The sequence below is a fragment of the Salmo salar genome, chromosome ssa07, assembly GCF_905237065.1.
Source record: "Salmo salar chromosome ssa07, Ssal_v3.1, whole genome shotgun sequence".
NCBI lineage: Eukaryota > Metazoa > Chordata > Actinopteri > Salmoniformes > Salmonidae > Salmo > Salmo salar.
The window spans coordinates 68,553,396-68,620,058 of NC_059448.1; the positions used below are offsets into that span (position 1 = coordinate 68,553,396).

The 66,663-nt window shown below is 45.1% G+C and overlaps 1 protein-coding gene across 1 annotated transcript; it reads right to left on the bottom strand.

Annotated features, from left to right (window-relative positions):
• Positions 1-3,198: 3,198 nt before the first annotated feature.
• Positions 3,199-59,548, bottom strand: LOC106609852 (serine/threonine-protein kinase B-raf-like). The gene is given in 20 exon segments (XM_045722498.1): positions 3,199-9,869; positions 11,211-11,361; positions 14,891-15,025; positions 15,245-15,376; positions 16,207-16,325; positions 17,293-17,339; positions 19,420-19,596; positions 20,597-20,799; positions 21,448-21,584; positions 25,400-25,528; positions 26,142-26,181; positions 29,067-29,226; positions 29,703-29,822; positions 32,456-32,604; positions 33,985-34,087; positions 34,978-35,081; positions 50,062-50,247; positions 50,249-50,350; positions 53,500-53,601; positions 59,145-59,548. Coding segments are annotated over 20 exon segments (2,475 nt in total). The 5' UTR covers positions 59,301-59,548; the 3' UTR covers positions 3,199-9,846.
• Between the last annotated feature and the right edge of the window lie 7,115 nt (positions 59,549-66,663).

The following is a 66,663-nucleotide window of genomic DNA, read 5'->3' on the forward strand; positions in this document are numbered from 1 at the left end:
ACCCCCCCAACCCCTATTTTACATTGCATATATGATAAACAGAGAGTAGCAGCATAGTCACTTTAAATATACATTCATGTACATACTACCTCAATTGGCCCAACCAACCAGTGCCCCCGAACATTGGCTAACCGGGCTATCTGCATTGTATCCCGCCACCCGCCAACCCCTCTTTTTACGCTACTGCTACTCTCTGTTCATCATATATGCATAGTCACTTTAACCATATCTACATGTACATACTACCTCAATCAGCCTGACTAACCAGTGTCTGTATATAGCCTCTCTACTGCTACTCTCTGTTCATCATATATGCATAGTCACTTTAACCATGTCTACATGTACATACTACCTCAATCAGCCTGACTAACCAGTGTCTGTATGTAGCCTCTCTACTGTATGTAGTCTCTCTACTGTATATAGTCTCTCTACAGTATGTAGCCTCACTACTGCATATAGCCTCACTACTGTATATAGCCTCTACTGTATGTAGCCTCTCTACTGTATATAGCCTCTCTACTGTATATAGCCTCTCTACTGTATATAGCCTCACTACTGTATATAGCCTCTCTACTGTATATAGTCTCTCTACTGCATATAGCCTCACTACTGTATATAGCCTCTACTGTATGTAGCCTCTCTACTGTATATAGCCTCTCTACTGTATATAGCCTCTCTACTGTATATATCCTCTCTACTGTATATAGCCTCTCTACTGTATATAGCCTCACTACTGTATATAGCCTCTCTACTGTATATAGTCTCTCTACTGCATATAGCCTCACTACTGTATATAGCCTCTACTGTATGTAGCCTCTCTACTGTATATAGCCTCTCTACTGTATATAGCCTCTCTACTGCATATAGCCTCTCTACTCTATATAGTCTCTCTACTGTATATAGCCTCTACTGTATATAGCCTCTACTGTATATAGCCTCTCTACTGTATATAGCCTCTCTGCTGTATAAAGCCTCTCTACTGTATATAGCCTCTCTACTGTATATAACCTCTCTACTGTATATAGCCTCTCTACTGTATATAGCCTCTCTACTGTATATAACCTCTCTACTGTATATAGTCTCTCTACTGTATATAGCCTCTCTACTGTATATAGCCTCTCTACTGTATATAGCCTCTCTACTGTATATAGCCTCTCTACTGTATAAAGCCTCTCTACTGTATATAACCTCTCTACTGTATATAGCCTCTCTACTGTATATAGCCTCTCTACTGTATATAGCCTCTCTACTGTATATAACCTCTCTACTGTATATAGTCTCTCTACTGTATATAGCCTCTCTACTGTATATAGCCTCTCTACTGTATATAGCCTCTCTACTGTATATAGCCTCTCTACTGTATAAAGCCTCTCTACTGTATATAACCTCTCTACTGTATATAGCCTCTCTACTGTATATAGCCTCTCTACTGTATATAGCCTCTCTACTGTATATAGCCTCTCTACTGTATATAACCTCTCTACTGTATATAGCCTCTCTACTGTATATAGCCTCTCTACTGCTATTTTTCACTGTCTTTTTACTGTTGTTTTATTTCTTTACTTACATATTGTTCACCTAATACCTTTTTTGCACTGTTGGTTAGAGCCTGTAAGTAAGCATTTCACTGTAAGGTCTACTACACCTGTTGTATTCAGCATTTCACTGTAAGGTCTACTACACCTGTTGTATTCAGCATTTCACTGTAAGGTCTACTACACCTGTTGTATTCAGCATTTCACTGTAAGGTCTACTACACCTGTTGTATTCAGCATTTCACTGTAAGGTCTACTACACCTGCTGTATTCAGCATTTCACTGTGAGGTCTACTACACCTGTTGCATTCAGCATTTCACTGTAAGGTCTACACACCTGTTGTATTCAGCATTTCACTGTAAGGTCTACACCTGTTGTATTCAGCATTTCACTGTAAGGTCTACTACACCTGTTGTATTCAGCATTTCACTGTAAGGTCTACACCTGTTGTATTCAGCATTTCACTGTAAGGTCTACTACACCTGTTGTATTCAGCATTTCACTGTAAGGTCTACTACACCTGTTGTATTCAGCATTTCACTGTAAGGTCTACTACACCTGTTGTATTCAGCATTTCACTGTGAGGTCTACTACACCTGTTGTATTCAGCATTTCACTGTAAGGTCTACTACACCTGTTGTATTCAGCATTTCACTGTGAGGTCTACACCTGTTGTATTCAGCATTTCACTGTAAGGTCTACTACACCTGTTGTATTCAGCATTTCACTGTCAGGTCTACTACACCTGTTGTATTCAGCATTTCACTGTGAGGTCTACTACACCTGTTGTATTCAGCATTTCACTGTGAGGTCTACACCTGTTGTATTCAGCATTTCACTTTGAGGTCTACTACACCTGTTGTATTCAGCATTTCACTGTAAGGTCTACTACACCTGTTGTATTCAGCATTTCACTGTAAGGTCTACTACACCTGTTGTATTCAGCATTTCACTGTGAGGTCTACTACACCTGTTGTATTCAGCATTTCACTGTGAGGTCTACTACACCTGTTGTATTCAGCATTTCACTGTAAGGTCTACTACACCTGTTGTATTCAGCATTTCACTGTAAGGTCTACTACACCTGTTGTATTCAGCATTTCACTGTGAGGTCTACTACACCTGTTGTATTCAGCATTTCACTGTAAGGTCTACTACACCTGTTGTATTCAGCATTTCACTGTAAGGTCTACACCTGTTGTATTCAGCATTTCACTGTAAGGTCTACTACACCTGTTGTATTCAGTATTTCACTGTAAGGTCTACTACACCTGTTGTATTCAGCATTTCACTGTAAGGTCTACACCTGTTGTATTCAGCATTTCACTGTAAGGTCTACTACACCTGTTGTATTCAGCATTTCACTGTAAGGTCTACTACACCTGTTGTATTCAGCATTTCACTGTGAGGTCTACTACACCTGTTGTATTCAGCATTTCACTGTGAGGTCTACTACACCTGTTGTATTCAGCATTTCACTGTAAGGTCTACACCTGTTGTATTCGGCGCACATGACAAAAACTTTGATTTGATCCCTTGTATGACCGTCTTAAAACAATTCCACATGTTCGCTTAGCAGAACCCCAACCCCCATTTGAGAATGATACAATATGGATGCTGAATAGCCATTATATTCTCAATAAAAGATTACACACAAACAGAACCGTTTTCATGCACTTCTTTAATATATCTGTTTTTCCATATTCACAACAAATACATTAAGCTCTTTCATCATCTTTTTATATAATACAGTTCTTAAATTATTTCATTTTTTTTTTTTTTTACACAACATTTTTTTCTCAGAATGTCATTCTATCAAAATGTCTTCTTAATCCCTTTATTTCTTCATTTTAAAACATTTTATATATCTCATTCCATGTTGAGAGTCACCATGCCTCCTATTTAAAAACGGCCAGTATCTCCTTTATACAGCTATTTACAGACGACAACAATCATCTTCCAGAAGGATGAAGGTCTCAGTTGGAGGGGGCTTGTGGGAAACGTAGGCTTAAGGTGCAGGCAAGGACAGATGGGGGGGTTACAGAAAATAAAAAGAACAGCGAGAAAGGTTAGAAACCGTCTTACAGTAAAGTAATACAAATAGAAGTAAACCATAACAGGCAAAGCTTTGATGGAGAGAGGGACAACTCAACAGGTTGTCAGTAGAGTCCCATAGCTTTGATGGAGAGAGGGACAACTCAACAGGTTGTCAGAGTCTCATAGCTTTGATGGAGAGAGGGACAACTCAACAGGTTGTCAGTAGAGTCTCATAGCTTTGATGGAGAGAGGGACAACTCAACAGGTTGTCAGTAGAGTCCCATAGCTTTGATGGAGAGAGGGACAACTCAACAGGTTGTCAGTAGAGTCCCATAGCTTTGATGGAGAGAGGGACAACTCAACAGGTTGTCAGTAGAGTCTCATAGCTTTGATGGAGAGAGGGACAACTCAACAGGTTGTCAGTAGAGTCTCATAGCTTTGATGGAGAGAGGACAACAGGTTGTCAGTAGAGTCCCATAGCTTTGATGGAGAGAGGACAACTCAACAGGTTGTCAGTAGAGTCCCATAGCTTTGATGGAGAGAGGACAACAGGTTGTCAGAGTCTCATAGCTTTGATGGAGAGAGGGACAACTCAACAGGTTGTCAGTAGAGTCTCATAGCTTTGATGGAGAGAGGGACAACTCAACAGGTTGTCAGTAGAGTCTCATAGCTTTGATGGAGAGAGGGACAACTCAACAGGTTGTCAGTAGAGTCTCATAGCTTTGATGGAGAGAGGGACAACTCAACAGGTTGTCAGTAGAGTCTCATAGCTTTGATGGAGAGAGGGACAACTCAACAGGTTGTCAGTAGAGTCCCATAGCTTTGATGGAGAGAGGACAACTCAACAGGTTGTCAGTAGAGTCCCATAGCTTTGATGGAGAGAGGACAACAGGTTGTCAGTAGAGTCCCATAGCTTTGATGGAGAGAGGGACAACTCAACAGGTTGTCAGTAGAGTCCCATAGCTTTGATGGAGAGAGGACAACAGGTTGTCAGTAGAGTCCCATAGCTTTGATGGAGAGAGGACAACAGGTTGTCAGTAGAGTCCCATAGCTTTGATGGAGAGAGGGACAACTCAACAGGTTGTCAGTAGAGTCCCATAGCTTTGATGGAGAGAGGACAACAGGTTGTCAGTAGAGTCCCATAGCTTTGATGGAGAGAGGACAACAGGTTGTCAGTAGAGTCCCATAGCTTTGATGGAGAGAGGGACAACTCAACAGGTTGTCAGTAGAGTCCCATAGCTTTGATGGAGAGAGGACAACAGGTTGTCAGTAGAGTCCCATAGCTTTGATGGAGAGAGGACAACAGGTTGTCAGTAGAGTCCCATAGCTTTGATGGAGAGAGGGACAACTCAACAGGTTGTCAGTAGAGTCCCATAGCTTTGACAGACCAATGCTTGTGAAGACATCCACCTTTTTGCTGCAACAGCATATATATCATAACATAAAGAACATGGCTGTATGCATCCCAAATGGCACCATACTCCCTACATAGAGCCCTGTGGGCCCTGGTCAAAGGGGGGCACTATAAAGGGAATAGGGTGCCATTTGGGATGCCTGTCAATCTGTAAAATAATAAGGGCACTCGTAACAACTCCTTCCTGCCGTTAGCTCCCCGGGTCATATTTATTTCATCCTTTATTTAACAAGTCAGTTAAGGACAAATTCTTATTTACAATGATGGCCTACCCCTGGGCCAAACCCGGACGACGCTGGGTCAATTATGCGCCGCCCCTATGGGACTCCCAATCATCGGCCGGTTGTGATACAGCCTGGAATCGAACCAGGGTCTGTAGTGATGCCTCTAGCACTGAGAAGCAGTGCCTTAGACTGCTGCGCCACTCGGGAAAAAAAAACTTTATTTTACAGATATGCGCTGTTAGTTCCTCGGGGGGTCATATCCGCCGTTAGTTCCTCGGGGGGTCATATCCGCCGTTAGTTCCTCGGGGGGTCATATCCGCCGCTAGGTCCTCGGGGGGTCATATCCTCGGGGGTCACATCCGCCGTTAGTTCCTCGGGGGGTCACATCCGCCGTTAGTTCCTCGGGGGGTCATATCCGCCGCTAGTTCCTCGGGGGGGTCATATCCTCGGGGGGTCACATCCGCCGTTAGTTCCTCGGGGGGTCACATCCGCCGTTAGTTCCTCGGGGGGTCATATCCGCCGTTAGTTCCTCGGGGGGTCATATCCGCCGTTAGTTCCTCAGGGGGTCATATCCGCCACTAGTTCCTCGGGGGGTCACATCCGCCGTTAGTTCCTCGGGGGGTCATATCCGCCACTAGTTCCTCGGGGGGTCATATCCGCCGTTAGTTCCTCGGGGGGTCATATCCGCCGTTAGTTCCTCGGGGGGTCATATCCGCCGTTAGTTCCTCGGGGGGTCATATCCGCCGTTAGTTCCTCGGGGGGTCATATCCGCCGTTAGTTCCTCGGGGGGTCATATCCGCTGTTAGTTCCTCGGAGGGTCATATCCTCGGGGGTCATATCCGCCCGTTAGTTCCTCGGGGGGTCATATCCGCTGTTAGTTCCTCGGAGGGTCATATCCTCGGGGGTCATATCCGCCGTTAGTTCCTCGGGGGTCATATCCGCCGCTAGTTCCTCGGGGGGTCATATCCGCCGCTAGTTCCTCGGGGGGTCATATCCGCTGTTAGTTCCTCGGAGGGTCATATCCTCGGGGGGTCATATCCGCCGTTAGTTCCTCGGGGGGTCATATCCGCCGCTAGTTCCTCGGGGGGTCACATCCGCCGTTAGTTCCTCGGGGCGTCATATCCTCGGGGGTCATATCCGCTGTTAGTTCCTCGGGGGTCATATCCTCGGGGTCATATCCGCCGTTAGTTCCTCGGGGGGTCATATCCGCCGTTAGTTCCTCGGGGGTCATATCCGCCGTTAGTTCCTCGGGGGGTCATATCCGCCGTTAGTTCCTCGGGGGGGTCATATCCGCCGCTAGTTCCTCGGGGGGTCATATCCTCGGGGTCATATCCGCCGTTAGTTCCTCGGGGGGTCATATCCGCCGCTAGTTCCTCGGGGGGTCATATCCGCCGCTAGTTCCTCGGGGGGTCATACCCGCCGCTAGTTCCTCGGGGGGGTCATACCCGCCGCTAGTTCCTCGGGGGGTCATATCCGCCGCTAGTTCCTCGGGGGGTCACATCCGCCGCTAGTTCCTCGGGGGGTCATATCCGCCGCTAGTTCCTCGGGGCGTCACATCCGCCGCTAGTTCCTCGGGGGGTCATATCCGCCGCTAGTTCCTCGGGGGGTCATATCCGCCGCTAGTTCCTCGGGGGGGTCATACCCGCTGTTAGTTCCTCGGGGGGTCATATCCGCTGTTAGTTCCTCGGGGGTCATATCTTGGGTTGTGTCACAGTGAACTGAAGACAATGACCCAGTGTAATGGGAACGATGTCCTTCAGAAAAATCCATGACATTATACATCTCATGGCAGAAGTCTACATCTCTATTCTGGTTCATCTCCAGTATTCAAATTTGCTCTCCTGGACCTAATATATGGGCCAGTTTCCCAGACACAGTTTAAGCATAGTCCAGAACTAATAATGTAAAATGGTAGATTCTCCATTGAAAAAGTTATGACTCGTTTCTCAGCTGTAGAATATCTGTTCAGAGGTTCATAGAGGTCCTTTATCAAGTGTTTAATTCTTCACGTGACGACCGTGTCCCAAATGGAGCCCCTATTCCTTCTCCGGAACACTACCTGAGCCCCAAGTGCACCGTTAAAGGGAATAGGGAACTGTTTGGGATGTAGCCAATGCCCATTTTACACAGCCTTTGGCTTCCCCAGCAGAACATCCACTGTGTTTCCTTACAGATGGAACATGATGCGTTTAGGGTGTTATTCATCAACTCAAAATTCATGTTGTGACGGGATTTATTTGTTAATTAAAAAAAAATAATATAAAATAAAGGGAAGTCACCATTTTTGCTTCTTCGATAGATCTCTCACAAAGACACAAGCAGTTAAAACAAGACAGATGGCTCTCTCTCCCGGTCTCAAAGACAATTCAGAAAATGGCATTAACAAATTAGACAATATATTTTTTTCGCAGGCCTGCCTGTCAACAAAAAAAAAAAAAAGGCAAAACGACATCAACAAAAGACAAGTTAAAAACAGCTCCTTCGACCTTTCGACACACCGGAATGACAAATACAGCTGCTCGACTATAGAAAGGATAGGCATAAAAAAAATCAGACCACAGATTCCATTTTAATCCCCCACTCAAAAACACAGCTTCGGAGTGAAGTTTCCCCTTGGTACAGGTCTAGGATCAGCTGCTCCTACCCCAATCAGAACCTTAACCAACGGTGAGGGACATCCAATCAGTCCAGGGGCAACTTTAACCTACTCCCAACAACAACAAAACAAACCATTAAAATCCCACTAGTCTTTCAGCAGGCAGGAAGGTGATAGCAGCCATCTTGTTTACAGGTGCAAACAGGTGAATTGAGCTTCTGCTTCCTGTGTCTGTGATTAAAAAAACAATATCAAAGTCCACGACAAGAAGAGAAAGACTCGTTGGTAGGTTATCACATGCACTGCCCAGATAGCTTTTCACCAACAGAATCAGAGGTGTGTGTGTGTGTGTGTGTGTGTGTGAGAGATCGGATCGTGTTCTGTGAACATAGCCAAGCTGAGAGGAGAAGCCGAGTCTCGTTGAGGGAGAGCAGTGAAACTTGTAACAGCACAATGCAATGTAAAACCTCAGACTACAAGCAGCTGCTATCCAACATGTAGACTAAAGCAGAACCCTATTCAATCGTTCACTTCCGAGCGGGAATCTTGGGACGTAGCCTGGGATCTTCCTTCCTTCAGACTTCACTCGGACCTTCAGATAGAGGGAGTCCCATTGTACGGTGTTCTTGTAGCTTCCATCCTTCCTCGTACAAACTCACTACAAAAAGTCCGTCCCCCCCCCTTCTCCAAAATAAAGATGGTCAAACGTGTGGCATGTCGGTCAGAGAGACTCCCCGTCCTCCACACCCCTGTAGACTCCGTAATCCCCCCAAAACACCAAGTCTAAAGAGGCACTGGCAGCCATCTTAGATTCACACAGTTTCTTTCTAACAAACCTGTTGATAAAAGCGATGTGCTATCCCTTCAAAATAACAATCCTCGGCTGATTTAAAAAAAAAAAGGTTCTTTATGACGCTAACGTAGCGAGGGTGAGTTCCCCCACTTCTGGTTTTCAGGGGAAAAGGAAGTTAGGTTGAACATTACTGTATACCTGAAAAGCTGATGCTGGCGTTTTCTGGTCGACTCCACATCAGCTATCAAATGATCCAAAACAGGGGTTAAAACATGGAGTTTTGTTGAGGCAAATGACAAGGCAAGATCACGGAGTCTGGCAAAAATGTGGAAAGGGCATCCTTCATTTCGAAAATGGACAGATCTGTGAGAGGCGAGGGAAAGTCTCAGAACCTCTGTCCTTTCAGTGAAGCTTGAGTCGAGTGTATTCGCGTGTGGCCTATCACCGGGTAGGAATGCTTTGTAGTGACAGTAAAAACATTAACGATCTCGCCAACAAAGAAAAGCTCAGAACAGCATCCCCCCCCACCAATATCCTTAAAATCCCAAAAACAAACAAGAACTGGGGATTTATTTTCTTCAATAAATTAATCTTTCAAGTCCTCTTCCCACAGGGTCGACTCCACCCCCGTGAAATCCAGCTTATCAGCGATTGGCTTAGACCTGGCCCCTTCATCTCAGGTAACCAATGAGCAGGCAGGGAAGAAGTGTGGTTTCCTGTGCCTGTAGCGCCGCCCCTCTTCGTCAGGGAGGGAATGAGAAGGGGTGTGCTGCCCAAACCCTCAACCTCTAACCTCTCTTGACCCCCTAACCCCAATCCTGTCCTTGTGCTCTCAGTTACACTCCTCCTTCATCAGACCTACAGTCAAGAAGTGCTGTTCTCTCCTTTTGCACGATTCCCTTCTTCCTCTGGTTTGGTTTAACATTTCTTCAGTGTGTCTTCATTTGTGTATCTGCTATATGTGTCATTCAAGTTTTTCCTATTTTTTATCAGATTTTGTAAAAGTTTTTTCGATGTGGTGATTCCCCCAGCAGAGAAATCATCTGTAGAACTCCTGAGACGTGGAGCGGAGAGAGGAAGAAGCCGTCTTGTCTCTTCAGGTGTGGGAAGTAGAAAACAGCACGTTCTTTGAGACTAGTATGTTGGTTTTTGGTTAATGGATGAAGAAATCCACGGCAGGAACACAAGACTTGTTGAAGAGTGACGAGGGATGGACTGGCTGACTGGTGGAATCTGGATCAGCATCTTATTTAAATGCTGAAAACTCCCCTGGAAGGAAGAGACCAGAGATACGATCAGTGTGGAAGGAAGGAGAGATATGATCAGGTTGGAAGGAAGGAGAGATATGGTCAGTGTGGAAGGGAGGAGAGAGAAGATCAGGTTGGAAGAGACGAGAGAGACAGCAGCAGTACAGCGTGGAAGGGAGAGAGACAGCAGCAGTACAGCGTGGAAGGGAGAGAGACAGCAGCAGTACAGCGTGGAAGGGAGAGAGACAGCAGCAGTACAGCGTGGAAGGGAGAGAGGAGAGAGACAGCAGCAGTACAGCGTGGAAGGGAGAGAGGAGAGAGACAGCAGCAGTACAGCGTGGAAGGGAGAGAGGAGAGAGACAGCAGCAGTACAGCGTGGAAGGGGGAGAGGAGAGAGAGCAGCAGTACAGCGTGGAAGGGAGAGAGGAGAGAGACAGCAGTACAGCGTGCAAGGGAGAGAGGAGAGAGACAGCAGTACAGCGTGGAAGGGAGAGAGGAGAGAGACAGCAGTACAGGGTGGAAGGGAGAGAGGAGAGAGACAGCAGTACAGGGTGGAAGGGAGAGAGGAGAGAGACAGCAGTACAGCGTGGAAGGGAGAGAGGAGAGAGACAGCAGTACAGCGTGGAAGGGAGAGAGGAGAGAGACAGCAGTACAGGGTGGAAGGGAGAGAGGAGAGAGACAGCAGTACAGGGTGGAAGGGAGAGAGGAGAGAGACAGCAGTACAGCGTGGAAGGGAGAGAGGAGAGAGACAGCAGTACAGCGTGGAAGGGAGAGAGGAGAGAGACAGCAGTACAGCGTGGAAGGGAGAGAGGAGAGAGACAGCAGTACAGCGTACAAGGGAGAGAGGAGAGAGACAGCAGTACAGCGTGGAAGGGAGAGAGGAGAGAGACAGCAGTACAGCGTGGAAGGGAGAGAGGAGAGAGACAGCAGTACAGCGTGGAAGGGAGAGAGGAGAGAGACAGCAGTACAGCGTGGAAGGGAGAGAGGAGAGAGACAGCAGTACAGCGTGGAAGGGAGAGAGAGAGAGAGAGACAGCAGTACAGCGTGGAAGGGAGAGAGGAGAGAGACAGCAGTACAGGGTGGAAGGGAGAGAGGAGAGAGACAGCAGTACAGCGTGGAAGGGAGAGGAGAGAGAGACAGCAGTACAGCGTGGAAGGGAGAGAGGAGAGAGACAGCAGTACAGCGTGGAAGGGAGACAGCAGTTCTGTTCTGATGTGATAAATGAGCCTTATTCATTGTGTCTATGTTACAATCCTATCTATTATTTCAACAGGCCAAATCGTTGATGACAGAATAGTTACGTGAGCACGTTTAAAATGGCAGTAACACTCTTTACATGGAGAGATGATGGGAACCCCCTCACCATATCCCCCCTGTATAGGGGTTTTGGGGGAGGCGCAGGCGTACAGGCTGAAGTCCTCCGTCTGGAACCCGGCTCGGTTCAGTGAGGGTTCCGACGCGGAGCGGTGGATCTTGGGTAAAGAACGCGCCAGAAGCTCAATGGACGCCAGGATCTGACGGAGGAGGTCAGAGGTTAAAAAGAGACGGTCACCACCAACAAGGTTAATAAGTCATCACTAGCCAATCACCTATCTCGAATCACTCGTCTCAAATAGGGACAAAGCTGACAGCAAGTCAGAGAATCTTAGATTCAGGCTGTCAGCAGAACCTCAGCTGGGCTTTCCAGCAGCTTTTAAACACAGTGAGACGTCAGTGTGAATTTATTTCTAATGCTCTGAGGCCACCTGGTGGTGGAACTAACACGTTCTCCTTCATCCATACAAGCAAAACAACTCCAAGGAGGGCTGGCTCGGTCCCCACACAGGTTACCAGCCTTAACCCACACAGGTTACCAGCCTTAACCCACACAGGTTACCAGCCTTAACCCACACAGGTTACCAGCCTTAACCCACACAGGTTACCAGCCTTAACCCACACAGGTTACCAGCCTTTTAACCTGTCTGGGCCAGTGGGACGCTTGCGTCCCACCCTAATCAACAGCCAGTGGAATCGCGTCGCGCTAAATGCAAAACCTCACAAATGCTATAACTTCAATTTCTCAAACATATGACTATTTTACACCGTTTTATAGATACACCTCTCCTGAATCGAACCACGTTGTCCGATTTCAAAAAGGCTTTACAGCAAAAGCAAAACATTAGATTATGTCAGCAGAGTACCCAGCCAGAAATAATCACACAGCCATTTTCAAAGCAACTAGCATGCATCACAAATACCCAAAACACAGCTAAATGCAGCACTAACCTTTGACAACCTTCATCAGATGATACTCCTAGGACATCATGTTACACAACACATGCATTTTTTGTTCGATAAAGTTCATATTTATATATAAAAACAGCATTTTACATCGGCGCATGACGTTCAGAAAATCTTTTCCCTCAAATGCTTCCGATGATCAGCGCTACAATTTACAAAATTACTATTCGAAAACATTGTTAAAATGTAATATTGTCATTCAAAGACTTATAGATTAACATGTCTTGAATGCCATCTCTTTGCCAGATTTAAAAATAACTTTACTGGGAAATCACACTTTGCAATAAACGACGTGGTATGCCCAGAAAAATAGTCTAGGCTATAAATGTTGGAGCCATCTTGGAACGATCAACCATCTAAAATACTATTGTAAATAATCCCTTACCTTTGATTATCTTTATCAGAAGGCACTTCTAGGAATCCCAGGTCCATAACAAATGTAGTTTTGTTCAAAAAAGTTAATAATTTATGTCCCAATAGTGTTAGCGCGCTCCGAAGGCTAGTGAAAATGTACCGTGTGCGTCTGACTTGTCGTCAGGAATGAGCAAAAAAAATATATTTAAGTTCGTTCAAACATGTCAAACGTTGTATAACATAAATCTTTAGGGGCTTTTTCAACCAGGGCTTCAATAATATTCCATTGGGACGGTTGCATTGTCTTTCAAAACGTTTCGAAAAGGGAGAGTACCCATGGGCGCCGACGTCACAATGGTAATGGCCCATCCCCTGTGACCAAGGTAAACATCCTCTCTTTCAGTCAATTTTGATAGGAGACTCAAACCACTTTGTAAAGACTGGGGACATCTAGTGGAAGCCATAGGAAGTGCTAAATGAATCACAAGCCCCTGTGTGTTTCAATGGCAAATGTTTGAAGTGATATCCACACATCAGATTTCAGTTTCCTGTCAGGATTTGTCTCAGGGTTTTGACTGCCATATGAGTTCTGTTATACTCACAGACACCATTCAAACAGTTTTAGAAACTTTAGGGTGTTTTCTATCCAAATCAAACAATTATATGCATATTCTAGTTACTGGGCAGGAGTAGTAACCAGATTTAAATCGGGTACGTTTTTTTATCCGGCCGTGCAAATACTGCCCACTAGCCCTAACAGGTTTTAACCCAGAACAGGTTACCAGCCTTAAAACCCACAACAGGTTACCAGCCTTAAAACCCACAACAGGTTACCAGCCTTAAAACCCACAACAGGTTACCAGCCTTAAAACCCACAACAGGTTACCAGCCTTAACCCACAACAGGTTACCAGCCTTAAAACCCACAACAGGTTACCAGCCTTAAAACCCACAACAGGTTACCAGCCTTAAAACCCACAACAGGTTACCAGCCTTAAAACCCACAACAGGTTACCAGCCTTAAAACCCACAACAGGTTACCAGCCTTAACCCACAACAGGTTACCAGCCTTAACCCACAACAGGTTACCAGCCTTAACCCACAACAGGTTACCAGCCTTAACCCACAACAGGTTACCAGCCTTAACCCACAACAGGTTACCAGCCTTAACCCACAACAGGTTACCAGCCTTAACCCACAACAGGTTACCAGCCTTAACCCACAACAGGTTACCAGCCTTAACCCACAACAGGTTACCAGCCTTTTAACCCACAACAGGTTACCAGCCTTTTAACCCACAACAGCTTACCAGCCTTAACCACATGAGCAGGAAGATGTTTCTGTTGAGGTGGATATCTTGGTCATTTTAAAACATTCAGCTCAACCCCTGGCATGTACAGTGAAGAGGCCTCCAGGGTTACCCGGGGGAACAGGGCCCGTCTCCAGCGTTACCCGGGGGAACAGGGTCTCGTCTCCAGGGTTACCCGAGGGAACAGGGTCCCGTCTCCAGGGTTACCCGAGGGAACAGGGTCCCGTCTCCAGGGTTACCCGAGGGAACAGGGTCCCGTCTCCAGCGTTACCTGAGGGAACAGGGTCCCGTCTCCAGGGTTACCTGAGGGAACAGGGTCCCGTCTCCAGGGTTACCCGAGGGAACAGGGTCCCGTCTCCAGGGTTACCCGAGGGAACAGGGTCCCGTCTCCAGGGTTACCCGAGGGAACAGGGTCCCGTCTCCAGGGTTACCCGAGGGAACAGGGTCCCGTCTCCAGGGTTACCTGAGGGAACAGGGGTCCGTCTCCAGGGTTACCCGGGGGAACAGGGGTCCGTCTCCAGGGTTACCTGAGGGAACAGGGTCCCGTCTCCAGGGTTACCCGGGGAACAGGGGTCCGTCTCCAGGGTTACCTGAGGGAACAGGGTCCCGTCTCCAGGGTTACCCGGGGGAACAGGGGTCCGTCTCCAGCGTTACCTGAGGGAACAGGGTCCCGTCTCCAGGGTTACCCGGGGGAACAGGGGTCCGTCTCCAGGGTTACCTGAGGGAACAGGGTCCCGTCTCCAGGGTTACCCGGGGGAACAGGGGTCCGTCTCCAGCGTTACCTGAGGGAACAGGGTCCCGTCTCCAGGGTTACCCGGGGGAACAGGGGTCCGTCTCCAGGGTTACCTGAGGGAACAGGGTCCCGTCTCCAGGGTTACCTGGGGGAACAGGGTCCCGTCTCCAGGGTTACCCGGGGGAACAGGGTCCCGTCTCCAGGGTTACCCGGGGGAACAGGGGTCCGTCTCCAGGGTTACCTGAGGGAACAGGGTCCCGTCTCCAGGGTTACCTGGGGGAACAGGGTCCCGTCTCCAGGGTTACCCGGGGGAACAGGGTCCGTCTCCAGGGTTACCTGAGGGAACAGGGTCCCGTCTCCAGGGTTACCTGAGGGAACAGGGGCCGTTCCTCTCTCTTCTTCTTCATACAGTCAGCCATCAGCCTCCTCATGGCTTTAGGACAGTTGGAGCGCACCTTACTGAGGTCAGGAGACAGGTAGCCCCGACCCACCATGAAGATTATCTAGAGGAGAGAGGTAGAGGATCAGGTCAGGGGTAGGAGACCTTGCTCAGGTAGGACAGGACCCCAGACATCAACTCATAGAGAACATTATAAATATATAAATAAATATAAATATATAAATAAATATAAATATATAAATAAATAAATAAATATATAAATAAATATAAATATATAAATAAATAAATAAATATATATATATATAACAGTAGAGATATCTACCTGGTCTCTGTTATTGATGTTGGAGTAGGGCAAGGCCCCAGACATCAACTCATAGAGAACAATCCCGAAGGCGTAAACGTCAGACTGGAAGCTGTAAGGGTTCTTATCCTGCAGGCGGATCACTTCTGGGGCCTACAGACAGACAGGGAGCAGCAGAGTCACACAGTTTACCAGATACACAGCCACACTGGCAGGGTTGGGCTCAATTCCAGTCAAGTCAGGAAGTACACTGACAATTGCAATTCTCGTCCAGGAGGAACATTTGGAATTAGAATTGTTTTGGTTTACTTCCTGAATTGACTTGAACCCTGGGTCTCAAAAGTATTGTCCTTGTTCCTGCCATCATCGCCTCCCTCTCAAACCGCACTGGAGGACAAGATTTGAGGTACCTCCCCCAGACCATTTCCTCCAATGAGTTGAGGTACCTCCCCCCAGACCATTTCCTCCAATGAGTTGAGGTAACCCCCCCCCCCCCCAGACCCTCTCCTCCAATGAGTTTTGAGGTACCTCCCCCCCAGACCCTCTCCTCCAATGAGTTTTGAGATGGAGGCCAGAAGAGAGGAGGTAAGGAACTGAGGAAAGACTAATTGTGTCAGAGCTCATGTCACATTCAGACTGATGCATTTATTCACTGTTTTCCTAAAAACAACTGATATCTGATCCTTTCAGAGCAGCTCTGATAACGTACATCACATTCTAATAATGTAGAATAATGTGGTTAGAGGGTTGGGCCAGTAACCGGAAGGTTGCGGATCGAATTCCCGAGCTGACAAGGTAAAGAAATCTGTCATTCTGCCCCGAGCAAGGCAGAAGAGTTTGTGGGTTAAATGCGGAAGACATATTTCAGTTGAATACATTTAGTTGGACAACTGACTAGGTATCCCCCTTTCCCTAGATTGAATTCTCTTGCTAGTTGTTTAGTCTATTCAGGTTCTCCTCTTTATCCCTGCAGTATCACTCACCATCCACAGGATGGAGCCAGAGAGCTGTTCAAACTGGTGGGAGCCGCTCCAGCGTGACTTCACTGTGGCCAGGCCGAAGTCTCCTATCTTCACCGTCAGGTCCTCGTGTAAGAAGATGTCTGGGAGGAGAGGGGTTAAGGAAAAGAGAGAGAGGGGAGCTAGCTCCGTCTGGCGGGAGGGGAGCTAGCTCCGTCTGGCGGGAGGGGAGCTAGCTCCGTCTGGCGGGAGGGGAGCTAGCTCCGTCTGGCGGGAGGGGAGCTAGCTCCGTCTGGCGGGAGGGGAGCTAGCTCCGTCTGGCGGGAGGGGAGCTAGCTCCGTCTGGGGGAGGGGAGCTAGCTCCGTCTGGGGGAGGGGGAGCTAGCTCCGTCTGGGGGAGGGGAGCTAGCTCCATCTGGGGGGGAGGGAGCTAGCTCCGTCTGGGGGGAGGGGGAGGTAGCTCCGTCTGGGGGAGGGGGAGGTAGCTCCGTCTGGGCGGGAGGGGGGCTAGCTCCGTCTGGGGGGAGGGGAGCTAGCTCCGTCTGGGGGAGGGGAGCTAGCTCCGTCTGGGGGAGAGAGAGGGGAGCTAGCTCCGTCTGGGGGGAGAGAGGGGAGCTAGCTCCGTCTGGGGGAGGAGAGAGGGAGCTAGCTCCGTCTGGGGGAGGAGAGAGGGGAGCTAGCTCCGTCTGGGGGGAGGAGAGAGGGGAGCTAGCTCCGTCTGGGGGGAGGAGAGAGGGGGAGCTAGCTCCGTCTGGGGGGAGGAGAGAGGGGAGCTAGCTCCGTCTGGGGGGAGGAGAGAACCATGGATGTATCGGCTGGTGGCTGTCCATGCCAATTCATCAACTAACACCCTTGTCTTTGTCTCACCTAGTTCACCTGAAGACGGCTGCACTAACAGGAAGTCCCTCTGGATAACAGCGTCCTGCTAAATGACTACAACGTAAAAACAGATCTGAACACAGGACTATATCCTATCAACGACTTGTGATCAGGTGACACAGCAGAGAGAGGTGATTATGACGGCCTCCCTTATAGGTGGGTCAAAGGTCAAACAAGACTGTGAAAGGTGCTTGTTGGAACAGGTGAAAGGTCAGGGGTCAGAGAGGATACTGTTGCTCTTCAGATCTCTGTGGATGATGGATTTGGCGTGCAGATAACTAGGGAGGAAAAACCACAAGAATCCCAGGATAGTTAGTACCGTAAATTCTGGACTATAAGCCGCAACTTTTTTCCCCACGCTTTGAACCTCGCGGCTTAAAACAATGACGCGGTTAATATATGGATTTTTCCAGCTTTCAATTTTTTTTTCTCCAAAAAAAAACACATTCTGTGACGTGCTAATTTTTTTGCCGGCATGAAGCTTTCATCAGACCAATGAAATTGCCGAACGGGTTAAGGTCAAACAACTTTTTTGTTTACTGTTAAATTTGTTTACTGTTGTTTACTGATTAAATCGAGCACTCTCAAACTTCCCATCATTCTGATTACGGTAGTCATTTTGTCACCCTCATCATGGCAAAGACACGGAGAAATGCATATGATGCAGCTTTCAAGTTGAAGGCGATTGATCTGGCTGTTGGAAAAGGAAATAGAGCTGCTGCACGGGAGCTTGGTCTTAATGAGTCGATGATAAGACGTTGGAAACAGCAGCGTGAGGAATTGACTCAGTGCAAAAAGACAACTAAAGCTTACTGCTAATTTTTAATTTTTGTTACAAGCCGTGTTTCGTTAAAGCCTATTTATTTTTGTTACAAGCCGTGTTTCGTTAAAGCCTGTGTAAAGTTCATTTGTTTCAATGTACCGGTAGGCACCTGCGGCTTATAGACATTCAGTGGGTGCGGCTTATATTCAGGTGCGCTTAATAGTCCGGAAATTACGGTAATCAATAAACAGTACACATGTTTACAGTCCCAGGTTAGTTAGTAATCAATAAACGTTTACAGTGCCAGGTTAGTTAGTAATCAATAAACATGTTTACAGCCCAGGTTAGTTAGTAATCAATAAACACTGGTACACCAGTCTGTCCATGTTAAGACTCTCCTAACCTCCACTGTACCAGTCAGTCCATGTTAAGACTCTCCTAACCTCCACTGTACCAGTCTGTCCATGTTAAGACTCTCCTAACCTCCACTGTACCAGTCTGTCCATGTTAAGACTCTCCTAACCTCCACTGTACCAGTCAGTCCATGTTAAGACTAACCTCCACTGTACCAGTCTGTCCATGTTAAGACTCTCCTAACCTCCACTGTACCAGTCTGTCCATGTTAAGACTCTCCTAACCTCCACTGTACCAGTCTGTCCATGTTAAGACTCTCCTAACCTCCACTGTACCAGTCAGTCCATGTTAAGACTAACCTCCACTGTACCAGTCTGTCCATGTTAAGACTCTCCTAACCTCCACTGTACCAGTCTGTCCATGTTAAGACTCTCCTAACCTCCACTGTACCAGTCAGTCCATGTTAAGACTCTCCTAACCTCCACTGTACCAGTCTGTCCATGTTAAGACTCTCCTAACCTCCACTGTACCAGTCTGTCCATGTTAAGACTCTCCTAACCTCCACTGTCCCAGTCAGTCCATGTTAAGCCTCTCCTAACCTCCACTGTACCAGTCAGTCCATGTTAAGACTAACCTCCACTGTACCAGTCTGTCCATGTTAAGACTCTCCTAACCTCCACTGTACCAGTCTGTCCATGTTAAGCCTCTCCTAACCTCCACTGTACCAGTCAGTCCATGTTAAGACTCTCCTAACCTCCACTGTACCAGTCTGTCCATGTTAAGCCTCTCCTAACCTCCACTGTCCCAGTCTGTCCATGTTAAGACTCTCCTAACCTCCACTGTACCAGTCAGTCCATGTTAAGCCTCTCCTAACCTCCACTGTACCAGTCAGTCCATGTTAAGACTCTCCTAACCTCCACTGTACCAGTCAGTCCATGTTAAGACTGTCCTAACCTCCACTGTACCAGTCAGTCCATGTTAAGACTCTCCTAACCTCCACTGTACCAGTCAGTCCATGTTAAGACTCTCCTAACCTCCACTGTACCAGTCAGTCCATGTTAAGACTCTCCTAACCTCCACTGTACCAGTCAGTCCATGTTAAGACTCTCCTAACCTCCACTGTACCAGTCTGTCCATGTTAAGATGCATCCCAAATAGCAGCCTATTCCCTATGGTCTGAGACTAGTTCTGGGAACAGGGTGCTAGTCGGGGTGCATCCCGTGTGTTGTGGATTAACTCACTCCATGCCCTGTGCCGTCTGCCGGGCGATGTCTATGAGCTTGATCATCTCAAACTTGGTCTCTATGATGTGTAGGTGGTGGTAGAGGGAGGAGCCCTCACACCACTGGGTCACGATGGCCAGCTGAGGCTTGGTGGTGTAACCCATGAACAACAGGATGTTGACGTGACGCGTCTTCCTGTTAGGGAACAGGGGGAGGACATCAAAACCACTGAGAAGGAGCTTTCAGCTCTCCATCCGGCATGTTATTTCATGGCAAAAACAGAAGCCCCGTTTACACATGGCAAAAACAGAAGCCCCGTTTACACATGACAAAAACAGAAGCCCCGTTTACACATGGCAAAAACAGAAGCCCCGTTTACACATGACAAAAACGGAAGCCCCGTTTACACATGACAAAAACGGAAGCCCCGTTTACACATGACAAAAACAGAAGCCCCGTTTACACATGACAAAAACAGAAGCCCCGTTTACACATGACAAAAACAGAAGCCCCGTTTACACATGACAAAAACAGAAGCCCCGTTTACACATGACAAAAACAGAAGCCCCGTTTACACATGACAAAACGGAAGCCCCGTTTACACATGACAAAAACAGAAGCCCCGTTTACACATGACAAAAACAGAAGCCCCGTTTACACATGACAAAAACAGAAGCCCCGTTTACACATGACAAAAACAGAAGCCCCGTTTACACATGACAAAAACAGAAGCCCCGTTTACACATGACAAAAACAGAAGCCCCGTTTACACATGACAAAAACAGAAGCCCCGTTTACACATGACAAAAACAGAAGCCCCGTTTACACATGACAAAAACAGAAGCCCCGTTTACACGACAAAAACAGAAGCCCGTTTACACATGACAAAAACAGAAGCCCGTTTACACATGACAAAAACAGAAGCCCCGTTTACACATGACAAAACGGAAGCCCCGTTTACACATGACAAAAACAGAAGCCCCGTTTACACATGGCAAAAACAGAAGCCCCGTTTACACATGACAAAAACAGAAGCCCCGTTATTTCATGACAAAACAGAAGCCCCGTTTACACTATACTTGTCGGTTAGACTGTATATCCCAACACACCTAAGACCTGGAAGGTAGCAGTTAATTACCTCAACATCTGCAGTAAAACTAGTATTCTACATGACTTAACCGTTAATGCGTCTTACCGGAGGACTCCCACTTCGTTCTTAAAGGCCTGTAGCTGCTGTGGGGTGGGAGCTGTAACGTTCAGCATCTTTACCGCCACGTCGCCGTGCCACTTGCCCTTGAAAACGGTTCCAAAGGATCCAGATCCTATCCTCTGACCCAGGGTGATCTGACCTTCTGGGATCTCCCAGTCGTCACTAGAGTCCCGTCTGCCCAGGGTTTTCTACGGAGGGGGGGACACACACACAGAGACGGTTTACTTCCTGCTTTACAACAGAGCCGGTGCAGTCTTAAAGTGGCGGCGCACGGTTGAAGGGCTCTGTGCATTTCACCACACTAATGTGGTTTTTTTACTAGGTCTTTCTCCATCTGAATAGCTGGGCATTTATAGCCATCTTGCCAACTCCTAGTGTCATTGTTTGGCATCTCCATCTTATTGTAAACTTATTGATCCTGCTTTGTGATACACCAATCAGCTCTAAGAAGGTCTGTGTTACTTATACACCAATCAGCTCTAAGAAGGTCTGTGTTACTTATACACCAATCAGCTCTAAGAAGGTCTGTGTTATACACCAATCAGCTCTAAGAAGGTCTGTGTTACTTATACACCAATCAGCTCTAAGAAGGTCTGTGTTACTTATACACCAATCAGCTCTAAGAAGGTCTGTGTTACTTATACACCAATCAGCTCTAAGAAGGTCTGTGTTACTTATACACCAATCAGCTCTAAGAAGGTCTGTGTTACTTATACACCAATCAGCTCTAAGAAGGTCTGTGTTACTTATACACCAATCAGCTCTAAGAAGGTCTGTGTTACTTATACACCAATCAGCTCTAAGAAGGTCTGTGTTTTGTAGCGGTCGCGTCTCACCATCTTATTGCGGTCGTCAGACGAGGACGATGACTTCCTCTCTCTCTGTGGACACGGAGACTTCTGAGGAGCCTTCACATTGGTCAATGAGCCAGGCAGCGAGGCCGGAGGCGTGGCCGACAGCCCTGCAGTCGACCCTAATTGGAAGTAGGAGAGGGAGGGAGGGGTTAGGGAGGGAGGGAGGGAGGGTGGAGGAGGAAAACAAAACAAAAGATGAGGATGAGAAGAAACGGAGGGCCAACAGAAGGCAGTAGGAGGAGGAAGAGGAGGAAGACAGGGATTGAGTGACAAGAGAAGGGATATGTCCAGTCCCAAAATGACCCCTAGACCCTAAGCCCTAGGATCGACCCCTAGACCCTATGAGGTCGATAATAGGGTCAACCATAGGGTCTAGGGGTCAACCATAGGGCAGGGTTCCCCAATGGGCGATTTTATTTGGCCCCCAAAATGTTCAGATCAAAAATATTTTGTATAAATTGTATTAATAATTTTTCATTAAATTAGACAAAAGAGAGTGTAAAATCATCAGAAAATGAGTTCAGTGATTTTAAATTTAGGAAATCTGTCCAACTATTCCAACACATAAATAGAGACTGACGTGATCGTATCCCAATGTAATCAAGGTTTGAAATGATTCTGTTTTTCCTGAAATATTATATCTCTCTGTTTGGGATACTTGCGGTTAATTTGCAGCGATACAAATGATTTATAACTATGTTCCAGAAACCATTTACCATCCTCTCAAGGATGGTAAACAAATTGGACCCACTGCTGAATGTAATTGGGGATCCTTGGCGTAGGGTCTAGGGGTCAGTTTGGGATTGGGCCATAGAGTGGGTTTCAGAGAACAGGAGGGTTGAGGGGAGTCAGTGTTGTGTCCTGGGGGTGTTGGAGGTAGGGGGGGTGTCACAGTGGGAGGTGGTACTGATGTTAACAGAACTGATGACTTCTACTCTTGTGGCTAGAGCACAGCACTCTTCTCCTAACCCGTCAAATTCTCCCCAACGGGCCACGTCAAATTCTGCCCAACGTGCCACGTCAAATTCTCCCCAGCGTGCCACGTCAAATTCTGCCCAGCGTGCCACGTCAAATTCTGCCCAGCGTGCCACGTCAAATTCTGCCCAGCGTGCCACGTCAAATTCTGCCCAACGTGCCACGTCAAATTCTGCCCAGCGTGCCACGTCAAATTCTTCATCTAGCCACAACCGTAGAAGCCATTAGTTCAGAGGAAACCATCAGTGTCACCAGTGTGTGAAGGAGAGGGTGTTGCTGGGATAGGGTGGTGTGGTGCCTGGTGCAGTAGGGAACTCTGGGTAATGTAGTACTTTAACTGCATCCTCTACTTTATAACCAATACGTCTCAATGTGGCTTCCAACATTACATTAAAAAGACAAAAACCTACTCACACTGGAAGGTAGGGACTACACTACACCGTCAACTACAGTCAGCCAATACACTACACCGTCAACTACAGTCAGCCAGTCAATACATTACACCGTCAACTACAGTCAGTCAGTCAATACATTACACCGTCAACTACAGTCAGCCAATGACTACACTACACCGTCAACTACAGTCAGCCAATGACTACACTACACCGTCAACTACAGTCAGCCAGTCAATACACTACACCGTCAACTACAGTCAGCCAGTCAATACACTACACCGTCAACTACAGTCAGCCAGTCAATACACTACACCGTCAACTACAGTCAGCCAGTCAATACACTACACCGTCAACTACAGTCAGCCAGTCAATACATTACACCGTCAACTACAGTCAGTCAGTCAATACATTACACCGTCAACTACAGTCAGCCAATGAATACATTACACCGTCAACTAGTCAGCCAATGAATACATTACACCGTCAACTAGTCAGCCAATGAATACATTACACCGTCAACTACAGTTAGCCAATGACTACACTACACCGTCAACTACAGTCAGCCAATGACTACACTACACCGTCAACTACAGTCAGCCAATGACTACACTACACCGTCAACTACAGTCAGCCAATGACTACACTACACCGTCAACTACAGTCAGCCAATGACTACACTACCCCGTCAACTACAGTCAGCCAATGACTACACTACCCCGTCAACTACAGTCAGCCAATACATTCCACTACACCGTCAACTACAGTCAGCCAATACATTCCACTACACCGTCAACTACAGTCAGCCAATACATTCCACTACACCGTCAACTACAGTCAGCCAATACATTCCACTACACCGTCAACTACAGTCAGCCAATACATTCCACCGTCAACTACAGTCAGCCAATACATTCCACCGTCAACTACAGTCAGCCAATACATTCCACCGTCAACTACAGTCAGCCAATACATTCCACCGTCAACTACAGTCAGCCAATACATTCCACCGTCAACTACAGTCAGCCAATGGATACCACCGTCAACTACAATCAGCCAATAAATTACACCGTCAACTACAGTCAGCCAATACATTACACCGTCAACTACAGTCAGCCAATACACTACACCGTCAACTACAGTCAGCCAATACATTCCACCGTCAACTACAGTCAGCCAATACATTCCACCGTCAACTACAGTCAGCCAATACATTCCACCGTCAACTACAGTCAGCCAATACATTCCACCGTCAACTACAGTCAGCCAATACACTACACCGTCAACTACAGTCAGCCAATACACTACACCGTCAACTACAGTCAGCCAATACATTCCACCGTCAACTACAGTCAGCCAATACATTCCACCGTCAACTACAGTCAGCCAATACATTCCACCGTCAACTACAGTCAGCCAATACATTCCACCGTCAACTACAGTCAGCCAATACATTCCACCGTCAACTACAGTCAGCCAATACATTCCACCGTCAACTACAGTCAGCCAATACATTCCACCGTCAACTACAGTCAGCCAATACATTCCACCGTCAACTACAGTCAGCCAACACATTCCACCGTCAACTACAGTCAGCCAACACATTCCACCGTCAACTACAGTCAGCCAACACATTCCACCGTCAACTACAGTCAGCCAACACATTCCACCGTCAACTACAGTCAGCCAACACATTCCACCGTCAACTACAGTCAGCCAATACATTCAACCGTCAACTACAGTCAGCCAATACATTCCACCGTCAACTACAATCAGCCAATACATTCCACCGTCAACTACAGTCAGCCAATACATTCCACCGTCAACTACAGTCAGCCAATACATTCCACCGTCAACTACAGTCAGCCAATACATTACAGCGTCAACTAGTCAGCCAATACATTACACCGTCAACTACAGTCAGCCAATACATTCCACCGTCAACTACAGTCAGCCAATACATTCCACCGTCAACTACAGTCAGCCAATACATTACACCGTCAACTACAGTCAGCCAATACATTACACCGTCAAGTGGTATGTCAGTTCTGAGGAGGTTTATAAAATGTTCTATACATCTATACTGTACTCTCCTATTCCGTGATCAGAGCCCGGATCCAAAGCATCTCAGACTAGGATCTGGTTTCCCTTCTAGATCATAATGAATGAGACTATATGGACAGATCCTAGATCCACAGTCCTACTCAGAGATGCCTTGTGGACACAGGCCCTGAACACAAAAACCCTCCCATATGAGAGTTTTGGAAGCAGAGGGGGACGGGGGGGGGGGACGGAAGGACGACGACGGGTAGTGACAGTGTGAGGGATCATGGTCGTGAGAGAAAACGTAAGGAAAGAGGGTGAAGAGTGAAACACAGATGGACAGTGGGAGGGCCAAAACACAGGTGGTGGGTGAGGACACACACACACACACACATACCACAATACACACACGCCACAATATACACACACCACAATACACACACACACACACACACCACAATACACACACACACACACACACACCACAATACACACACAGAGGCACACCACAGAAGCCTAGCTACCTCGGTACACAGGCTCGGACTCAAAATCAAAGACTATGTCATTGGGGTAGGAGTATAGGAGGGGGCTTGAGGTCCGTGTTCGGTGCTTCCTCAAGCAGCGGGCGGGTGGGTGGGTCTGCAAGGGGGGGGCTGCAAGGGGGGGAAGAGAGAGACACAGCAGGATCACTGGCCCTGAAGACCAGCTACTGGGCCCACCTGACCCTACTTCTCTATGGTACCTACTGTAGGCCTGATCCAAAATGGACGCCTAGTCACTGTACTGTGCTCTACTTTTGGCCAGAGCCCAATGAGTGCCAATGAGGAGAATGCATGAATCTGGCTCCATGGACCAGTAGAAAGTTGGAGAGTTTTTCCCACACATTATCACTGGCCAAAAGTAGTGCACTAGATAGGGAACCATTTGAGACTGGCCCCATAGTAGGTAGTCTACACTCTTTCAGAGGGAGCATGGACGGGCAGTGGAAATCAGAGAATGTTAGGGGAATAAAAAAAGGGTAGATGGCTCTCTTAAAGGGGAAGTCTCCTTAAAAAGGGACAGAGCCATTGTTTTACAGTCTAAGGACAAATATTCTGAATATGCATCAACAAGACTTGTAGAAATAGAATTCTGACTGGACAAAATGAGCTTCAAGGGCCTTGTAAAACAAGAGAGAAAGAGAACACAGATGCAGGATGTGGGGGACGGGGCGACGGGACGGGGACTTGTTGATTGAATTACTGATGATGATGATAACTTCCTTACCTCCTTCTGACCTCTGTAAACCTTGGTCTCGAATCAAGTCCTGAAAGAGAGAGAGAGGAAATAACAGAGAATCACAATACTGTGAAGACAGCTGGGCATCTAGATTCCAGACAAACGCTACAAGCTGGGTTATATCTTGGTAACTGGTATAACAGTGGAACTGACAGCGTTTTAACTGCTTTGCAGATATGAAAACAGACAAATCAGATTAGTAAAAAAAATATATCAAAAATTCCCAGTTTATGCTTACAAAACCAACTTTATAAAGAGGTTTTAAAAACAGGTTACATTTGACTCAAAATGTTATGACGTACACTAAAGGCATTGATGGCAGAACAGATGGATGTAGTTCAATGCACGATTTATATAATAAACCAATACATGTCTTGGTGGTCCAGAAAATATTGCTATCATGTTGTAAATCACAGCGGACATGGTACCATTCAGAATGCACTGTCTCAGTTTCAATGGCTCAATATTTTGGACAAAAAAAAAATAAAGGACGAATGCAACTAAGGCTGGGAATGACAATATAATCAAACTAGCAAGGCCTAATGATCACAAGTCAGCAATAACGTGGCTAATAGGCTAGCGTATCTATTTATGTAGCAAGCTAAAAACACGGAGCCTAACATTAGCTAGCGAGCTAGCTGCTAGGAGGATGTCATGTCATTGGAGAAGTGGGTGACTTTTCCTCCATCTTGTTTTTTCCGGTGGCTACACACAGTTAGAGATGCAGGTGTCATTGGGTAAAAGCTAGCAAGAACTAGAACGGCTTTAAACAGTTAGCATATCTCTCGCATTCGTAAATTCAGAGCGAAGAATAACTGATGAACTTAACGCGCAACACCTGCTGAATATGACCGGGGTCAGTAAACGTAGGCAAAGTAATAGTTAGTCAAGAGCGCTCTAGATAGCATGTAAACGGCTCTGCTAGAGCGCTCTAGATAGCATGTAAACGGCTCTGCTAGAGCGCTCTAGATAACAGGTAAACGGCTCAGCTAGAGCGCTCTAGATAACAGGTAAACGGCTCAGCTAGAGCATTCTAGATAGCGTGTAAACGGCTCTGCTAGAGCGCTCTAGATAGCGTGTAAACGGCTCAGCTAGAGCGCTCTAGATAGCATGTAAACGGCTCTGCTAGAGCGCTCTAGATAGCATGTAAACAGCTCTGCTAGAGCGCTCTAGATAACATGTAAACACCTCTGCTAGGCGGAGTCAGGTTGTCAGAGTAAGGTGTTACTAATTTATGTCTGGAAGTAGCTAGCTAGCTAACAAGGTAGCCAACATTTGACAGTTGGCTTGTGTGCTTGGCTGGGACAAGCATGCATTGTTGGCAGGCAAACTGCAGAAATACGAGGAGGCTACAATTCCTCCATCGATTACCAGTGCAATTTTGACAGACAAAATTAGGTGAAAAAGTTTTAGAGGGTTTATTTAATGTTACTTTGGTAGATCATCTTTCTCTGGCTAGCATTAGCTGTTGATGATGTGTATAACTGAAGGAGAGAGACACTGCCTTGTCATGGTTGTTTGATCAACAGGACTGTAATGTTCCCAAATGTAAAAAATATTTGCAGAAATCCATTCAGGTGTATTTTGTGGCTTTTGGTGAATGTGTTCTATTGATCTAAAGTCGCTCTGTTGCTACTTCCTGTTAACACACAGTCCAGTTCATAGTGAATGATGACAGGTCCTACTTCCTGTTAACACACAGTCCAGTTCATAGTGAATGATGGCAGGTCCTACTGCCTGTAAACACACAGTCCAGTTCATAGTGAATGATGACAGGTCCTACTGCCTGTAAACACACAGTCCAGTTCAAAGTGAATGATGACAGGTCCTACTTCCTGTAAACACACAGTCCAGTTCATAGTGAATGATGACAGGTCCTACTTCCTGTAAACACTCAGTCCAGTTCATAGTGAATGATGACAGGTCCTACTGCCTGTAAACACAGTCCAGTTCAAAGTGAATGATGGCAGGTCTTACTTCCTGTAAACACACAGTCCAGTTCATAGTGAATGATGACAGGTCTTACTTCCTGTAAACACACAGTCCAGTTCATAGTGAATGATGGCAGGTCCTACTTCCTGTAAACACACAGTCCAGTTCAACGTGAATGATGACAGGCCTCTGTGCAAATGGCTTGTTTGTATACTGTAGCTACTGTAGCTCTGATTGGCTATGGTGCACCAGTCTGCGTAATCTCTGGTCCTGGACGAGACAGATGGGATTTTAAATCAGGTTTTATTTCCTGCAGTGTCAATGAACTGTATGAACCATACAGTTAAATGTCCAAAAGCACGGCTGCTTTCCCACTCTATATTGCTATAGAATTTTCACAAATGCCCAAACATTCTATTAATTTATAAAAACATGAAAACGACCGTATCTAAGTGCTCGCTTTAAAAAAAAAAGAAGGCTAATATTCTTCCTGGGGCGTATATAAAAGATTAAGACTTCACGTTGCTAAAAACACTGTCAGTTCCTCTTTAAGTATCTCTTTAAGGGGCTCCCGAGTGGCGCAGCGCTCTAAAGGCATTACATCTCAGTTTCTAGAGGCGGCACTACAGACACCCTGGTTCGATTCCAGGCTGTATCACAACCGTCCGTGATTGGGAGTCCCATAGGGGCGGCGCACAATCGGCCCAGCGTCGTCCAGGTTCGGCGGTGGTAGGCCGTCATTGTAAATAACAATTTGTTCTCAACTGACTTGCCTGGTTAAAATAAAAGGTTAAATATATACAAGTATGATTACTATGGTGGTATTTGGCCAAGAATTACAGTACACGACTTAACCCAGATGAGCACCCCCTTTAACTAGTGCTGGCACATACACATTGTACATTAGCAGTACTACTTGTCTCCAGCAGGGGAAGTGTCTGAGCTCTCAGACACACAGACAACAGGAGACGTTGGACTCACGTCTATGTTGACGGGTTCGATGGTGTTGATGTGGACGTTGGGAGCGGAGGACGAGCGGTCTCTCTGTCCAAACTGGTTCCTGTGGTCCTCTTCTCCGGGCCTGAAATTCTGGGGGATAGGGATGGACTTGGACGGGGACACGCTGGTGTGGCACAGGGACCTGGGGGTCAGAGAGACAGAGAGAGAGGTCAGAGAGGATGGGTGTTGAAACTCTGGAGGGGGTGGAGATGGACGTGGACAGGGACCTGGGGGTCAGAGAGACAGAGAGGTCAGTGGTCAGGGAGAATGGGGGTTGAAACTCTGGGGAGATGGATGTGGACAGGGACCTGGGGGGTCAGAGAGACAGAGAGGTCAGTGGTCAGGGAGAATGGGGGTTGAAACTCTGGGGAGATGGACGTGGACAGGGACCTGGGGGTCAGAGAGCGGTTAAGAGGGGAGGAACAGGGTGGGTCATCTCACTGGGGACATATGGCACAGCATTAGCAGAGATTCCAGTCTACATTGAATCTAGCGAGGAGACACAAGACGATCAAGTCTGTCTGTTTCAGGTAGTCTTAAAAATGGCTTCCTCTCCTCGTCTCCTTTCCTTCAACTGTGCCGAGGTGAGAATGGGATCAGGACAGCTGTGAGACTCACCCGGTGGAGTCGGACGGAGGCAGTGAAGGGTAGACCTCGGACACGGGGGTGGTGCCCTCTGATGACACCTCCTCCTGGGTGATGGGGTGGTGCTCAAAGAACTTCGACACCAGCAACAAACTGCAGCAGAGAGACAACATACAGGTTAGACCTGGTAGAGCCCCAACATACAGGTTAAAACTGGTAGAGCCCCCCAACCTACAGGTTAGAACTGGTAGAGAGCCCCAACCTACAGGTTAGACCTGGTAGAGAGCCCCAACATACAGGTTAGACCTGGTAGAGAGCCCCAACCTACAGGTTAGACCTGGTAGAGCCCCAACATACAGGTTAGACCTGGTAGAGAGCCCCAACATACAGGTTAGAACTGGTAGAGAGCCCCAACATACAGGTTAGACCTGGTAGAGCCCCAACATACAGGTTAGAACTGGTAGAGAGCCCCAACATACAGGTTAGACCTGGTAGAGCCCCCCAACATACAGGTTAGAACTGGTAGAGCCCCAACATACAGGTTAGAACTGGTAGAGCCCCAACATACAGGTTAGAACTGGTAGAGAGCCCCAACATACAGGTTAGAACTGGTAGAGAGCCCCAACATACAGGTTAGAACTGGTAGAGAGCCCCAACATACAGGTTAGAACTGGTAGAGAGCCCCAACATACAGGTTAGAACTGGTAGAGAGCCCCAACATACAGGTTAGACCTGGTAGAGCCCCAACATACAGGTTAGAACTGGTAGAGAGCCCCAACATACAGGTTAGACCTGGTAGAGCCCCAACATACAGGTTAGAACTGGTAGAGCCCCAACATACAGGTTAGAACTGGTAGAGAGCCCCAACATACAGGTTAGACCTGGTAGAGCCCCCCAACATACAGGTTAGAACTGGTAGAGCCCCCCAACATACAGGTTAGAACTGGTAGAGCCCCAACATACAGGTTAGAACTGGTAGAGAGCCCCAACATACAGGTTAGAACTGGTAGAGCCCCCCAACATACAGGTTAGACCTGGTAGAGCCCCAACATACAGGTTAGACCTGGTAGAGCCCCCCAACATACAGGTTAGAACTGGTAGAGCCCCCCAACATACAGGTTAGAACTGGTAGAGCGCCAACATACAGGTTAGAACTGGTAGAGCGCCAACATACAGGTTAGAACTGGTAGAGAGCCCCAACCTACAGGTTAGAACTGGTAGAGAGCCCCAGCCTACAGGTTAGAACTGGTAGAGAGCCCCAACCTACAGGTTAGAACTGGTAGAGCCCCAACATACAGGTTAGAACTGGTAGAGAGCCCCAACATACAGGTTAGAACTGGTAGAGCCCCAACATACAGGTTAGAACTGGTAGAGAGCCCCAACATACAGGTTAGACCTGGTAGAGCCCCAACATACAGGTTAGAACTGGTAGAGCCCCAACATACAGGTTAGAACTGGTAGAGAGCCCCAACATACAGGTTAGAACTGGTAGAGAGCCCCAACATACAGGTTAGAACTGGTAGAGAGCCCCAACATACAGGTTAGAACTGGTAGAGAGCCCCAACATACAGGTTAGAACTGGTAGAGAGCCCCAACATACAGGTTAGAACTGGTAGAGCCCCCCAACATACAGGTTAGAACTGGTAGAGCCCCCCAACATACAGGTTAGACCTGGTAGAGCCCCAACATACAGGTTAGACCTGGTAGAGCCCCAACATACAGGTTAGACCTGGTAGAGCCCCAACATACAGGTTAGAACTGGTAGAGCCCCAACATACAGGTTAGAACTGGTAGAGAGCCCCAACATACAGGTTAGACCTGGTAGAGCCCCAACATACAGGTTAGAACTGGTAGAGCCCCCCAACATACAGGTTAGACCTGGTAGAGAGCCCCAACATACAGGTTAGAACTGGTAGAGCCCCAACATACAGGTTAGAACTGGTAGAGCCCCAACATACAGGTTAGACCTGGTAGAGCCCCAACATACAGGTTAGAACTGGTAGAGAGCCCCAACATACAGGTTAGACCTGGTAGAGCCCCAACATACAGGTTAGAACTGGTAGAGCCCCAACATACAGGTTAGAACTGGTAGAGCCCCAACATACAGGTTAGAACTGGTAGAGAGCCCCAACATACAGGTTAGAACTGGTAGAGAGCCCCAACATACAGGTTAGAACTGGTAGAGAGCCCCAACATACAGGTTAGACCTGGTAGAGCCCCCCAACATACAGGTTAGACCTGGTAGAGCCCCCCAACATACAAGTTAGACCTGGTAGAGCCCCCCAACATACAGGTTAGAACTGGTAGAGAGCCCCAACATACAGGTTAGACCTGGTAGAGCCCCAACATACAGGTTAGAACTGGTAGAGCCCCAACATACAGGTTAGAACTGGTAGAGCCCCAACATACAGGTTAGAACTGGTAGAGAGCCCCAACATACAGGTTAGACCTGGTAGAGCCCCCCAACATACAGGTTAGACCTGGTAGAGCCCCCCAACATACAGGTTAGACCTGGTAGAGCCCCAACATACAGGTTAGAACTGGTAGAGAGCCCCAACCTACAGGTTAGACCTGGTAGAGCCCCAACATACAGGTTAGAACTGGGACACTAGCAATACTAGAAGGGGCAGATCAGGCCAAACGTCTGTCTCGGGGACAGGTCAAGTTAACTTCAGTCTCAAACAAGGAAAAAAACGACAGAATTACATGACACATCAAGTTAAAACTGCCCATCCCGTCCACCTTTCCTCAATGAGTTGAATTGATTAATTTGATCGATAACTCACTCTAGCTGGTCGTAGTTGACACACATGAGCGGCACCTCTGTGCTGCAACGTTGGTGAAACTTATAGCCACACGTCTGACATCGGAACCCCTGGAACAGAAGCTTCCGGCAAAAATCGCAGAATGCCAACGTAAAAAAGGTCTTCCTCACCTGGGGAACAGACAGAAACAGAGACAGAAAATAGAGTAGGAAACGTCAGGGAGCAGGGTTGGTTGTACCTTCTGTCCCATCCACGGAGATATACAAAAGTGAGTCGTCTTTCTATGTGCCATCTCCATTTTGAAGTAGTCCATGTTCTTCTTCTATTGTGTTTGAAACAAAAAGTGGAAAGCTAACATTGATTATTTACCGCCACCTGCTGGACTCCTGAACCAACTCTTGTCATAAAATGTAATTGTGGCCACTAGATGGCAGTGCTATAGCTTCGAAAAGACATTTACAAAACCAAAAAGACCATCCAATTTGAAGAAGACAATGCTCCGATCATATGGGAATCCAACCCATTGGATTCACAACCCAGTTGATTAATAAAAACAAAATGGTGGAATCCCTCAAAAGGTGATGTCCCAGGCTAAAACAAGATCTTTTCCATCTAGGAGCCCTCTTTCTACCTCTGTGTTTCTGTTCTTGTCTAACGTACAGTATATGCACGTGCCATTGTGAATGCAGGTGTTCCAATCATTGAGGACATTGGAGGTACATAGTTGCTCTTTCCTTCAGTGAATGAACTTGCTCTGATTTAACAAATAGTTTATTTGCCCGGGTCTACATGCATGGCCAGAAACAAACACGAGGGTCAACTCAACAATGGACTGAACCTTGCACTGTTTTGGACAGTTCATCCTCCTAGTTAAGTCTTTCTAGTGGCGTTTTCCCAGTAACATCCCATCCCCAGCTGGTTCCTGAAGTCTAGTTCCATAGTTCTACACTGAACAAAAATATAAAAACGCAACATTTAAAAAAAAAAGTGTTGGTCCCATGTTTCATGAGCTGAAATAAATAATCCCAGAAATGTTTCATACGCACAAAAGCGTATTTCTTTCAACATGTTGTGTAAAAATCTGTTTACGTCCCCTGTTAGTGAGCATTTCTCCTTTGCCAATATAATCCATCCATCTGACAGGTGTGGCATATCAGGAAGCTGATAAAACAGCATGATCATTACACAGGAGCACCTTGTGCTCCGGACAATAAAAGGCCACTTAAATAAATGTGCAGTTTTGTCACAACAACACAATGTCACAGATGTCTCAAGTTTTGAAGGAATGTGCAATTGGCATGCAAACTGCAGGATTGTCCAACAGAGCAGTTGTCAGAGAATGTAATGTTCATTTCTCTACCATAAGCCTGAGGGGTATTTGTGTTTGTAATAAAGCCCTTTTGTCGGAAAAAAACTCATTCTGATTGGCTGGGCTTGACTCCCAAGTGGGTGGGCCTGGCTGCCAAGTGGGTGGGCCCATGCCCTCCCAGGCCCACCCATGGCTGCACCCCTGCCCAGTCATATGAAATTCTAGTTCCAGTCGTACTCACAAAGTTGTGTGTGGTAAGAGGAACGTTCTCCAGCACTTCCACGTGTAGCTCCTCCCCTGTCAGCCAGGAGATGTCCGTGTCCCAGCCAAGAGGCTTCATCTCTCTGAGACAGGTGACAGGAAGCAGAGTTCACCGGGTCGTGGTTGAGTTTAGTACACACGTGGGTTGTTGTTGATGTTGTTGTTGTAAAAGAGAATGTGTTCTCAATGATTTACCTTGTTCAACAAAGTACAATAAAATAAACTGAATTGTGCGAGTGTGTACCTGTCAATTGCCCTCTCACCGTGTGTACCTGCACATTGCCCTCTCACCGTGTGTACCTGCACATTGCCCTCTCACCGTGTGTACCTGCACATTGCCCTCTCACCGTGTGTACCTGCACATTGCCCTCTCACCGTGTGTACCTGCACATTGCCCTCTCACCGTGTGTACCTGCACATTGCCCTCTCACCGTGTGTACCTGCACATTGCCCCTCTCACCGTGTGTACCTGCACATTGCCCTCTCACCGTGTGTACCTGCACATTGCCCTCTCACCGTGTGTACCTGCACATTGCCCTCTCACCGTGTGTACCTGCACATTGCCCTCTCACCGTGTGTACCTGCACATTGCCCCTCTCACCGTGTGTACCTGCACATTGCCCCTCTCACCGTGTGTACCTGCACATTGCCCTCTCACCGTGTGTACCTGCACATTGCCCTCTCACCGTGTGTACCTGCACATTGCCCTCTCACCGTGTGTACCTGCACATTGCCCTCTCACCGTGTGTACCTGCAATTGCCCTCTCACCGTGTGTACCTGCACATTGCCCTCTCACTGTGTGTACCTGTACATTGCCCTCTCACTGTGTGTACCTGTACATTGCCCTCTCACCGTGTGTACTGTGCTGAAATGATTATAAAGTTGGGCAGGAGCATCAATTGACAGAATGTGGAGATTTTATCTTTTTGGCCAAGGTATACGTGTGTGTGTGTGTGTGTGTGTGTGTCTTACCCATCCTGTATCCTGTAGACAGCACAGCACTCAGGGATTAGTCCCCTCATCATTAAAGCCTTCTTCAGAGAGTCTCTGACTGTCATGCCACAGCGGGCTGGGACCTGGGACAGACACAGAGGAACCATACAGTTAGTTTCAGGGACGGAACAGCAGGTATGGACCATATACAGCTGAAGTCAGAAGTTTACATACACCTGAGCCAAATACATTTTAACTCCTGTTTTTCCACAATTCCTGATATTTAATCCTAGTAACAATTCCCTGTCTTAGGTCAGTTAGGATCACCACTTTATTTTAAGAATGTGAAATGCCAGAATAATAGTAGAGAGAGAATGATTTATTTCAGCTTTTATTTTTTTCATCACATTCCCAGTGGGTCAGAAGTTTACATACACTCAATTAGTATTTGGTAGCATTGCCTTTAAATTGTTTAACTTGGGTCAAACGTTTCAGGTAGCCTTCCACAAGCTTCCCACAATAAGTTGGGTGAATTTTGGCCCATTCCTCCTGACAGAGCTGGTGTAACTGAGTCAGGTTTGTAGGCCTCCTTGCTCGCACACGCTTTTTCAGTTCTGCCCACAAATTTTCTATGGGACTGAGGTCAGGGCTTTGTGATGGCCACTCCAATACCTTGACTTTGTTGTCCTTAAGCCATTTTGCCACAACTTTGGAAGTATGCTTGGGGTCATTGTCCATTTGGAAGACCCATTTGCGACCAAGCTTTAATTTCCTGAATTGATGTCTTGAGATGTTGCTTCAATATATCCACATAATTTTCCATCCCTCATGATGCCATCTATTTCGTGAAGTGCATCAGACCCTCCTGCAGCAAAGCACCCCCCACAACATGATGCTGCCAACCCCTGTGCTTCACAGTTGGGATGGTGTTCTTCAGGCTTGCAAGCCTCCCTCTTTTCCTCCAAACATAACGATGGTCATTATGGCCAAACAGGTCTATTTTTGTTTCATCTGACCAGAGGACATTTCTCCAAAAAGTACAATCTTTGTCCCCATGTGCAGTTGCAAACCGTAGTCTGGCTTTTTTTTTGAATGGCGGTTTTGGAGCAGTGGTTTCTTCCTTGCTGAGCGGCCTTTCAGGTTATGTCGATATAGGACTCGTTTTACTGTGGATTGTCGTGGAAAATTGCAAGATTATGTTATAATGCTTGTATTGTATTATAATGGGTGTTTTATTCGACCGAATAGTATTCTGTTCACTATTGTGTGTGTGTGTTCTACTGAGGATGGGGCCTCTGGGAGATAATACTGACAGAGGAGATTTACGATGTCTTTTGGGTGATAAAACCTAAAGAGCATTCCAGATAACATGAGTTAATGTTTCTGTTCTATACCGTACCAGGGAGAGATGGTTCCAGTTTGGAGTAGGAGGACCAGATACTGGTCTATACAATGAAAACTGTTGACACAGTAATAACTGTCTGCTATGTATTATAGATACCTTTCATACAAATCTTAACCTTGTGACCCATTCTATGTATCTGTGGTTCGTCATGTATGCGTTGAGAGGGGTGTATCTTGGCTATAAAAGATCTTTGTACTTTTGTGTAATCACTTTTCAATGGTTCATTAGAAATGGTGCACCATTGAAAGTCAAGTGCTTTTGCAAAAGCTCTTAATTATTAAAGATGTAGTTTAAGTATAACTCTGACTGGTGTGTGAAGTTTGTCTCTCTCTCCTCATTTGGTAATACAGCAATTAACCACCACAGGATATAGATACTTTTGTACCCGTTTCCTCCAGCATCTTCACAAGGTCCTTTGCTGTTGTTCTGGGATTGATTTGCACTTTTCGCACCAAAGTACGTTCATCTCTAGGAGACAGAACGCGTCACCTTCCTGAGCGGTATGACGGCTGCGTGGTCCCATGGTGTTTATACTTGCGTACTATTGTTTGTACAGATGAACGTGGTACCTTCAGGCATTTGGAAATTGCTCCCAAGGATGAACCAGACTTGTGGAGGTCCACCATTTCTTTCTGAGGTCTTGGCTGATTTATTTTGGATTTTCTCATGATGTCAAGCAAAGAGGTACTGAGTTTGAAAGTAGGCCTTGAAATTCATCCGCAGGTACACCTCCAATTGACTCAAATTATGTCAATTAGCCTATCAGAAGCTTCTAAAGCCATGACATCATTTTCTGGAATTTTCCAAGTTGTTTAATGGCACAGTCAACTTAGTGTATGTAAACTTCTGACCCACTGGAATTGTGATACAGTGAATTATAAGTGAAATAATCTGTCTGTAAACAATTGTTGGAAAGATGACTTGTGTCATGCACAAAGTAGATGTCCTAACCGACTTGCCAAAACTATAGTTTGTTAACAAGAAATTTGTGGAGTGTTTGAAAAACGAGTTTTAATGACTCCAACCTTGGTGTATGTAAACTTCCGACTTCAACTGTACATAGGTTATACGCATGGTCCAATATGTTCAAATCATTTTACCAACATCCCGCAAGGGCCGAAACTGGTTAAATCAGAATTTCCACGTTATTTCAACCCCCAAAAAATATAATGTGGTGATGTTGACTCAACATGGAAAACTGATTGGATTTGTAACATTTAATCAAAGAAATTTCTTTTTTTTTTCTCCACCTAACTTTTAAATTAAAATGACTTTTTTTTCTGTTATTATTTCACGTTGAATTCACGTCAGTTGACAACTCAACCAAAAGTAAATCCAAACTAGACGTTCGAAACTGCCGTACGATGTGATTCGGCTCATTTCTGAAGGTGGAAAGTAGATTTGAAATGGTGTAGAGATGTTTAAACCGTCCAGACAGGCTAGAACACTTTACAATGCAGGAAGATACCACCTAGTCCTAAACAGAAGGGTTTGTTGGTTATCTGTATATGAAATCAGCTATGGCTCAGTTGGTAGAGCATGGTGTGTGCAACGCCAGGGGTTGTGGGTTCGATTCCCAAGGGGGGCCAGTACAAAAAAAATTATAATAAAAGAAGCATGATATGAAATGTATGAAATGTATGTATTCACTACTGTAAGTCGCTCTGGATAAGAGTGTCTGCTAAATGACTAAAATGTAAAAAAAAAAAGCTGAATAACTTAATGCATGACACCTAATATGTCATGCATAATATGCATTCACCTGTACTGTGAATAAGACCTAGTCTACACCTTGATTTACCCTGTTTTAAAAATCAATCATTTATCTTTCAAATACAACACTCCTCTGCATTAGTTCAATGTCATGTTGAAGTATGAATGGCGATAGGAGGAGTAGGCCACACAGCATCAGGCCACACAGCATCAGGCCACACAGCATCAGGCCACACAGCATCAGGCCACACAGCATTAGGCCACACAGCATTAGGCCACACAGCATCAGGCCACACAGCATCAGGCCACACGCATCAGGCCACACAGCATTAGGCCACACAGCATCAGGCCACAGCATTAGGCCACACAGCATTAGGCCACACAGCATTAGGCCACACAGCATCAGGTCACACAGCATTAGGCCACACAGCATTAGGCCACACAGCATTAGGCCACACAGCATTAGGCCACACAGCATTACAGGAGAGAAGCAAGCGTACTTCTACCAAAGACACAGACTGGGCTCCAATCACACTGATGGCAACAGAGCTGTGCTTATTATTGTCAATGAGCAAATAGCCTAGCCTAGCATCACAACCCTAAGTCCTGTAGCTAAGTCATCTGTCCTTTAAGCTACATCCCCTTATGTAGCATGACACTTCTAATGAAGACTTGACATTCCAGTTAAAAAACAGAACAGGAAACTAAATGTATAATACAACACCAACCTCTAGTTGTAATTATGGCAAAAGGCTGTGGTTTTTAAACTGACATACCAAACGATGAGGAAATGCATCAACGCAATAAAGAGTGAAACAATTACAGAGGTAGAGAGTATGCTGCAACCTGCACAGCAGAGGCCCAGGCCAACTCTCCCTAACATCATCAATACAGGCCATCTCTCCCTAACATCATCAATACAGGCCATCTCTCCCTAACATCATCAATACAGGCCAACTCTCCCTAACATCATCAATACAGGCCATCTCTCCCTAACATCATCAATACAGGCCATCTCTCCCTAACATCATCAATACAGGCCATCTCTCCCTAACATCATCAATACAGGCCATCTCTCCCTAACATCATCAATACAGGCCATCTCTCCCTAACATCATCAATACAGGCCATCTCTCCCTAACATCATCAATACAGGCCATCTCTCCCTAACATCATCAATACAGGCCATCTCTCCCTAACATCATCAATACAGGCCATCTCTCCCTAACATCATCAATACAGGCCATCTCTCCCTAACATCATCAATACAGGCCATCTCTCCCTAACATCATCAATACAGGCCAACTCTCCCTAACATCATCAAGACAGGCCATCTCTCCCTAACATCATCAAGACAGGCCATCTCTCCCTAACATCATCAATACAGGCCAACTCTCCCTATCATCATCAATACAGGCCATCTCTCCCTAACATCATCAACACAGGCCATCTCTCCCTAACATCATCAATACAGGCCATCTCTCCCTAACATCATCAATACAGGCCATCTCTCCCTAACATCATCAATACAGGCCATCTCTCCCTAACATCATCAATACAGGCCATCTCTCCCTAACATCATCAATACAGACCATCTCTCCCTAACATCATCAATACAGGCCATCTCTCCCAAACTATTGTCTAATATCATCAATACAGGCCATCTCTCCCTAACATCATCAATACAGACCATCTCTCCCTAACATCATCAATACAGGCCATCTCTCCCAAACTATTGTCTAATATCATCAATACAGGCCATCTCTCCCTAACATCATCAATACAGGCCATCTCTCCCTAACATCATCAATACAGGCCATCTCTCCCTAACATCATCAATACAGGCCATCTCTCCCTAACATCATCAATACAGGCCATCTCTCCCTAACATCATCAATACAGGCCATCTCTCCCTAACATCATCAATACAGGCCATCTCTCCCTAACATCATCAATACAGGCCATCTCTCCCTAACATCATCAATACAGGCCATCTCTCCCTAACATCATCAATACAGGCCATCTCTCCCTAACATCATCAATACAGACCATCTCTCCCTAACATCATCAATACAGGCCATCTCTCCCCAAACTATTGTCTAATATCATCAATACAGGCCATCTCTCCCTAACATCATCAATACAGGCCATCTCTCCCTAACATCATCAATACAGGCCATCTCTCCCCAAACTATTGTCTAATATCATCAATACAGGCCATCTCTCCCTAACATCATCAATACAGGCCATCTCTCCCTAACATCATCAATACAGGCCATCTCTCCCCTAACATCATCAATACAGGCCATCTCTCCCTAACATCATCAATACAGACCATCTCTCCCTAACATCATCAATACAGGCCATCTCTCCCTAACATCATCAATACAGGCCATCTCTCCCTAACATCATCAATACAGGCCATCTCTCCCCAACATCATCAATACAGGCCGTCTCTCCCCAACATCATCAATACAGGCCATCTCTCCCTAACATCATCAATACAGGCCGTCTCTCCCTAACATCATCAATACAGGCCATCTCTCCCTAACATCATCAATACAGGCCATCTCTCCCTAACATCATCAATACAGGCCATCTCTCCCTAACATCATCAATACAGGCCATCTCTCCCTAACATCATCAATACAGGCCAACTCTCCCTAACATCATCAATACAGGCCATCTCTCCCTAACATCATCAATACAGGCCATCTCTCCCTAACATCATCAATACAGGCCATCTCTCCCTAACAGCATCAATACAGGCCATCTCTCCCTAACATCATCCATACAGACCATCTCTCCCTAACATCATCAATACAGGCCAAATCTCCCTAACATCATCAATACAGACCATCTCTCCCTAACATCATCAATACAGGCCATCTCTCCCTAACATCATCAATACAGGCCAACTCTCCCTAACATCATCAATACAGGCCAACTCTCCCTAACATCATCAATACAGGCCATCTCTCCCTAACATCATCAATACAGGCCATCTCTCCCTAACATCATCAATACAGGCCATCTCTCCCTAACATCATCAATACAGGCCATCTCTCCCTAACATCATCAATACAGGCCATCTCTCCCTAACATCATCAATACAGGCCATCTCTCCCTAACATCATCAATACAGACCATCTCTCCCTAACATCATCAATACAGGCCATCTCTCCCTAACTATTGTCTAATATCATCAATACAGACCATCTCTCCCTAACTATTGTCTAATATCATCAATACAGGACAGACCATCTCTCCCTAACATCATCAATAGAGACCATCTCTCCCTAACTATTGTCTAATATCATCAATACAGACCATCTCTCCCTAACTATTGTCTAATATCATCAATACAGGACAGACCATCTCTCCCTAACTATTGTCTAATATCATCAATACAGGCCATCTCTCCCTAACTATTGTTAATATCATCAATACAGGCCATCTCTCCCTAACTATTGTCTATATCATCAATATAGGCCATCTCTCCCTAACTATTGTCTAATATCATCAATACAGACCATCTCTCCCTAACTATTGTCTAATATCATCAATACAGGACAACCATCTCTCCCTAACTATTGTATAATATCATCAATACAGGCCATCTCTCCTACTGTTGCTAACCATCATCAATACAGGCCATCTCTCCCTAACATCATCAATACAGGCCATCTCTCCCTAACATCATCAATACAGGCCATCTCTCCCTAACATCATCAATACAGGCCATCTCTCCCTAACATCATCAATACAGGCCATCTCTCCCTAACATCATCAATACAGGCCATCTCTCCCTAATATCATCAATACAGGCCATCTCTCCCTAACTATTGTCTAATATCATCAATACAGGCCATCTCTCCCTAACTATTGTCTAACATCATCAATACAGGCCATCTCTCCCTAACATCATCAATACAGGCCATCTCTCCCTAACATCATCAATACAGGCCATCTCTCCCTAACATCATCAATACAGGCCATCTCTCCCTAACATCATCAATACAGGCCATCTCTCCCTAACATCATCAATACAAGACCATCTCTCCCTAACATCATCAATACAGGCCATCTCTCCCTAACATCATCAATACAGGCCATCTCTCCCTAACATCATCAATACAGGCCATCTCTCCCTAACATCATCAATACAGGCCATCTCTCCCTAACATCATCAATACAGGCCATCTCTCCCTAACATCAAAACAGACCATCTCTCCCTAACATCATCAATACAGACCATCTCTCCCCTAACATCATCAATACAGGCCATCTCTCCCTAACTATTTCTATCATCAATACAGGCCATCTCTCCCTAACATCATCAATACAGGCCATCTCTCCCTAACATCATCAATACAGGCCATCTCTCCCTAACATCATCAATACAGGCCATCTCTCCCTAACATCATCAATACAGGCCATCTCTCCCTAACATCATCAATACAGGCCATCTCTCCCTAACATCATCAATACAGGCCATCTCTCCCTAACATCATCAATACAGACCATCTCTCCCTAACATCATCAATACAGGCCATCTCTCCCTAACTATTGTCTAATATCATCAATACAGACCATCTCTCCCTAACTATTGTCTAATATCATCAATACAGGACAGACCATCTCTCCCTAACATCATCAATAGAGACCATCTCTCCCTAACTATTGTCTAATATCATCAATACAGACCATCTCTCCCTAACTATTGTCTAATATCATCAATACAGGACAGACCATCTCTCCCTAACTATTGTCTAATATCATCAATACAGGCCATCTCTCCCTAACTATTGTCTAATATCATCAATACAGACCATCTCTCCCTAACTATTGTCTAATATCATCAATATAGGCCATCTCTCCCTAACTATTGTCTAATATCATCAATACAGACCATCTCTCCCTAACTATTGTCTAATATCATCAATACAGGACAGACCATCTCTCCCTAACTATTGTATAATATCATCAATACAGACCATCTCTCCCTAACTATTGTCTAACATCATCAATACAGGCCATCTCTCCCTAACATCATCAATACAGGCCATCTCTCCTAACATCATCAATACAGGCCATCTCTCCCTAACATCATCAATACAGGCCATCTCTCCCTAACATCATCAATACAGGCCATCTCTCCCTAACATCATAAATACAGGCCATCTCTCCCTAACATCATCAATACAGGCCATCTCTCCCTAATATCATCAATACAGGCCATCTCTCCCTAACTATTGTCTAATATCATCAATACAGACCATCTCTCCCTAACTATTGTCTAACATCATCAATACAGGCCATCTCTCCCTAACATCATCAATACAGGCCATCTCTCCCTAACATCATCAATACAGGCCATCTCTCCCTAACATCATCAATACAGGCCATCTCTCCCTAACATCATCAATACAGGCCATCTCTCCCTAACATCATCAATACAGGCCATCTCTCCCTAACATCATCAATACAGGCCATCTCTCCCTAACATCATCAATACAGGCCATCTCTCCCTAACATCATCAATACAGGCCATCTCTCCCTAACATCATCAATACAGGCCATCTCTCCCTAACATCAAATACAGACCATCTCTCCCTAACATCATCAATACAGACCATCTCTCCCTAATATCATCAATACAGGCCATCTCTCCCTAACTATTGTCTAATATCATCAATACAGGCCATCTCTCCCTAACATCATCAATACAGGCCATCTCTCCCTAACTATTGTCTAACATGATCAATACAGGCCATCTCTCCCTAACATCATCAATACAGGCCATCTCTCCCTAACATCATCAATACAGGCCAACTCTCCCTAACATCATCAATACAGGCCATCTCTCCCTAACATCATCAATACAGGCCATCTCTCCCCTAACTATTGTCTAATATCATCAATACAGACCATCTCTCCCTAACTATTGTCTAATATCATCAATACAGGACAGACCATCTCTCCCTAACTATTGTCTAACATCATCAATACAGGCCATCTCTCCACTTGTCTAACATCATCAATACAGGCCATCTCTCCCTAACATCATCAATACAGGCCATCTCTCCCTAACATCATCAATACAGGCCATCTCTCCCTAACATCATCAATACAGGCCATCTCTCCCTAACATCATCAATACAGGCCATCTCTCCCTAACATCATCAATACAGGCCATCTCTCCCTAACATCATCAATACAGGCCATCTCTCCCTAACATCATCAATACAGGCCATCTCTCCCTAACATCATCAATACAGGCCATCTCTCCCTAACATCATCAATACAGGCCATCTCTCCCTAACATCATCAATACAGGCCATCTCTCCCTAACATCATCAATACAGGCCATCTCTCCCCTAACATCATCAATACAGGCCATCTCTCCCTAACATCATCAATACAGGCCATCTCTCCCTAACTATTGTCTAATATCATCAATACAGACCATCTCTCCCTAACTATTGTCTAATATCATCAATACAGGACAGACCATCTCTCCCTAACTATTGTCTAACATCATCAATACAGGCCATCTCTCCCTAACTCATCATCAATACAGGCCATCTCTCCCTAACGTCTAACATCATCAATACAGGCCATCTCTCCCTAACATCATCAATACAGGCCATCTCTCCCTAACATCATCAATACAGGCCATCTCTCCCTAACATCATCAATACAGGCCATCTCTCCCTAACATCATCAATACAGGCCATCTCTCCCTAACATCATCAATACAGGCCATCTCTCCCTAACATCATCAATACAGGCCATCTCTCCCTAACATCATCAATACAGGCCATCTCTCCCTAACATCATCAATACAGGCCATCTCTCCCTAACATCATCAATACAGGCCATCTCTCCCTAACATCATCAATACAGGCCATCTCTCCCTAACATCATCAATACAGGCCATCTCTCCCTAACATCATCAATACAGGCCATCTCTCCCTAACTATTGTCTAATATCATCAATACAGACCATCTCTCCCTAACTATTGTCTAATATCATCAATACAGGACAGACCATCTCTCCCTAACTATTGTCTAATATCATCAATACAGGACAGACCATCTCTCCCTAACTATTGTCTAATATCATCAATACAGGCCATCTCTCCCTAACTATTGTCTAATATCATCAATACAGGCCATCTCTCCCTTACTATTGTCTAATATCATCAATACAGACCATCTCTCCCTAACATCATCAATACAGGCCATCTCTCCCTAACGTCATCAATACAGGCCATCTCTCCCTAACATCAATACAGGCCATCTCTCCCTAACATCATCAATACAGGCCATCTCTCCCTAACATCATCAATACAGGCCATCTCTCCCTAACATCATCAATACAGGCCATCTCTCCCTAACATCATCAATACAGGCCATCTCTCCCTAACATCATCAATACAGACCATCTCTCCCTAATATCATCAATACAGGCCATCTCTCCCTAACTATTGTCTAATATCATCAATACAGGCCATCTCTCCCTAACATCATCAATACAGGCCGTCTCTCCCTAACTATTGTCTAACATCATCAATACAGACCATCTCTCCCTAACATCATCAATACAGGCCATCTCTCCCTAACATCATCAATACAGGCCATCTCTCCCTAACATCATCAATACAGGCCATCTCTCCCTAACATCATCAATACAGGCCATCTATCCCTAACTATTGTCTAATATCATCAATACAGGACAGACCATCTCTCCCTAACTATTGTCGAATATCATCAATACAGGACAGACCATCTCTCCCTAACTATTGTCTAATATCATCAATACAGACCATCTCTCCCTAACTATTGTCTAATATCATCAATACAGACCATCTCTCCCTAACTATTGTCTAATATCATCAATACAGGACAGGCCATCTCTCCCTAACTAGTGTCTAACATCATCAATACAGGACAGGCCATCTCTCCCTAACTATTGTCTAATATCATCAATACAGACCATCTCTCCTTAACATCAATACAGGCCATCTCTCCCTAACTATTGTCTAATATCATCAATACAGACCATCTCTCCCTAACTATTTCTATATCATCAATACAGGACAGGCCATCTCTCCCTAACTTTCATCATCAATACAGGCCATCTCTCCCTTACTATTGTCTAATATCATCAATACAGGCCATCTCTCCCTAACATCATCAATACAGGCCATCTCTCCCTAACATCATCAATACAGGCCATCTCTCCCTAACATCAATACAGACCATCTCTCCCCTAACATCATCAATACAGACCATCTCTCCCTAATATCATCAATACAGGCCATCTCTCCCTAACTATTGTCTAATATCATCAATACAGGCCATCTCTCCCTAACATCATCAATACAGGCCATCTCTCCCTAACTATTGTCTAACATCATCAATACAGGCCATCTCTCCCTAACATCATCAATACAGGCCATCTCTCCCTAACTATTGTCTAATATCATCAATACAGACCATCTCTCCCTAACTATTGTCTAATATCATCAATACAGGACAGACCATCTCTCCCTAACTATTGTCTAACATCATCAATACAGGCCATCTCTCCCTAACATCATCAATACAGGCCATCTCTCCCTAACATCATCAATACAGGCCATCTCTCCCCAACAGGCCACTCCTAACATCATCAATACAGGCCATCTCTCCCTAACATCATCAATACAGGCCATCTCTCCCTAACATCATCAATACAGGCCATCTCTCCCTAACATCATCAATACAGGCCATCTCTCCCTAACATCATCAATACAGGCCATCTCTCCCTAACATCATCAATACAGGCCATCTCTCCCTAACATCATCAATACAGGCCATCTCTCCCTAACATCATCAATACAGGCCATCTCTCCCTAACATCATAAATACAGGCCATCTCTCCCTAATCTATCATCAATACAGGCCATCTCTCCCTAACTATTGTCTAATATCATCAATACAGACCATCTCTCCCTAACTATTGTCTAACATCATCAATACAGGACCATCTCTCCCTAACATCATCAATACAGGCCATCTCTCCCTAACATTTTATCATCAATACAGGCCATCTCTCCCTAACTATATCATCAATACAGGCCATCTCTCCCTTACCTAATATCATCAATACAGACCATCTCTCCCTAACATCATCAATACAGGCCATCTCTCCCTAACATCATCAATACAGGCCATCTCTCCCTAACATCATCAATACAGGCCATCTCTCCCTAACATCATCAATACACGGCCATCTCTCCCTAACATCATCAATACAGGCCATCTCTCCCTAACATCATCAATACAGGCCATCTCTCCCTAACATCATCAATACAGGCCATCTCTCCCTAACATCACAAACAGACCATCTCTCCCTAACATCATCAATACAGGCCATCTCTCCCTAATATCATCAATACAGGCCATCTCTCCCCTAACTATTGTCTAATATCATCAATACAGGCCATCTCTCCCTAACATCATCAATACAGGCCATCTCTCCCTAACTATTGTCTAACATCATCAATACAGGCCATCTCTCCCTAACATCATCAATACAGGCCATCTCTCCCTAACATCATCAATACAGGCCATCTCTCCCTAACATCATCAATACAGGACCATCTCTCCCTAACTATTATCATCAATACAGGACAGACCATCTCTCCCTAACTATTGTCTAATATCATCAATACAGGAAGGCCATCTCTCCCTAACTATTGTCTAATATCATCAATACAGGACAGGCCATCTCTCCCTAACTATTGTCTAACATCATCAATACAGGCCATCTCTCCTCTATTGTCTAACATCATCAATACAGACCATCTCTCCCCTAACATCATCAATACAGGAACCATCTCTCCCTAACTTTATCATCAATACAGGGCCATCTCTCCTAACATCATCAATACAGGCCATCTCTCCCTAACATCATCAATACAGGCCATCTCTCCCTAACATCATCAATACAGGCCATCTCTCCCAAACTATTGTCTAATATCATCAATACAGGCCATCTCTCCTCTAACATCATCAATACAGGCCATCTCTCCCTAACATCATCAATACAGGCCATCTCTCCCTAACTATTGTCTAATATCATCAATACAGGACCATCTCTCCCTAACATCATCAATACAGGCCATCTCTCCCTAACATCATCAATACAGGCCATCTCTCCCTAACATCATCAATACAGGCCATCTCTCCCTAACATCATCAATACAGGCCATCTCTCCCTAACATCATCAATACAGGCCATCTCTCCCTAACATCATCAATACAGGCCATCTCTCCCTAACATCATCAATACAGGCCATCTCTCCCTAACATCATCAATACAGGCCATCTCTCCCTAACATCATCAATACAGGCCATCTCTCCCCAACATCATCAATACAGGCCATCTCTCCTCAACATCATCAATACAGGCCATCTCTCCCTAACATCATCAATACAGGCCATCTCTCCCTAACATCATCAATACAGGCCATCTCTCCCTAACATCATCAATACAGGCCATCTCTCCCTAACTATTATCATCAATACAGGCCATCTCTCCTAATATTCTAACATCATCAATACAGGCCATCTCTCCCTAACATCATCAATACAGGCCATCTCTCCCTAACATCATCAATACAGGCCATCTCTCCCTAACATCATCAATACAGGCCATCTCTCCCTAACATCATCAATACAGGCCATCTCTCCTTTTCTAACATCATCAATACAGGCCATCTCTCCCTAACTTATCATCAATACAGACCATCTCTCCCTAACATCATCAATACAGGCCATCTCTCCCTCTAACATCATCAATACAGACCATCTCTCCCTACTAACATCATCAATACAGGCCATCTCTCCCTAACATCATCAATACAGGCCATCTCTCCCTAACATCATCAATACAGGCCATCTCTCCCTAACTATCATCAATACAGGCCATCTCTCCCTAACATCATCAATACAGGCCATCTCTCCCTAACATCATCAATACAGGCCATCTCTCCCTAACATCATCAATACAGGCCATCTCTCCCTAACATCATCAATACAGGCCATCTCTCCCTAACATCATCAATACAGGCCATCTCTCCTTTCTAACATCATCAATACAGGCCATCTCTCCCTATTCTAACATCATCAATACAGACCATCTCTCCCTAACATCATCAATACAGGACAACCATCTCTCCCTAACTATTGTCTAATATCATCAATACAGGCCATCTCTCCCTAACTATTGTCTAATATCATCAATACAGGCCATCTCTCCCTAACTATTGTCTAATATCATCAATACAGCACCATCTCTCCCTAACAATGTGCCTAACATCATCAATACAGACCATCTCTCCCTAACTATTGTCTAATATCATCAATACAGACCATCTCTCCCTAACTATTGTATAATATCATCAATACAGGCGGCCATCTCTCCCTAACTATTGTCTAATATCATCAATACAGGCCATCTCTCCCTAACTCTATTGTCTAATATCATCAATACAGGCCATCTCTCCCTAACTATTGTCTAACATCATCAATACAGACCATCTCTCCCTAACTATTGTCTAATATCATCAATACAGGCACCATCTCTCCCTAACTATTGTCTAACATCATCAATACAGGCCATCTCTCCCTAACTATTGTCTAATATCATCAATACAGGCAATCTCTCCCTAACTATTGTCTAATATCATCAATACAGGACAGGCCATGTCTCCCTAACCACTCCCATAGCCCCCCCTAACCCCTCCCATAGCCCCTAACCCCTCCCATAGCATTCCCATAGCCCCCTAACCCCTCCCATAGGCCCCCCTAACCCCTTCCATAGCCCTCCCATAGCCCCCTAACCCCTCCCATAGCCCCCTAACCCCTCCCATAGCCCCCCCCATAGCCTCCCTAACCCCTCCCATAGCCTACACCAAGTGGTATATGTATTATAACCACTCGTTACTCACCACGGTCCGCTGTTTGTTGGGCAGGAACACCCTGACGATGGGTTTCTGAGGGGAGCGGGGATTGGCCCGTCCGTCTGTAGGGGTCTGGAGGACAGCCAGGGTGTTTGGGGCGGAGGGGAGAAGGAACTGGGTGCCCCCGGATCCCCCAGAACAGCTCAAACCCCCATCTAGGAGGGAAGGGGGCGTGAGGAGAGGAGGAGTAGAAGTCTGTCCCGTTTCCCATGGCCTCCAGCAGCTGCTGCTCCCTCTGCTGCAGAGCATCCAGCTTACTGGTGTACTCCTCATAGGCCTACAGAGAGAATTCACAATTTTTTTTAAACATCCATCACGAGTCAAAAGTTCAGACACACATACTCATTCCAGGGTTTTTTTCTCCTCACTATTTTCTACATTGTAGAATTAGTGAAGACATCAAAACTATGAAATAACACGTATGAAATCATGTAGTAACCAAAAAAAAAAAAAAGTGTTAAACAAAATCTAAATATATTTTAGATTTGAGATTCTTCAAAGTAGCCACCCTTTGCCATGATCACAGCTTTGCACACTCTTGGCATTCTCTCAACCAGCTTCACCTGGAATGCTTTTACAACAGTCTTGAAGGAGTTCCCACATATGCTGAGCACTTTCTGGCTGCTTTTCCTTCACTCTGCGGTCCAACTCATCCCAAACCATCTCAATTGGGTTGAGGTCGAGGGATTGTGGAGACCAGGTCATCTGACGCAGCACTCCATCACTCTCCTTCTTGGTCAAATAGCCCTTACACAGCCTGGAGGTGTGTTGGGTCATTGTCCTGTTGAAAAACAAATTATAGTCCCACTAAGCACAAACCAGATGGGATGCTGCGGTAGCCATGCAGGTTAAGCGTACCTTGAATTCTAAATAAATCACAGACAGTGGCACCAGCAAAGCATCCCCACACCATCACACCTCCTCCTCCATGCTTCACGGTGGGAACCACACATGCGGAGATCATCCATTCACCTACTCTGCGTCTCACAAAGACACGGCGTTGGAATCAAAATCTCAAATTTGGACTCATCAGATCAAAGGACAGATTTCCACCGGTGTAATGTCCATTGCTCGTGTTTCTTGGCCCAAGCAAGTCTCTTCTTATTGGTGTCCTTAAGTAGTGGTTTCTTTGCAGCAAGTTCGACCATGAAGGCCTGATTCACGCAGTCTCCTCTGAACAGTTGATGTTGAGATGTGTCTAACTTGAACTCTGAGAAGCATTTATTTGGGCTGCAATCCGAGGTGAGGTTAACTCTAATGAACTTATCCTCTGCAGCAGAGGTAACTCTGGGTATTCATTTCCTGTGGCGGTCCTCATGAGACATTTTCATCATAGGGCTTGATGGTTTTTGTGACAGAAATTTTCCAGATTGACTGACCTTCATGTCTTAAAGTAATGATGGACTGTCGTTTTTCTTTGCTTATTTGAGCTGTTCTTTCCATAATATGGACTTGGTCTTTTACCATACAGGGCTATCTTCTGTATAGCACCCCTACCTTGTCACAACACAACTGATTGGCTCAAAAGCATTAAGGAAAGACATTCCACAAACTAACAAGGCACACAAGTTAATTGAAATGCATTGCAGGTGACTACCTTCATGAAGCAGGTTGAGAGAACACCAAGAGTGTGCAAAGCTGTCTTCAAGGCAAAGGGTGGCTACTTAAACATTAAATATTTGGATTTGTTTAACACTTTTTTGGTTACTACATGATTCCATGTTAGTTATTTCATAGTTTTGATATCTTCACTATTATTCTACAATGTAGAAAATAGCAAAATAAAGAAAAACCCTTGAATGAGTAGATGTGTCCAAACTATTGTCTGGTACTGTATCTATATACACACACATCTCTATATACATAATGTGTACACACACGCCTCCCTCTGCTGCAGAGCATCCAGCTTACTGGGTGTACTCGCCACACAGGGTAACTCACCTCCAGATATATGGCCGGAGGGTTACATTCTCCTCACAGGGTAACTCACCTCCAGATATATGGCCGGGAGGGTTTACATTCTCCTCACAGGGTAACTCACCTCCAGATATATGGCCGGAGGGTTTACATTCTCCTCACAGGGTAACTCACCTCCAGATATATGGCCGGAGGGTTTACATTCTCCTCACAGGGTAACTCACCTCCAGATATATGGCCGGAGGGTTACATTCTCCTCACAGGGTAACTCACCTCCAGATATATGGCCGGAGGGTTACATTCTCCTCACAGGGTAACTCACCTCCAGATATATGGCCGGAGGGTTTACATTCTCCTCACAGGGTAACTCACCTCCAGATATATGGCCGGAGGGTTACATTCTCCTCACAGGGTAACTCACCTCCAGATATATGGCCGGAGGGTTACATTCTCCTCACAGGGTAACTCACCTCCAGATATATGGCCGGAGGGTTACATTCTCCTCACAGGGTAACTCACCTCCAGATATATGGCCGGAGGGTTACATTCTCCTCACAGGGTAACTCACCTCCAGATATATGGCCGGAGGGTTACATTCTCCTCACAGGGTAACTCACCTCCAGATATATGGCCGGAGGGTTTACATTCTCCTCACAGGGTAACTCACCTCCAGATATATGGCCGGAGGGTTTACATTCTCCTCACAGGGTAACTCACCTCCAGATATATGGCCGGAGGGTTTACATTCTCCTCACAGGGTAACTCACCTCCAGATATATGGCCGGAGGGTTTACATTCTCCTCACAGGGTAACTCACCTCCAGATATATGGCCGGAGGGTTACATTCTCCTCACAGGGTAACTCACCTCCAGATATATGGCCGGAGGGTTACATTCTCCTCACAGGGTAACTCACCTCCAGATATATGGCCGGAGGGTTACATTCTCCTCACAGGGTAACTCACCTCCAGATATATGGCCGGAGGGTTACATTCTCCTCACAGGGTAACTCACCTCCAGATATATGGCCGGAGGGTTTACATTCTCCTCACAGGGTAACTCACCTCCAGATATATGGCCGGAGGGTTTACATTCTCCTCACAGGGTAACTCACCTCCAGATATATGGCCGGAGGGTTTACATTCTCCTCACAGGGTAACTCACCTCCAGATATATGGCCGGAGGGTTACATTCTCCTCACAGGGTAACTCACCTCCAGATATGTGGCCGGAGGGTTTACATTCTCCTCACAGGGTAACTCACCTCCAGATATATGGCCGGAGGGTTACATTCTCCTCACAGGGTAACTCACCTCCAGATATATGGCCGGAGGGTTTACATTCTCCTCACAGGGTAACTCACCTCCAGATATATGGCCGGAGGGTTTACATTCTCCTCACAGGGTAACTCACCTCCAGATATATGGCCGGAGGGTTACATTCTCCTCACAGGGTAACTCACCTCCAGATATATGGCCGGAGGGTTACATTCTCCTCACAGGGTAACTCACCTCCAGATATATGGCCGGAGGGTTACATTCTCCACCAAACTTGTCCAGTAGTGCCTCTAAGTGCTCCTGTGTCAGCTTGATCATCTGTTTGATATTCCAGATCTAAGGACACAAAACACACACTTTAATTATGAAAGTCACATCATACCGTTATATAGCCTACTTGCATTGACTGAAATGGTCACTATAGACATTGCAGAGGCATAGCATGTCTATGTTCCAAATGGAGCCCTATTCCCTATATAGTGCACTACTTTAGACCAGAGCCCTATATAGTACACTACTTTAGACCAGAGCCCTATTCCCTATATAGTGCACTACTTTAGACCAGAGCCCTATTCCCTATATAGTACCTACTTTAGACCAGAGCCCTATTCCCTATATAGTACACTACTATAGACCAGAGCCCTATTCCCTATATAGTGCACTACTTTAGACCAGAGCCCCATTCCCTATATAGTGCACTACTTTAGACCAGAGCCCTATTCCCTATATAGTGCACTACTTTAGACCAGAGCCCTATTCCCTATATAGTGCACTACTTTAGACCAGAGCCCTATTCCCTATATAGTGCACTACTTTAGACCAGAGCCCTATTCCCTATATAGTGCACTACTATAGACCCAGAGCCCTATTCCTATATAGTGCACTACTTTAGACCAGAGCCCTATTCCCTATATAGTACACTACTTTAGACCAGAGCCCTATTCCCTATACAGTACACTACTATAGACCAGAGCCCTATTCCCTATATAGTGCACTACTATAGACCAGAGCCCTATTCCCTATATAGTACACTACTATAGACCAGAGCCCTATTCCCTATATAGTGCACTACTATAGACCAGAGCCCTATATAGTACACTACTTTAGACCAGAGCCCTATTCCCTATACAGTACACTACTATAGACCAGAGCCCTATTCCCTATGTAGTGCACTACTATAGACCAGAGCCCTATTCCCTATATAGTGCACTACTATAGACCAGAGCCCTATTCAGTGCACTACTTTAGACCAGAGCCCTATTCCCTACATAGGGCTCTGGTCCAAAGTAGTGCACTATGGGTCCCTATGGGTCGTGGTGAAAAGTAGAGCACTAGGCTAAAAATAAAAGGACTAGGGTGCTGTTTTGGAAGCATTAGACACTAGTAGTGGAAGACTAAGCTAATTGTTGTTCTTACTGGTCGCTGCCCAACTTCACAACCGACCGGCAACATTAAAATCTAAATCATTACACAACTGACAGTCTCAATGAAATCACAAATCACTGTTAGTCTCCTCTCCACCCTGGGAGAGCAGGGTCAGTCTCCTCTCCACCCTGGGAGAGCAGGGTCAGTCTCCTCTCCACCCTGGGAGAGCAGGGGGTCAGTCTCCTCTCCACCCTGGGAGAGCAGGGTCAGTCTCCTCTCCACCCTGGGAGAGCAGGGGTCAGTCTCCTCTCCACCCTGGGACAGCAGGGGGGTCAGTCTCCTCTCCACCCTGGGAGAGCAGGGGGGGGGTCAGTCTCCTCTCCACCCTGGGAGAGCGGGGGGGTCAGTCTCCTCTCCACCCTCAGCCATGTCTTCCACACAACAACCACCAGATAAAATGCAATGCTTGTCTTTGTATAGACAGTATACCAGCATAACAAACCAATCCCTCTTTAGGGGTTTCAGTTAGTATACGTGTTCAATGTAAGAAAATGCTTCATAAACCAGTGTCTCTACCGTGGGCCATGGATCCTAAAATAACCAGTCACACCAACCTTCCCCATCACTGGTTAAATGCATGGAAGCATCTGTACATCCAGAGAGTAGGCCTAGAACTAAGACAAGCCCCCCTGCCCTCAGATATTCAGAACGTGATTTGACATTAGGGCTGTCTCGAAAAAGCCAAACCAAATCCTTTCTAGCATTTTAGGGGTCTCATTGAAAATGATCAAAAGGATCGTAAACTACATAAGAGTTTGATTCTCTGATCAATCTTGAGTGGTTTGAGTACCGTACACATTCTTTATGAGCACAAATGTATTTGTATGTACAGTGCCTTCGGAAAGTACTCAGACCCCTTGACTTTTTACACATTTTGTTACGTTACAGCCTTATTCTAAAATCGCTTAAAATACTCAGCAATCTACACACAATACCCCATAATGACATCACAATACCCCATAATGACATCACAATATCCCATAATGACAAAGCCAAAACAGGTTTTTAGAAATGTATTAAAAACAAAACAGAAATTAGCTTATTAACATAAGTATTTAGACCCTTTGCTATGAGACTCGAGAATGAGCTCAGGTGCATCCTGTTTGCATTGATCATCCTTCAGATGTTTCTACAACTTGATTGGAGTCCACCTGTGGTAAATTCTATTGATTGGACATGATTTGGAAAGGCACATAACTGTCTATAAAAAGGTCCCACAGTTGACAGGGCATGTCAGAGCAAAAACCAAGCCATGAAGTCGATGGAATTGTCCATAGACCTCCGAGACAGGATTGCGTTGAGGCACATATCTGGGGAAGGGTACCAAAAAATGTCAGCAGCATTGAAGGTCCCCAAGTGCCCTCCATCATTCTTAAAATGGAAGAAGTTTGGAACCACCAAGACTCTTCATAGAGCTGGCTGCCCGGCCAAACTGAGCAATCAGGGTAGAAGGTCCTTGGTCAGGCAGGTGACCAAGAACCTGACTGTCACTGACAGAGCTACAGAGTTCCTCTGTGGAGATGGGAGAACCTTCCAAAAGGACAATCATCTCTGCAGCACTCCACTAATCAGGCCTTAATGGTAGAGTGGCCAGACGGAAGCCACTCCTCAGTAAAAGGCATATGACAGCCTGCTTGGAGTTTGCCAAACAGGCACTTGAAGGACTTTCAGACTATGAGAAACAAGATTCTCTGGTCTGATGAAACCAAGATTGAACTCTTTGGCCTGAATGCCAAGCGTTGCGTCTGGAGGAAACCTGGTACTATCCCTATGGTGAAGCATGGTGGTGGCAGCATCATGCTGTGGGAATGTTTTTCAGCGGCAGGGCCTGGGAGACTAGTCAGGATCGAGGGAAAGATGAACGGAGCAAAGTACAGAGAGATCCTTGATGAAAACCTGCTCCAGAGCGCTCAGACTGGGGCGAAGGTTCACCTTCCAACAGGACAACGACCCTAAGCACACAGACAAGACAACGCAGGAGTGACTTCGGGACAAGTCTCTAAAATGTCCTTGAGTGGCCCAGCCAGAGCCCGGACTTGAACCCGATCAAACATCTCTGGAGAGACCTGAAAATACCTGTGCAGCGATGCTACCCATCCAACCTGACAGACCTTGAGAGGATCTGCAGAGAAGAATGGGAGGAACTCCCACTTTTAATACGGTATGACTACTCGCATAAAAACCGTGGATAGAAACGTGAGGCCGCAGAGTACTGTTTCATGAAAATAACTCCAAATGCGCACATCATGTGCATATCTGGGGCAGGTGGATGTGAGACCTCTGGACTCTTAATGCTGTTTGGCCTCAGTCTGGACAATGTTTTACTGTTTTGGGGCAATAGAATTCAAATTCAATGACATTCTCTGATTCTATGACCATTAAAGAGATCCTCCGGTACTTTTTAGCCAGTAGTTCTGAAAGTAGAGCTCACTAGCCAATAGTGGTTGTGGAGAATATTGCGTACTACGTCACATTGGAACAGATATGTGCACCACGTCATTACTCTCTCCACTCTGCATCTTGATTCGTTGTCACTCAAATGGCGAGGGGCTGAAGCTCATTGGCTAGAAATCAAATTGCTAAGGGGCTAGCCCACGTGGGAGGAGGGGTAGTGGGGGGGAAAAAAATGGCGCAGCACAGCTTCCAGAAATACTGTCGCTTTCAAACTCGGGATTCCGTGTCTCATTAAGGTAAGACAGTATTTCTTGCGCATAGATTATGCATGTATGAACTACACATTGACACATCCAGCCCAAAGCTGGAGGTTTCAAAAATACTTTCTAGTAGCCCAAATTCTGGAGGCTGTCTAACTGTTCTATTTGAATTCTGTTTGATTATATGTGCATTCTATGTGCATTCTATTTGAATTCGGTTTGATTCTATGTGCACTCTATTTGAATTCTATTTGATTCTATGTGCATTCTATGTGCATTCTATTTGAATTCGGTTTGATTCTATGTGCATTCTATTTGAATTCTGTTTGATTCTATGTGCATTCTATTTGAATTCTGTTTGATTCTATGTGCATTCTATTTGATTCTATGTGCATTCTATTTGATTCTATGTGCATTCTATTTGATTCTATGTGCATTCTATTTGAATTCTGTTGACTGCTGAATGGGGGGCAATATTATTCACTCAGCTCGGAAGATATCCTGAAGATTTACAGATATCCCGCGCGGACAAAATTTCAACAGAATAAAGATTATTGTGAAGGCATACAATAACATCAGTCAAGCACTTTTGGGAAGGAGAAAGTTTAGCTACCTGAGTATACCTTTAAAACAAAACAAAAAAATCTGACTAATTAGGCCTACTAATTGATCTAATTACCTGGATCCCAGGTGAATTGGTTTATGAGTTCTACTGTAACCAGAGAAACCACTAGTATCAACAGCAGGTTAGTCAAGGTCCCAAAGTAAAGCTGACAGAGAATTGATTGAGGATTTTGGTTTGGCTCTTTGCACAACTTACAGATTTTTCTATTTGACTAATAAATACAATATGATGCAATTGTGATATTGGCATCATTTTTATCTTATGGTCAATTGGATAAGCCTGATATGTCACTCACAAAATACCTCTTGACTGTTGCATGATGTCCTTTATTTTAATTTCATGTCTTCGATACAGGCCTTCTTGCATTGAAACCAAAAATATTTTTGAAAATAGCTGTTAAAATATGGTTTAACTTTACATAAATGTAACGTTAGCTAGGAGCATATCATTTGAGCCATGATGATGGAAGAGGCCTAGCTAGCGTATGACTATTACAAATCGTGCGCTAATAATTCTGCATGAACCTCCATATCAATGATTTATATTGTAAAATAATGTACATTTTATCAAGCAAAACAAAGCCGATCTTTGCACCGACATATCAGCTCCCGTCGACAGACAGCCCACGAAGGGGATTCTCTGTATCGAATAGACGGAAACCGTAAATCCCTGATGAATTGTTCAGAAATAGAAATAAGTTTGTCAGTTCGCTATATGGATATAAAACGAGGCATTATCAACCCGTACGCGGTAGATCGGTGAAGCCAGCCGGTGCCAGCTAGCAAACAGAGAGCTGGATGCAGCAGCCGCCGCAGAGAGAGAGCGAGAGAGAGAGAGAGAGAGAGAGACCTGCTGGAGAGAAGAAGAAAAAAAACTCGAAAAGCAAATGAAATATAGGCAGGCCTGAAATAAACATTGGCGTCAGCGGATATATAACTTGATCAATGTAGTCTAACGCAAAATGCACCTTAAGGAATAACGGCAAATGCAAAGAGGACGAAGGACACGTTAGTGATGGAAATCATTTCCATTTTAGTGCATCATTTCGCCCCCTGCAATGCATCCCCACGATCCATATTACAGCCGGTGTTTCCTAAAGATCCTCATCCAGCTACCTCCACTCGGTACCCCCGTCTCACCATGCCCAGCTTCACCCCCGTCTCCCCGGTCCATACCTCCTCGTCCTGCGGACATTCTGGGATCCCCACCGAACAGGCTGGGTCCAGGCAGGCTCCCAGCTCCTCCAGTCCCCGCTCCCGCTCCGGGTCTCGGTCCATCGTGTCACCGTTGAAGACGGGCGGTGGGGACTCGGCGTTACTCAACGCCGCCATTTTAAACTGCGAGTAACTGAGTGGAAAAGAATCGAGGAGAGGAGACAGGAGGGGGAGACATATTCAAGAAATGTAGCTGGCTGGTGAAGCACTGGGATGTGATGCTTTGGGGGTACACGGGGAAATTAGGGTACCACTTTCCTCCTTTCTCTGTCAGTGACCATTGTTTTAATAAGTCAATAACGAGTATTTCATTTGTTTCAGTGAGCGCATATGATTTTTGCTGACTGATTAGTAGCTGGTCCAATTACAACTGCATCAAGTGCACCTGCCAAATAAAAAGCAGCCCAAAAATACAAAAACCATTTACCACAAAAACAACTGTATAGCACCAACCTGTGTAGGTCTCCCACCATACACAGACATGCAAACCAAACTGTAGCTGAGATTTTACCTCCAGTAGTTCAAACCGACCAGAGAGGAAAAAGGAGAAACTAGAGGGGTAAATGTGTCTCCTCCAGCAGGTGGCGTATTTTCGTCCGCCAGACGAGGAGTATCTGTACGGAGACCAACGGAGCCGCAGGAAATGAAAAACCAGTGAAGAACAAACACCAATGTAAATACAACCCATATTTATGTTGATTTATTTTCCCTTTTTTTTGTACTTTAACTATTTACACATCGTTACAACACTGTATATATACATAATATGACATTTGAAATTAATGTATTATTTTTGAACTTTTGTGAGTGTAATGTTTACTGTTAATTTTTTATTGTTTATTTCACTTTTGTTTATTATCTATTTCACTTGCTTTGGCAATGTTAACATATGTTTACCATGCCAATAAAGCACCTTAAATTGAAATTGAATTGATTATCTGTACTCTGTCAGAGATACGATGCAGAGACAGATCCTTACCAAGTACAGGCTGAGTGACCACCAAATGGCAATAGAAACAGGCAGACATAACAAGACATGGCTACCCAAAGAGGAGTGTGTATGTGGTCACTGCACGACAGGCAGGTAGAAACAGAGATGCACTTTCTCCTTTACTGGGAGAAATATTCCTCACCAAGAGATTCATTATTCGTAGAAATTACTACATTTATTCCACATTTGATCTTATTTAAACCCAGAGGAAAAACAACAAATACTCATGGGTGAAGGAGCAACGGCTCCTATTGCAGCCAAATATGTATTTGCCTGCCATAGCCTGAGAGACACTGAATAATTAACTTAATTATTATTATGGTTGTGGTTATTATTCCAAATAGTAGTGGTACGGGTAGTAAGGGTGATGATAATGATATCAGTGTAATTAATGGTGGTTGTGGTGGTGGTGGTATAGTACTGTAGTAGTAATGATGGTGCTGGTTGTAGTACTGATGTAATGGTGGTTGTGGTAGTGGTGGTATAGTACTGTAGTAGTAATGATGGTACTAGTTGTAGTACTGATGTAATGGTGGTTGTGGTAGTGGTGGTATAGTACTGTAGTAGTAATGATGGTGCTAGTTGTAGTACTGATGTAATGGTGGTTGTGGTAGTGGTGGTATAGTACTGTAGTAGTAATGATGGTGCTGGTTGTAGTACTGATGTAATGGTGGTTGTGGTAGTGGTGGTATAGTACTGTAGTAGTAATGATGGTGCTGGTTGTAGTACTGATGTAATGGTGGTTGTGGTAGTGGTGGTATAGTACTGTAGTAGTAATGATGGTGCTAGTTGTAGTACTGATGTAATGGTGGTTGTGGTAGTGGTGGTATAGTACTGTAGTAGTAATGATGGTGCTAGTTGTAGTACTGATGTAATGGTGGTTGTGGTAGTGGTGGTATAGTACTGTAGTAGTAATGATGGTGCTAGTTGTAGTACTGATGTAATGGTGGTTGTGGTAGTGGTGGTATAGTACTGTAGTAGTAATGATGGTGCTAGTTGTAGTACTGATGTAATGGTGGTTGTGGTTGTGGTGGTATAGTACTGTAGTAGTAATGATGGTGCTAGTTGTAGTACTGATGTAATGGTGGTTGTGGTAGTGGTGGTATAGTACTGTAGTAGTAATGATGGTGCTAGTTGTAGTACTGATGTAATGGTGGTTGTGGTAGTGGTGGTATAGTACTGTAGTAGTAATGATGGTGCTAGTTGTAGTACTGATGTAATGGTGGTTGTGGTAGTGGTGGTATAGTACTGTAGTAGTAATGATGGTGCTAGTTGTAGTACTGATGTAATGGTGGTTGTGGTAGTGGTGGTATAGTACTGTAGTAGTAATGATGGTGCTAGTTGTAGTACTGATGTAATGGTGGTTGTGGTAGTGGTGGTATAGTACTGTAGTAGTAATGATGGTGCTAGTTGTAGTACTGATGTAATGGTGGTTGTGGTAGTGGTGGTATAGTACTGTAGTAGTAATGATGGTGCTAGTTGTAGTACTGATGTAATGGTGGTTGTGGTAGTGGTGGTATAGTACTGTAGTAGTAATGATGGTGCTAGTTGTAGTACTGATGTAATGGTGGTTGTGGTAGTGGTGGTATAGTACTGTAGTAGTAATGATGGTGCTAGTTGTAGTACTGATGTAATGGTGGTTGTGGTAGTGGTGGTATAGTACTGTAGTAGTAATGATGGTGCTAGTTGTAGTACTGATGTAATGGTGGTTGTGGTAGTGGTGGTATAGTACTGTAGTAGTAATGATGGTGCTGGTTGTAGTACTGATGTAATGGTGGTTGTGGTAGTGGTGGTATAGTACTGTAGTAGTAATGATGGTGCTGGTTGTAGTACTGATGTAATGGTGGTTGTGGTAGTGGTGGTATAGTACTGTAGTAGTAATGATGGTGCTAGTTGTAGTACTGATGTAATGGTGGTTGTGGTAGTGGTGGTATAGTACTGTAGTAGTAATGATGGTGCTAGTTGTAGTACTGATGTAATGGTGGTGGTAGTGGTGGTATAGTACTGTAGTAGTAATGATGGTGCTAGTTGTAGTACTGATGTAATGGTGGTTGTGGTAGTGGTGGTATAGTACTGTAGTAGTAATGATGGTGCTAGTTGTAGTACTGATGTAATGGTGGTTGTGGTAGTGGTGGTATAGTACTGTAGTAGTAATGATGGTGCTAGTTGTAGTACTGATGTAATGGTGGTTGTGGTAGTGGTGGTATAGTACTGTAGTAGTAATGATGGTGCTAGTTGTAGTACTGATGTAATGGTGGTTGTGGTAGTGGTGGTATAGTACTGTAGTAGTAATGATGGTGCTAGTTGTAGTACTGATGTAATGGTGGTTGTGGTAGTGGTGGTATAGTACTGTAGTAGTAATGATGGTGCTAGTTGTAGTACTGATGTAATGGTGGTTGTGGTAGTGGTGGTATAGTACTGTAGTAGTAATGATGGTGCTAGTTGTAGTACTGATGTAATGGTGGTTGTGGTAGTGGTGGTATAGTACTGTAGTAGTAATGATGGTGCTAGTTGTAGTACTGATGTAATGGTGGTTGTGGTAGTGGTGGTATAGTACTGTAGTAGTAATGATGGTGCTAGTTGTAGTACTGATGTAATGGTGGTTGTGGTAGTGGTGGTATAGTACTGTAGTAGTAATGATGGTGCTGGTTGTAGTACTGATGTAATGGTGGTTGTGGTAGTGGTGGTATAGTACTGTAGTAGTAATGATGGTGCTAGTTGTAGTACTGATGTAATGGTGGTTGTGGTAGTGGTGGTATAGTACTGTAGTAGTAATGATGGTGCTGGTTGTAGTACTGATGTAATGGTGGTTGTGGTAGTGGTGGTATAGTACTGTAGTAGTAATGATGGTGCTGGTTGTAGTACTGATGTAATGGTGGTTGTGGTAGTGGTGGTATAGTACTGTAGTAGTAATGATGGTGCTAGTTGTAGTACTGATGTAATGGTGGTTGTGGTAGTGGTGGTATAGTACTGTAGTAGTAATGATGGTGCTAGTTGTAGTACTGATGTAATGGTGGTTGTGGTTGTGGTGGTATAGTACTGTAGTAGTAATGATGGTGCTGGTTGTAGTACTGATGTAATGGTGGTTGTGGTAGTGGTGGTATAGTACTGTAGTAGTAATGATGGTGCTGGTTGTAGTACTGATGTAATGGTGGTTGTGGTAGTGGTGGTATAGTACTGTAGTAGTAATGATGGTGCTAGTTGTAGTACTGATGTAATGGTGGTTGTGGTAGTGGTGGTATAGTACTGTAGTAGTAATGATGGTGCTGGTTGTAGTACTGATGTAATGGTGGTTGTGGTAGTGGTGGTATAGTACTGTAGTAGTAATGATGGTGCTGGTTGTAGTACTGATGTAATGGTGGTTGTGGTAGTGGTGGTATAGTACTGTAGTAGTAATGATGGTGCTGGTTGTAGTACTGATGTAATGGTGGTTGTGGTAGTGGTGGTATAGTACTGTAGTAGTAATGATGGTGCTAGTTGTAGTACTGATGTAATGGTGGTTGTGGTAGTGGTGGTATAGTACTGTAGTAGTAATGATGGTGCTGGTTGTAGTACTGATGTAATGGTGGTTGTGGTAGTGGTGGTATAGTACTGTAGTAGTAATGATGGTGCTAGTTGTAGTACTGATGTAATGGTGGTTGTGGTAGTGGTGGTATAGTACTGTAGTAGTAATGATGGTGCTAGTTGTAGTACTGATGTAATGGTGGTTGTGGTAGTGGTGGTATAGTACTGTAGTAGTAATGATGGTGCTAGTTGTAGTACTGATGTAATGGTGGTTGTGATAGTGGTGGTATAGTACTGTAGTAGTAATGATGGTGCTGGTTGTAGTACTGATGTAATGGTGGTTGTGGTAGTGGTGGTATAGTACTGTAGTAGTAATGATGGTGCTAGTTGTAGTACTGATGTAATGGTGGTTGTGGTAGTGGTGGTATAGTACTGTAGTAGTAATGATGGTGCTGGTTGTAGTACTGATGTAATGGTGGTTGTGGTAGTGGTGGTATAGTACTGTAGTAGTAATGATGGTGCTAGTTGTAGTACTGATGTAATGGTGGTTGTGGTAGTGGTGGTATAGTACTGTAGTAGTAATGATGGTGCTGGTTGTAGTACTGATGAGTTAGTTGTAGTTTCATTTTCCATGTTTAGCCTTTTTCGTCCCTATTTATTTATTATTTTTCTACTATTAATTGTTACCATTTTATTAGTTTTATTTGTATTATTTATTACCATTTGATATTATTATTCTGCATTATTTTATAAACAATTTATATTGTATACATTGTTGCTTTGGCAATATTGACGCAATGTTTTTCATGCCAATAAAGCAGCTTGAAATTGAATTTGATTTGACTAACCTAACGTGGCAGGCGTAAAATAATACATTTGAGTGTCGACTTTGGTCAACAAAAAAGTGTAATGGCTTATTTGCTACGTGAGGCTTATTTGATTGAATAGAAGATTTGTAATGTTTAGGTTGTTACGAGCGTGCTGATATAAGTAGAACACGTGACATCCCGGCAACTTTGAGAAAAAATAACACTTTATATCAGTTTATCCCGGTTCTTGACAGTCCTATTCACGACGCGTCTCACTCTCCACGTAATACAGACTGGTGACGTCAACAACCCTCATCGAATATTCAACAAAATATTCAAATAAACTAGATGTATCCACCAATCCAAAGAGAGGTGGGAGCGTGACAGGCTGTCTTTCCCGCCCTATGGACAACAGTTTCAATTGTCAGGGTGGAGACGTACAGTAGGTATCTCTTCATTTTATCTGAATCTCTGGTCTAAACCAAACTGCAGGTTTAATCTGTAGGCAAGTCAACTATTACAATTATACTGAACAAAAATATAAACGCAACATGCAACAATTTCAAAGATTTTACTGAGTTTCAGTTCATGTAAGGAAATCAGTCAATTGAAATAAATTAATTAGGACCTAATCTATCAATTTCATGACTAGGAATAAAGATATGCATCTGTTGGTCACAGAAACCTTTAAAAAATAAAAGGTAGGGGTGTGGATCAGAAAACCAGTCAGTCAGCCACCATTTGCCTCATGCAGCGCGACACATCTCCTTCACATAGAGTTGATCAGGTTGTTGATTGCGGCCTGTTGGAATGTTGTCTCACTCCTCTTCAACGGCTGTGTGAAATTACTGGATATTGGCGGGAACTGGAACACGCTGTCGTACACGTCGATCCAGAGCATCCCAAACATGCTCAACGGGTGTCATGTCTGGTGAGTATGCAGGCCATGGAAGAACTGGGACATTTTCAGCTTCCAGGAATTGTGTACAGATCCTAGCGACATGGGGCCGTGCATTATCATGCTGAGACATGAGGTGATGGAGGAGGATGAATGGCATGACAATGGGCCTCAGGATTTTGTCACGGAATCTCTGTGCATTTAAATTGGCATTGATAAAATGCTATTGTTTTCACTGTCCGTAGCTTATACCTACACATACCATAACCCAACCAGCACCTTGGGCACTCTGTTCACAAGGTTGACATCAGCAAACCGCTTGCACACACAACACCATACACGTGGTTGTGCATTGCGAGGCCGGTTGGACATCAGCAAACCGCTTGCACACACAACACCATACACGTGGTTGTGCATTGCGAGGCCGGTTGGACGTACTGCCAAATTCTTTAAAACGACATTGGAGGTGGCTTATGGTAGAGAAATACACATTAAATTCTCTGGCAACAGCTCTGGTGGACATTCCAACAGTCAACATGCCAATTACACGCTCCCTCAAAAAGTTGAGATATCTGTGGCATTGTTGTGTAACAAAACTGCACATTTAAGAGTGGCCTTTCATTGTCCCCAGCACAAGGTGCACCTGTGTAACGATCATTCTGTTTAATCAGCTTCTTGATATGCCACTCCTGTCAGGTAGATGTGTAATCTCGGTAAAGGAGAACTGCTCACTAACAGGGATGTAAACACATTTGAGTCTAGCATTGGAGAGAAATAAGCTTTTTGTGCATATGGAACATTTCTGGGATCTTTTATTTCAGCTCATGGAACCAACACCTTACATGTTGCGTTTATATTTTTGTTCAGTGTACAAGGGCTGCATCTCCTCATCTCTCCTTTGACCCTACGACACACCATGCTGAGTGCACACCAGCGGGGAACATAGTCAAAAACAACACATCTTACAAGTCAAGTCCTACATTCACGGACTGAAACCTATCATTGGGGTTATGTTAAATGTTTTATCGTGGACATAATAATCAAGCAGCTGAACAAATTACACAAGATTATGGTTCAGAGAGAGAGAGAAGGGCTCTGGTCTATAGTAGTGCACTATATAGGGAATAGGGCTCTGGTCTATAGTAGTGTACTATATAGGGAATAGGGCTCTGGTCTATAGTAGTGCACTATATAGGGAATAGGGCTCTGGTCTATAGTAGTGCACTATATAGGGAATAGGGCTCTGGTCTATAGTAGTGTACTATATAGGGAATAGGG